We start from the raw sequence: 72,089 nt of genomic DNA on the forward strand, positions 1-72,089 counted from the left end.
CCAATCTAATGTAATTTAACATTTTGTTTCACAAGAAGCAATCTTAACATCTCTTATGGACCACTACCCCAAGTATCTGCAGTCAAAACGCCTTCTGATGATGATAGTGCTTGCTTCGTGCTATTTCACCTCGGCCTTATGTATGTATCACAGGTACGTTGCCCTGTAATAGTTTGTTACGTGTCCATATGTGTATGAGTCTATCCAGTCTTTCTTCATATGAAAGTCCTGACACCCCAGGAATCAGTCTGGTGAACCTTCTCTGTACTCCCTCTATGGCAACAATGTATTTGAGCATTGGGCATTGTGACATCACATGATGGAACGTTCACCAAGTGCTTGTGCTCCTGCAAAGGCATTTGTAAATGAATCCATTCCGATTGGACATATGTGAACATTGGGCATTGTGACATCACACGATGGAACGTTCACCAGGGGCTGGGGCTGGTGCTGCTTCTATGGGTGAGAAGCCAGTTTATTTTTGAAATATTGGGGTGGGGGGGGGGGGGGGAGGGGGAAGGATTTGATTAAAAACGTGTACATAAACACAACAAAATGTAATGAGGAGCAGATACTTAGAAAGAAAAGTGAAATCTCTACCGAAATGGAAAAGATGTCGGCGATTCTGCGTCTGGTTTCGGAGTTGCAGTGAATCAAAGGAAGAAATGCAGCCGGCAGCCGTACATGTAAATGGATCCATTCCGATTGGACATCTGCGAGCATTGGGCATTGTGATTGGACATCTGCGAGCATTGGGCATTGTGACATCACACGATGGAAACGAATCAAAAGGCAGAAAGGCAGCCGGACGGCAGCCGGTCGGATGGCACGAGAGTTTTATATATTAACTAGACCAAGTGCAGACCCGTTGGGTCTGTTTCCCCAACGGCGTTTGCGGGGGGTGAGAAGAGTGGAGGGAGGGGAGAGGAGGAGGAGGAAATGGGATAGATTTGGGAGGGAAAGGAGAGCGGGGTAGGGGGTGAGAGATGGGGAGAGAGATGTGGGGGAGGGGGGATGGGGAGGGAGGGATGGGGAGAAGGGTGGGGGGAAAGAGGAGAAAGAGTGGGGAGGGAAAGTGGAGGGGAAGGGGGAGAGAGAAGTGGAAGAGTGGGGAGGGAGGAGGAGAGGGGTAGGGGGAGTGATGGAAGAGGGACAGAGGGATAGGGGGAAGGGGTGGGGGGGAGAGAGGGAAGGGGGTGGGGTAGAGAGGGAAGGGGGGGTGGGGGAGAGAGGGATGGGAGAGGGGTGAGGAGAGGGAGAGGAGAGAGTGGGAGAGAAGTGAAAGAGTGGGGAGGGAGGGAGGGGTAGAGGGGTAGCGGGAGTGGTAGAAGAGGGATGGGGAGTGGTGGAAGAGGGACAGAGGGGTAGGGGAAAGTGGTGGGGAGAGAGGGGAAGGGGGCTAGGGGAAGAGAGAGGGGTGGGGGTGGGAGAGGCGTGGGTAAGGGGATAGAAGTGGAAGAGTGGGGAGGGAGGGGTAGGGGGAGTGGTGAAAGAGGGACAGAGGGGTAGGGGGAAGAGGGTGGTGGTAGAGAGGGAAGGGGGTGGGGGAGAGAGAGAGAGAGGGGGTGAGAGAGGGAGAGGGTTGAGGAGAGGGAAACATAGAAACATAGAAATTAAGTGCAGCAGTAGGCCATTCGGCCCTTTGAGCCTGCACCGCCATTCAATATGATCATGGCTGATCATCCAACTCAGTATCCTGTACCTGCCTTCTCTCCATACCCCCTGATCCCTTTAGCCACAAGGGCCACATCTAACTCCCTCTTAAATATAGCCAATGAACTGGCCTCAACTACCTTCTGTGGCAGAGAGTTCCAGAGACTCACCACTATCTGTGTGAAAAATGTTTTCTTCATCTCAGTACTAAAGGATTTTCCCTTTATCCTTAAACTGTGTCCCGCTTGGCCTGGACTTCCCCAACATTGGGAACAATCTTCCTGCATCAGACAAATGCAATTCAGGACTTTTCTCTTCACAAGCAAAGTCAGAATGACGGTTAATGAAGAATTCGAATAATCGCTGAGCATTCAGATGCTGCGCGCGCCTCCTGCACCAGAGGGGGGGTGGGGGGAGCGTATGTCGTCACACACAAAGATCTTGTAGTGGAGAGCTCCGCTATAAGATCTTTGGTCACATACTAAGCACGCGCCTCCTCAAACAGATGAGTGTCTTCTTGAATGGAGAGCGCGTGGCCGCCTCCACAAACAGTCACACACACTGTGGACCCGCCCCCACAAAAAATATTGTGTGAGGAAGGGGAGGATGAGGGTGGAGAGGGAGAGGGGGAGGGCACGAGAGTTTTATATATAGATAGGATAGATAGGGATAGATAGGATAGATAGGATAGATTTTAAGAGTTGCCTAAAATTCGCAATAAGAATTGGGTAAATATCCTGCAACGGATATATAATACTTACATACTAACTTCTAACAACTATTAATAATCAAGAATACTAACTAACACTAACTATTGATAATAAGATTATTCAGATTATTTAAGAATGAACTAAAAGTATGAAATATAAGTAAAGTGTGATTCAGGTATTTTATAATGAAAAATGTATGGTGGCTTTCTCTCTGATGTTTTTGTTTTTGATTATTCTTTGATAAATGTTTATATTATACAAAACTATACATTTCAATTTGAGACTACTAATTATATCATTAATGGAATATAATCATTATTTCTTTCCCCTCCCCCACAAATTGTTTGCATCGAATTGGAAACTTTCCTTTCAAGGAAAGTACGGAGCTAGTATTTTTATTAACCAAAAGCTACGGAAGTCCATAGATGCTTAGCCACATTAGGGTGGCTATCACTAACTGCGCTAGTTGTAGTTGTAGTTGCTTTTCTTTTTTACTTTCCACACTTTACTAACCCAATTTGCTATTACTTTTTTTTAATCTTATATCATATTATATTTTGTATTTGGAATGGAATTGCATATTTTATTTAAGGAGATATGTTCAGATGGAAAACAGACGTGACCTAAAATTCATCTACCTGATGTTCGAGTATAAGGTAGGGTTGAGTGTGCTGAATAATCTGCTCTACCACTTAATCACAAGATGCAAGACATGAATATAAAAATTGGGAGTGAGGGAATTAAATTTTGTAGTTGGAATGTTAAGGGAATTAATGAACCTATCAAGAGAGGCAAAGTGTTAGCTCATTTAAAATCATTGAAAACAGATATAATATTTCTCCAGGAGACACATCTTAAAAAGGAAGCACAACACAGATTGAAAGCAAAATGGATTGCTATAGCGTATCACTCTTCATTCTCACATAAATCTAGAGGTGTTGCAATATTAATTCGTAAAGGTATACCCTTTAAACATATATCAACGATAGAAGACATTGAAGGCAGATATATTGTAATAATAGGGGAGTTATACTCAAAAAAGGTGACTTTCCTCAATGTGTATGGACCAAATTTTGATAGCCCTCTGTTTTTTAAGAGAATTCTTAACAATATACCGGAATGTACACAACAAAACTTAATAATCGGTGGAGATTTAAATTGTACATTGGTTGCTTGTTTGGATAGATCATCAACTCAAAGAAAACTAAAATCTCGATCAAGTGAATTTTTAAATTCATACATTAATACTACTATTATTAAGGACGTTTGGAGAATTGAAAATCTATCGGGCCGAGAGTATTCATTTTACTTACCAGTACACAAAACTTACTCAAGGATAGACTATTTTTTAGTAGATTCAAAACTTATCCCATTTACCTATAACTCGCAATATCATAACATCATAATCTCAGACCACGCTCCATTAACATTTATGATCAAACTAAATGGAATGGTAGAGACAGTCACAATGGAGATTTAATCCCCAAATCTTAAAAGATAAGTTATGTAATGAATACCTAGTAAAACAGATTAAAATGTTTTTTGAGGCTAACGATAGCCCTGAAATCTCTGCTTCCCTTCTTTGGGAAACATTTAAAGCATTTGTACGAGGAGCATTAATTTCTTCCCAATCATTTTTTAATAAAGAGAATAGGGCCAAACAACAGAAACTGGAAATGGAAATAAAGCAGTTAGACACAGAAAATGCAGCAGCACCATCCACGATAAAACACAATAAAATTGCAGTACTTAAATATAAATTAAACAAGATATATTCAGACCAAGATATAAAACTTTATCAACATACAAAATAATTAAATTTTGAATTTGGTGATAAACCACAAAAACTATTAGCGCGTCAACTTCGCAAATTGGATGGGGAAAAAACAGTATACAAAATTAGAACAGACAAGGGAGAAACATTAACACTGCCTAAAGATATTAATGATAGATTTCTACAATACTACCAAAAATTGTATTCATCTAAAATAACAGAACAATCAATGGGAATGGAAACATTTCTACAGAATTGTAAGCTTAAGATCAGAAAGAGAGAGAATTGCTAGGGGCTGAAATTATGATAAAAGACATCGAAGAATCAATCAAATCTTTAAAAAACGGAAAGTCTGCAGGCCCCGATGGTCTAAATTCTGAATTTTATAAAATATTTTATGATTTGCTTTCCCCACGCCTACAGACAATGTACAAATACGCTTATACTCAACAGAAACTCCCAGAAACTCTAAATGAATCTACAATCATACTCATACCAAAAACGGACAAGGATCTTGAAGACCCAGGTTCATACAGAGCTATAGCCCTTTTAAATACTGATCAGAAAATATTAACTAAAATTTTATCTAATAGATTGAGCTTAGTGATCAGCAAATTAATACATCCCGACCAAACAGGGTTTATCCACAAACGGTATTCATTTTATAATCTGAGAAGATTATTTAATATTATATACTCCAATCGAATCCCTAATGCAGATCTAGCAATTATCTCGTTGGATGCTGAAAAAGCATTTGACCAGGTAGAATGGCCATATTTATTTTCGGTGATGGAAAAATTTCAACTAGGAGAGAAGTACTGTACATGGGTTAAATTGTTATATTCTAATCCAACAGCTAGAATATTAACAAACAAAATGTTATCAACTAAATTTAATCTCTCTAGAGGCTGTAGACAAGGATGTTCACTATCCCCACTATTATTTGCTCTTGCAATCGAACCCCTAGCAGAAAGCGTTAGAAACCATCCAGGAATATTTGGATACAATACTAGAGACACAAGGAATAAAATCTCCTTATATGCAGATGATGTACTAATATATATTACAAAGTTAGAAACTAGTATTCCAAACCTATTAAATCTAATAACTCAATTTGGTCAGTTTTCGGGATATAGAATTAATTGGAATAAAAGCAAAATCATGCCAATAACAAAATTCAATTTACATACAATACAACAATCCCCTTTTAAAATAGTTAAAGATAAATTTAAATACTTAGGAATCTATGTAACTAAGACATATATCTCTTTATTTAAACTAAATTTCCCACCCTTACTGAATAAACTACATAAGAATATTCAATACTGGAAAACACTCCCCATTTCTATGCTTGGGAGAATTAATGCTATAAAAATGATTTTTTTACCGCAACTGCTGTACCTACTTCAATTAATTCCGATATATATCCCAAAAACTTTTTTCAAAAAAGTTGACTCCATTGTTACAAGTTTTGTCTGGGATTATAAGAATCATAGAATAAGTAAAAAACATTTATGTAAGTCAAAGATAAATGGAGGTTTGGCTTTGCAATGGAGGTTTGGGAAAATGAAATAGGTCACCCTATAACAAAAGATATGTGGGACGAAAGTTTACAACAAATACATCAATGTTCATTAAATGCCAGACATACTTTAATACAATTCAAGGTCTTACATAGACTACACTACTCTAAAATAAAACTAAATAGAATCTTCCCACAAATCTCTCCTATTTGTGATAAATGTCTACATCTAGAGGCTAATTTAACACATACGTTTGCTAACTGTATAAAACTTAAACATTTCTGGACTGATATTTTTTAAATAACTTCAGAAGTTATTAATACAAAACTGGACCCAGACACAAAATTAATAATACTTGGAATATCAGAACAAAGTTTAACACTCACAACAAACCAAAGAAATTTCCTTGACTACAGTATAATAATCGGGAAAAAAATAATATTAAAATTTTGGAAAGGCCCTACAACCCCCACAATTAAAATGTGGATTGCGGATATGTCGGAGACCCTATACTTAGAAAGAATTAGTCTTAATGGACAAAGAAGATCTTTTCGAAAAAATCTGGGCTCCATTCATTAACTATCTGAAGGGATAGATTGGCACAGCACGAGGACCCAACTGAAACTTGAACTCAGGATCAGATGAAAAGCTATACTTTCTACGAATCTATCTCCACTGACGTATTACAGGTAACCCATTCCACCTCTTCCGTTTTTCTGTTTTTTTTTATTTGTAACTTTCTACCCTCTCTTTCTCTCTCTTTCTATAAAAAATAAAAACACTAGAGAAAAAAAAAAAAAAAAAAAAAATACATCTAAGATAAACATCTCAGATCCAGTATGTTGATGGCAGGCACATGCCGTCAGGGTATGCAAGGTAAGCAGTGCCTACCCTGACTAAAATGATAAAATGGTAATTGTTAAATATAAATAGTAAAGGCACGGGAGAATTATGCCTACTTAAGAGATCAATCTCTTAGGTAGGCATAATTCATCGTGCCTTTCATCCGCAGTACATGTAACACGCAAAATTATGTGCAACTCACCTGCCGTCGATGCTGCTTCAAGCTTTCAATGACAACGGTCTATAAAGGCAGCTGAAATTCTGCCTTTGCACCATGGACTGCGTGTATGTGCTGGGCAGCATACTGCGCATGCGCATCAGCATACAGCGCAAGTTTCTTGCCGGGTTTTTAAAATATGGAATGTCATTATCTTAAGGATATCTTAAGAAACAAAAAGAGAAGGTTTTTGTTTTTGTTTTTTTAATAAAGGATTGAAAGACGTGAGATATATAGTGTGTGAAGAAGAAGAATAAAGAAGAATGAATGAAGAAAGTTGAAGAAAAGACAATGGGAAAAAGAGAATAAGACATAAAGAAAAGAAGTAAGGAGATCATTGTTTATAATCTTGACCAACCATCGTCCAGTCCTGAAACAGTTAGCTTTTACAATTGTGTTGCACCATATGATTCCAAAAAGACGACAAATGGAGAACAACTCGTTATGAATTGGTCTGATTTATCTATTAGGAGGAATCGCATTTCCTCAAGATGTGCGGTGTCCAACATGCTTGCGATCCACATTTTAAGCGTTGGTATTGATGTATTTTTCCAAAATTTAAGTATTCATTTTTTTGCTATTATTAAACCATAATTAAAAAATAAATTTTGAGATGAGTTTGATTTATTCCCATCTTCCATTACTCCAAATATAATCATTTCAGTATTAGGTTTCATTCTTATCTTAAATAATTTTGTGAATATTTCAAAAATATCACTCCAAAATCTATAAAGTTTTATGCAGGAAACAAAAGAGTGTGTTATAGTTGCGTTTTGGGATAAACATTTATCACAAATGGGGGATATATTTGGATAGAATTTGTTCAATCTTGTTTTTGAATAATATAATCTATGTAAAATTTTTAATTGAATTAGATTATGTCTTACATTAATCGAACATTTGTGAATATATATCAAGTACTTTTCCCATGTAACCTTCGTAATTTTTATCATTAATTCCCGTTCCCACTCTTCTCTAAGTACCTCTGTCGATGGTAGGTCTATATTTAAAATACTATTATATAAATATGATATTAATTTTTGTGTCAGCTTTAATATTCATTGCTTCTTCCAATAAGTCAGGAGTTATTTTTTGATATCCTTGTATGTATTTTTTCATGAAATCGCAAATCTGAAGATATTTAAAATATTGGTTGTTTTTCAATTTAAATTTTAATTGTAATTGTTGGAATGATAGTAGGTTTCCCATTTCATACATATCCCCGATCCTTTTAATTCCGAAACTTTCCCATTGGTTATATGTTTTATCAATAAGAGATGGTTTAAATAAAGGGTTATTCGCTATTGGCATTAACAATGATAAATTTCTTAATTTTAAAGATAATTTTATTTGTTTCCAAATTCTTATTGTATCATGTATAATTGGGTTCTTCTTATATATTGTGTTGTTCAGTTTTTTCGGGGAGAAGAGGATCGTTCCTATATTACAAGGAGAACAATCCTTTCTCCATTTTTATCCATTCTGTCTGTTGGGTCGAACTGTCCAGCCAATAAATTATATTCTTAATATGCACTGCCCAATAATAATACATAAAATTCGGGAGTGAAAGTCCCCCACCATCTTTTGGTTTACATAAGTGTTTTTTTTTAAATTCTATGTGATCTATAATCCCAAATAAAGTTAGTAATATTAGAGTCTAATTGTTTTTAAAAAGTATTTTAGTATATATACAGGTATAGACTGAAATAGGTATAATAATTGTGGTAGGAAGATCATTTTTATAGCATTTATTCTACCTAATAATGATAAAGGAAGTGTTTTCCAAAATAGAAGAGTTTGTGTACTAATAATGTGGTAAGTAAATTTCTTTGAGCTACCGTATTTCCTGGCAATGAAGACGCACCTGCATTAAAGACGCACCCCATTTTGAGTTGCTAAATTTTGAAAAAAGGCTGGTGGGCCATAGAATTTCTCACGCTCAAAAAAAAAGTAAAAATAAAGTAACAATTCAATTCGCCCAAAGCTTCCAGATCTCCTCCATTCTGAATGACTGGATGGATGGGAAGTGGAGGGTGACGGCAGGTGGAGAGATGGTGGGAAAAACATGAGCACACTGGGACAAGTTGAATCAGTTGTGATCTTATTGAATGACAATACTAGGTCAAGGTAGACAAAAATGCTGGAGACACTCAGCAGGTGAGGCAGCATCTAAGGAGCGAAGGAATTGGTTACGTTTCGGGTCTACAGTCTGTTTCAGCTATCCAGTCCGCCCGGAGCGCCGTGGCAGTGGTGAGCGAGTTGCTGGCATAATCCCCAACCCCTCTTGGTTCTTGGTTTCTTGGTCCTCCAAAATATTCCAAATGGAATTTAAACTGGAGGTGGTGAAGGGAGGGCTTAAGCCAGAAAGGGTTATTGGGAAGAAAGAGCTACTTTAAAATTTAGTTGCATCTGGTTGGGTAACTATAGTAGGTAAATATCTATGAGTACCTCCTTCTCAATGTTTCTGCCCATGCAGACTCCCCACACGCTGTGGAAGATACTCTCCCCCCAGTGGCGCTGTCCTTTTACAGGAGCTTCCCACTTTACAGCCGTTTCTCAGCAGCTGCCAGCAATGAGGGATAGACTTGGCTATCCCTCAGTATAGCAACATCGTTCTTGATGTTGCTGTACTGAGGGATAGCCAAGTCTATCTATCTTGGCTAACAACCTAACCTTTGGCCTCCAAGACGCAGGTAAATTTACGTGCTTTATTTTTGGCTAAAAAATAGCATCTTCATTGCCAGGAAATACGGTATATGTTTTTATATACTTTATTAAGAGATAAGGCTTTTGAAGACAAAATACTTTTGTCGACTGTCGCCCGACTGCCTACAGGAGAGGAGAACAATCCGTGCATGTGTGGTTTCATTTTTTTTTAAAGCAGACTGACAGCTTACGGAGAGGAGAACAATCTGCGCAAGCGCGATTTTCAAGATTTTTAAAAAGCCGACTGACTGCCTACCCCGAGTAATTACTCACGTCACGTGCCTGGTTGCTGGTGTCTTCTGTTGTGAAGAATGGTGCAAAAAACACTTTCACTTCCTCTGTCATTTCTTTATTCCCCATTGTCACTTCTCCAGTGGAATTTTCCAGCGGTCGAGGAATCAAAGGATAATGGAAATTGTGTACTGATTTTAGATGATCAGCCAGGATCATATTGAATTGCGGTGCTGGTTCGAAGGGCCGAAAGGAATATTCCTGCACCTATTTCTCTATGTTTCTATCTTCTGAATTATTCAGTTTCAATTCAGTTAATTGTCACATGTACCGAGGTACAGGATTTCTGGGAACCGAATCCCAGAAACTATTGCCATTACTACTCCACCGTCATTCCTCCTATGGTCCCTTTCCAATCAACTTTAGTCAGCACCTCCCTCGTACCCTTGTAGTCACATTTACTCAACATAAAAAGATGAAGTACGAAGGTAAGCTAGCCAAGAATATAAAGGAGGGTAGTAAAACCTTCTTTAGGTATGTGAAGAGGGTAAAAATAATTGACAAATGTGGGTTCCTTGAAGACAGAAACAGGTGAATTTATTATGGGGAACTAGGAAATGGAAAACAAGTTGAACAGGTACTTTGGTTCTGTCTTCACTAAGGAAGACACAAACAATCTCCCAGATGTATTGGGGGACAGAGGACCTAGGGGGATGGAGGAACTGAAGGAAATCCACATTAGTCAGGAAATGGTGTTGAGTAGACAGATGGGACTGGATGCTGATAAATCCCCAGGGGCTGATGGTTTGCGTCCCAGGGTACCTAAGAAGGTGGCTCTAGACTCTCTCAGTGTCTCATCCTCACCACCGCCCTCCACAAACCCCCCCCACCCCCCGCGGCTTGGAGCATCAAGCCGCAGGCGCAGCACGGACTTTAACATCGCAGAGCTGCGATCCTTTGCTGAGGATTGCCAGACAAAGTGCTCTGACCGTTTGGCCTGTAGACTTTTAATTCCATGAAGCCGACGTCTCCGTAAGAAGCGGCCGACTCGAGAACTCCATGCTGCGGAGTGTTCTGATCTGTCCCGACATCAGAGTTTCGATCATCCCAACGAGAGGGCTTGAACATCGGACCGTTTGTAGCGGCGAACTGCAGAGGGTTCAAATGCCCCGACCACGGGTGAACAAAGGAGGATGTCTGAACTTTAATGTCTTCCAAAACAGTGACGAATGTTAACTCCACTGTGGTGGATGGTTATGTTAAAGGTTATTTTATGTGTGTATTGTGTTCTATTCAATCAACTCCAAAAACTGCACCATTGAAAAAATGCACCATGCACTCAGCAGTGTTGATGCTAGCTGGATACTGCAATTATCACAAAGCATACAAACTGTAATGCATCAAGTCTCAAACTTCATGTGAACTGCCTTGCAGAGCCGATGCATTGATTAGTTAGTCCAGAAATGTCAAAGATGGATAAGGGTAAGATGGATAATTGATGGGTAAGAAACCAAATAAAAGGAAATGAACCAGAAAAACCCCCCAATTATACATTGATGGGAATTTTCGTCCAAAAGAAAGTCAAGTCTTTACAACAAGCACAAATCAATGAGGACCTAATGAAAACAACCAAACAAACTATAACACAATCAGAAATGGCACGAGTTCAGTAGTTAGTCCCTGGTGAGATAGGCGTTTACAGTCCGAATGGCCTCTGATCATCCACAATCAGTACCCCGTTCCTGCCGTCTACCCATATACCCTGACTCCGCTATCTTTAAGAGCTCTATCTAGCTCTCTCTTGAAAGTATCCAGAGAACCGGCCTCCGCCGACCTCCGAGGCAGAGAATTCCACAGACTCACAACTCTGTGTGGAAAAAGTGTTTCCTCATCTCCTTCCTAAATGGCTTATCCCTTATTCTTAAACTGTGGCCCCTGGTTCTGGACTCCCCCAACATCGGGTTTCCTGCCTCTAGCGTGTCCAAACCCTTAATAATCATATACGTTTCAATGAGATACCCTCTCATCCTTCTAAATTCCAGAGTGTACAATAGAGTATGAGAGTCCTAGCTAATGTGAAGAGAAAAAACAACAATTTGTGAAACGACAATTAACAAAATATATTGTTTGTTGAGTCTGTATCAGAGTGGATTTATTATCTATTTCTGGGAACTGACATCAAAGTCAGAATTTTCAGGCTCTGAACTGTTTCCTTTGAAATGTCATATCTCAGCAATGGAAACAAGCCGGACACAAGTAGGGGCTTCAGTAGGATCACGCTTGTTTCTGTATCTTTCTCCTCTATGTTGTTCCAAATACGGACCCCAATCAGGAGCTGATGCGCAAGCAGCAGAAAGTTTCTGTGAAAAGAAATGACATTTTAGAAACATGGAAACATAGAAAATAGGTTCAGGAGGAGGCCATTCAGCACAACTTGACAGTCGCCGGCAGTCCGCTGAAAAATCTCCTAAGTGGGACAGGCCCATAAGTCTCTTTTAAATTCATCCAGTGAATTGGCCTCTACTGCCTTTTGTGGCAGATAATTCCACAAATTCACAACTCTGGATGAAAAGTTTCTTCTCTTCTCAGTTTTAAATGGCCTCCCCTTAATTCTTAGACTGTGGCCCCTGGTTCTGGTCTCCCCCAACATTGGCAACATTTTTCCTACATCTAACTTGGCCAGTCCTTTTATAATTTTATATGTTTCTATATGAGCCTCTCCCATCCTTCTAAATTCCAGTGAATACAAGCCCAGTCTTTCCAATCTTTCCTCATATGTCAGTCCCGCCATCCCAGGGATTAACCTCGTGAACCTACGCTGCACTCCCTTAATAGCAAGGATGTCCTTCCTCAAATTAGGAGGCCAAAACTGCACACAATACTCCAGATGTGGTCTCACCAGGGCCCTGTACAAGTATAGAAAGACCTCTTTGCTCCGATACACAAATCCTCTCGTTATGAAGGCCAAAGTGCCATTAGCTTTCTTCACTACCTGCATGTTTACTTTCAGTGACTGGTGTACAAGGACACCCAGGTCTCATTGCACTCCCTTTTTCCTAATCCGACACCATTGAGATAACAGTCTGCTTATTTATTCTTGCTGCCAAAGTGGATAACCTTACATTTATCCACATTATACTGCATCTGCCATGCATCTGCCCAGTCACTCAACCTCAAAGCATCCTCTTCGCAGTTCACACTGCCACCAAGCTTTGTGTCATCTGCAAATTTGCAAGTGTTACTTTTAATTCCATCATCTAAATCATTAATATATATTGTAAATAGTTGTGGCCCTAGCACCGAGCCTCACGGCACTCCACTCACCACTATCTGCCATTCTGACAGGGACCCGTTTATTCCTCTTTGTTTCCTGTCTACCAATCAATTCTCTATCCATGTCAATACCATGTGCTCTAATTTTCCCCACTAATCTCCTGTATGGGACCTTATCAAAGGATTTCTGAAAATCCAGATACACTACATCCACTGGCTCTCCGTCATCCATTTTACTTGTCACCTCAAAAAATTCCAGAAGATTAGTCAAGCAGGATTTCCCCTTCATAAATCCATGCTGACTTGGACTAATCCTTTTACTGCTATCCAAATGTGCCGCTATTACTTATTTAATAATTGACTCCAGCATCTTCCCCACAATGGATGACAGGCTAACTGGTCTGTAATTCCCCGTTTTCTCTCTCGCTCATTTCCTGAAAAGTGGGATAACATTAGCTACTCTCCAATCCATAAGAACTGCTCCTGAATCTATAGAACATTGGAAAATGATCACCAATGCGTCCACTATTTCTAGAGTTATCTCATTGAGTACCATGGGATGCAGAGCATCTGCCCCTGGGGATTTATCATCCTTCAGTCCCATTAGCCTACCCAATACTATTTCTCGCCTAATGCAAATTTCTTTCAGTTCCTCCATCTCCCTAGATCCTCTGTCATCTAGTACATCTGGGAGATTGTTTGTGTCTTCCTTAGTGAAGACAGAACCAAAGTACCTGCTCAACTCTTCTGCCATTTCCTTGTTCCCCATAATAATTTCACCTGTTTCTGCCTTCAAGGGACCCACATTTGTCTTTACTAATCTTTTTCTCTTATCATACCTAAAGAAGTTTTTACAGTCCTTCTTTATATTCTTGGCCAGTTTACCCTCGTACTTCATCTTTTCACCCCGTATTGCCCTTTTTGTTACCTTCTGTTGTCCTTTGAAAGTCTGCCAATCCTCTAGCTTCCTGCTACTCTTTGCTGTGTTATACACCTTTTCTTTTACTTTTATTCCATCCCTAACTTCCTTTGTCAGCCACGGTTGCCTCTTACTCCCCTTAAAATCTTTCTTCCTCTTTGGAATGAAATGATCCTGCATCTTCTGGATTATGCCCAGAAATTTCTGCCATTGTTGTTCCACCGTCATTCCTGCTAGGATCCTTTTCCAGTCGACCTTGGCCAGCTCCTCTCTCATGCCTTCATAGTCCCCTTTGTTCAACTGCAATACTGACATTTCTGATTTAACCTTCTCCCTCTCAAATTGCAGATTAAAATTTATCATATTATGGTCATTACCTCCTAGTGGTTCCTTTATCTGGAGTTCCCTTATTAAATTGGGTTCATTAGACAACACTAAATCCAGAATTGCCTTAACTCTGGTAGGCTCCAGTACAAGCTGCTCTAAGAATCCATCTCAGAGGCACCCTACAAACTCCCTTTCTGGGGGTCCAGAACCAACCTGACTTTCCCAGTCCACCTGCATATTGAAATATCACAAAACCACAGTGGCATTACCTTGGTTACATGCCAATTTTAACTCCTGCTGCAACTTGTACCCTATATCCAGGCTACAGTTTGGGGGCCTATAGACAACTCCCATTAGTGTCGTCTTACCTTTACAATTCCTCAATTCTATCCACAGCGACTCTACATCGTCAGTCCCTGTGTCACCCCTCGCAAGAGACTGAATTTCAACCCTCATCAATAGAACTACCCCACCTCCTCCGCCCACCTGCCTGTCCTTTCTATAGGACGTATAACCCTGAATATTCAGTTCCCAGCCCCGATCTTCCTGCAGCCATGTCTCTGTGATACCCACAATGTTATATCTACCAATCTCTAATCATCCTCTTTACTTCTCATACCGCGCATTTATATACAATACTTTTAATCCATTACTCGTCACCTTTCACATCATTTCCTATTTCACTTGGCCATATTCTCCTATCCCTTCATGAGCTTTGTCCCATTAATTCTGGTGTATTTTTTAACCCACCTGTGTAGCAGTGGCAAACCTGCCTGCCAGAATGCTGGTCCCGTCTGTTAAGATGCAACCTGTCCCTTTTGTAAAATTCACCCTTACCCCAAAACAGATCCCAGTGGTCTAAGAATCTAAATCTCTGCCCCCTGCACTAGCTGCTCAGCCACACATTCAGATTCCCTATCTCCCTGCTCCTGCCCTCGGATATAACCACCCTGGCAGTCCAGCTTTTCAGCCTTCTTCCGAGGTCGCTAAATTCACGCTGCGAAATCTCTTTCCTCTTTTTCCCCCGACGTCACTGGTGCCGACATGCACTACCACTTCCGGCTGCCTCCCTTCCCCCTTGAGGATACCCTGCAATCGGTCCGTGACATCCTGGACCCTGGCACCAGGGAGGCAACACACCATCCTTGAATCCCACCTGTTGCCATAGAAACCCCCGTCTGTACCTCTCACTATGGAGTCCCCGACTGCCACGGCCCTGCCCGACATCTGTCTCTTCGGCTTTTCCTCAGCGCCACGTTTTGACTCGCAGAACTGTCCACCGCTCAGACTGGCAGTGTCTTCTGTCCCGACAGCTTCCAAGAGAGTGTACCTGTTTTCAAGAGGTACGTCCCCCGGGGTCTCTTGTTCTCCAAGCTTCCTTCCTTTCCTCATCGTCACCCACCTTCTCTCTTCCAGTGACTTTGGTGTAATTGAGAAACATGTCTTTGCAAATAATCCCTATTTTAAACATTCTACCCTAGATGCGGTTTTTGTTCAATGGAAGAATCAGGGAATCAATACTGTGGGACACCTTTATCAGAAGGGGACTCTTTCCTCCTTTCAAGAATTGCAGGAGAAATACGAATTGAACACCAATAACTATTTTAGATACCTCCAAGTAAGGGATTATGTGAGAACATATATACAAGACTGCTCCTCTGTAGCTCCAGACATACTCAACAAATGTTCAAATAAACATGCAGATATAGAGAAACCTGTTGCCTATGCCTTGCACACCATGACCGACACAGAACAACGATATGCCCAAATTGAGAAAGAGCTGTTGGCGGATGTTTTCGCCTGCAAGAAATTCAACGATTTCATCTTTGGTCTCACGGTCACGATTGAAACTGACCACCAACCTCTGATCAGCATTTTCAACAAACTGATCCACGCCTCTCGAGCGAGCCTACAGCGGATGTTGCTGCAACTTCAAAAATATGACATTGTTCTGATCCACAAACGCGGTAAGGATATGTACCTGGCTGACACTCTCTCGCGTGCACCCGGAAGACCTGCGCGAATCCGCCCTCGCTGAATGATGACTTTATTGTAATGGTCCTGTCTTTTATCCCCTCGTCCTGTATGGAAGATTTAGTTGCCTGCACAGCTGCTGATGGGTTACCTCCGTCAGACAAACACTACAACGTTCTGCTGCGAGTCCGGCCTTTCTTTGTCGTCCATGATGAGCTAGTGCTGCAGGATGGCATTATTTGAAAAGGACACAAGGTTGTGATTCCTGCTTTGCTGCACAACCGGTATTTTAATGCTGTCCATGCAGGGCACCCAGGCGCTGATGCTACTGTCCCACGGGCAAAAAGCATGTTTTACTGGCCTGGCATGGCCGACTACATCACCAAGAATGTGGCATCCTGTGCAGTGTGCAACAGCTTGGCACCTCACCAACAAAAGCAACCACTTCTTTTACCTGCACTCCTGTGGTCAACAGTGGCAGCTGACATATTTGATTGGCATGGCAAGCAGTACCTGGTACTCATCGATTTGTATTCAGAATGGTTTGACATTGACTTTTTTAGCAGCCCCACTTCCAACAGAGTGATTTCGAAGTTATCTCGCCATTTTTCAGTCCACGGATCTCCGGGCAGACTGCTAACTGACAATTCATCAGCCAACACTTCAGGGAGTTTGCTAGACGCTGGAATCTTTGCCACATTACCAGCAGCCCTGAATATCCACAGTCTAATGGGCTGGCTGAACGAGCTGTCAAAAGTGCCAAATAGCTCATGGACCGTTCACACAGAGCTAAATCCGATGTATTTCTGGATCTGCTCAACTTACGCAACATCTCACGTTACCCCATTTTGGGTTCACCCCCTCAACGTTTATTATCGAGGCAGACCCGTGCTACGGTGCCTGTAGCAAATCAGGCATTGATCCCACAGGTGATTCCACCTGAGGAGGTTCAATCCAGGTTACAACAGAAGCGTGACATTCAAAAACAATGGTTTGAACAAAATAAGTAGGCCACTGCCACCACATATCCTGTCTGTGAATGAGCCAGTTCCTCCTACGTATTATCAAGACCGTACTAGTACACTTCCATCTGTGCCTAGCGGCACTCTTCCGCCTCTACCAGCACCACAAACTGCGTCCGCAACGGCTCCTCTGCCAGTGAAGACTTTGCCTGTGCCACAGTCTCCTGCTTCGTCTCCAGGAATGCTGCTTCAATCTCCTTCACCTGCTCTGTCCCTGGGGAGAAAGAACGGAGATGGTCTCTATCGTACACGTGCTTGTCATGTTTGTAAGCCGATTGTGCAGAACCCCGACTATGTTTGACTTTCCTCCAGTTTATTATCAATTGCTATGCATGCCTTACTTAGTTAATGGGTTTGTGCTGTGGTTGATTCTTTAAGAGGGAGGATGTAGATCAGTGTCACTCATGTTATGAGTTATGCTTTTGTAGTTACACCCACTAGCTTTATAGTAACCCTCCCTGCCTGGTTCCCGCATTTTTAGAAAAATGTGTTAGCATTAGGTTACCTATGCTATGTCGTTAATAAAATCTTTGGACCTTGATCATGGTGTAAAGCTTCAGTTATTTGGACAGCCGCACACAACAGAAGTTAATGCAAAGGAAGAGCTGAGATTATGTAGAGTTTGGAAACATGCACAGAAAAGGCCAGTGATTAACATGGGTGGGTGAGGAATGTCTGTGAAGATTATTGGAGAGAAGCCTGAATAACTGATCATGGAGGCCAAGTGTATTTTGGAGGAGATGATCAAGGTTTCAGGAAATTACCTCAGGATGCCTGTGGGCTTGATTAGGATGGGGCAACATAAATGGAAATCATCAAATATAGGGCAAGGATGATCAGGGAGAGGAAGGGTATGGGAAGATTTTGGACCCCACGTTGAGAAACAACATCATCCTCATTCATCAAATAGGATCAAGCCCTTTAACTTACCTTTACTCAGCCCTCTACTCACCATTCAAGGCCTGATTTAGTGCCCAAGATTAATCTTTTACAGATCTTATATGAATAGTCAGATTTTAGCAAGTGACTACAGTGAATTGATATTTCTATTGACAGGATGGTGTAAGCTCATTGGTTTCAATGTAGGCACAGAAATCTGATTTTTAAATTTCCTAAAATTCCTCTGCAATAAGCATAAAAACACTTTAGATGAAAACATGTCTGGAATTACATTTCACATTTGGTTTTATTTAAATTAAGGTTCCAAACAATTAAACCATCAAAACATTTTGTAAAACCCCTCAAAATACAGGGCAAAATGAGATGTTGTCATTTTGTTCATGACCTTCTAACGGATAACCTTCAGAAATTCCATCCTTTTCAATGTGTTTTCTTGTGCAAATCTTACCTGCCATAAGGTGGAGCCTTCAGCTTGGGCAACTCTCACAATGGCAATGATGGGGATCCACATAATGCAGAAGGTGATCATACACCAGCCAAGTGTTGTCGCCTGTTCAGAGTACTGAACAGATCCATATGTTGGTCGAGAAAAAGTTGCTGAAGACCAGGATAAAATTGCCTGTACAAAATGCAAAGTCCATCAAAATAACGACATATTCCAACAGTCTTGTTGCTCAAAAATGTATATTAGAGTAACAACACACCGCTGATTTTGTGCTCACTGCGCTACTTAGGTTTAGGCTTATTATTGTCACATATACCAAAGTACAGTGAAAAGCTTTTGTTGTACTATCAGATTGGAAAATACTATATATAAATACAATCAAGTTAAACTCAAGTGCAATAGGTAGACCAAAGAAGATTCAGAATGCTAGAATTACAGGTAGAAAAGAGATTTAAACTGTAGAGCAATTGTATCGGATCATAGAAGAACCTCCTGAGAAGAACACGCAAAGAGTCACCACCTTCTCCTGTTTGTTTAGTAATTGCAACTTAATGAGCACGAATGAAATATTTATTTACCAAAAGCAAGCACGGAGATATAACGAGCCAACACACTCTCCACCACAGCCAGAAGAGCCAGTTCTTTTCCCCAATCATCATCTCAATGTCCTTGATGAATCTGTTTATTCCTGTGGACAACATTAGGAAAGTGGAAATACACAATCACTCAGGTTATCCCTCTTTCAGGAATTTTGTTTTCATATAGCTGTCACCAGTACACAATAGATGCCAATACACACGATTAATAAACATACGTGTCATGGCCGCAAAACAGAATAATAACCTTTACATTTTTAAAGAGTGCCAGTATGAAGTACAAACACTTATCGTCTCAAAATAAATGTATCAACTTTAAAATAGGGTTCCTCCAATGATCAGATTGAATTCAAGAAAGAGTTAGCTCTTAGGGCTAACGTAATCAAGGGATATGGGGAAAAGCAGGAACGGGGTACTGATTGTGGATCAGTATTATCAGCCACGATAATATTGAATGGTGCTGGCTCGAAGGGCAGAATGGCCTACTCCTGCACAAATTTTCTATGTTTCTATGTAAATCCACCAATTTAAGGACAAACTTCCCTATGTATTTGTCTTCTCATACTGAAGCAAACCAAACAAGTATAATAAATAGATTTTCTAAAGTTCACTTGATGTGATATTTCTGCTGAAGCCAACATTTATTGACCAACGCCTATGTCTCGTGAGTAGGCAATGGTTCAGCCACCACCCTCAATCAATGCTATGTCCATGGAAAAGGTAGTCTCACCCTCTTATAAGATAAGGAAGGCCAAGATTTAGTGGGAATAATAATGAAGGATTGGCAAAAAGATTTTCCAAGTCAGGGTGGTGTGTGCTTTTGAGCTAAACTATCAGCTGGTGCTATTCCCTTTCATATGTTACTCTTGTTTTTTATGCCTGCAAACTACTACGGACCATTTTTTTAAATTTCTGTTCTTTCTCTTCTGAACTTACCATAAATCCAGCTGAGACCGACGAGTTCCAGCAGAGCTAAAATAATGAGGCCCCATCCCGTACAAAAGTGATCAATTAAGTTTATCCAGTAAATCCCTGCCTGAAAGTCAAATGGATATGTAGAACATCAACTGTTGGAGAAAATTTTAAAGCACTGCATAGAGAGATTGTTGCGATGTGAATATAGTTGTATTTTTAAGTTTACCATGTTGTCAATGAAATAGATTTAGAATTAATAGTATCAACCACTCACACGCTATCATTGAACAATGTAAAATAATTAGAAAAGCAACATAAACACATAACTTTCTTTATTACTTAATCATATTAAATTTCTGATTTTATAGAATTATAATGTAAAAAAACTAATAGAGGACACCATACCTGTGTTACACATACAAGGCCAAGAAAATAAAATAACAAGCAAATGGCAGTTGTCAGTCTCAGGCGCTTTGATATCAGAAACAGAGGGAACTGGTCCTGCAGAATGGTTATAACTTTTTCTGATGAAATGAAACATCAAAATATTAATTAATAATTAAAATTTGCAGAGAAAACCTCTATTTGAAAGACCAGAGTCTTTTAGGCCTGAAAAGTAGATGCAGACAGCCTCCTCTATCCATGGGCACGCTCTTGGCAAAGATTCAATGGATGAAATCGTACTTCTAACCTTGTATAGCATTCCAAATGTAATTTAAACTTGTGTTGAAAAAGTGGTTGTACCAGGAATGGAGGAATCTGGCAATTTGAAATCTGCAATTTGAGAAATTTACTGGGCACATGGATATTTGTGAATCAATTAGCCAACACGAATATGTAATGCACAGGTCATGAATAACTACTGTGCTGGAACTGATTGTGGTCACTAACATGGCTGATGAGCGAGTATGTATGGATATAATACATTGATTGCAAGAAACCATTTAATAAGGCTGCTCACGGAAAATAGAAGCATACAGTGCCCTCCATAATGTTTGGGACAAAGACCCTTAATTTATTTATTTGCCTCTGGCCTCCACAACTTGCGTTTTGTAATAGAAAAAAAAATCACATGTGGTTAAAATGCACATTGTCAGATTTTAATAAAGGCAATTTTTATAAATGTTGGTTTCACCATGTGGAAATTACAGCAGAGTTTATACAAAGTCCCCCCATTTCAGGGCACCATAATGTTTGGGACACAGTAATGTCACGTAAATGAAAGTAGTCATGTTTAGTATTTCGTTGCATATCCTTTGTACGCAATGATTGCTTGAAGTCTGCGATTCATGGACATCACCAGTTGCTGGGTGTGTTATCTGGTGATGCTCTGTCAGGCCTGTATTGCAGCCATCTTTAGCTTATGCTTGTTTTTGGGGCTAGTCCTCTTCAGTTTTCTCTTCAGCATATAAAATTCATCCTCAATTGGGTTCAGATCGGGAGATTGACGGCCATTTTGAAAAACTCCTTTGTTGCTTCAGCAGTATGTTTGGGATCATTGTCTTGCTGTAGAATGAACCGCCTGCCAATGAGTTTTGAGACATTTGTTTGAACTTGAGCAGATAGGATGTGTCTATACACTTCAGAATTCATTATGCTACTACCATCAGCAGGTGTATCATCAATGAAGATAAGTGAGCCAGTACCTTCAGCAGCCATACATGCCCAGGCCATAACACCCCACCACTGTGTTTCACGGATGAGGTGTTATGCTTTGGATCTTGGGCAGTTCCTTCTCTCTTCCATACTTTGCTCTTGCCATCACTCAAATATAAGTTAATCTTCATCTCATCTGTCCACAAGACATTTTTCCAGAGCTGTGGTTGCTCGCCTCTTTTAAGTACTTCTTGGCAAACTGTAACCTGGCCATTCTATTTTTGCGGCTAACCAGTGGTTTGCATCTTGCAGTGTAGCCTCTGTATTTCTGTCCATGAAGTCTTCTGCGGACAGTGGTCATTGACAAATCCACACCTGACTCCTGAAGAGTGTTTCTGATCTGTCGGAAAGGTGTTTGGGGATTTTTCTTTATTATAGAGAGAATTCTTCTGTCATCAGCTGTGGAGGTCTTCCTTGGCCTGCCAGTCCCTTTGCGATCAGTAAGCTCACCAGTACTCTCTTTCTTCTTAATGATGTTCCAAACAGTTGATTTTGGTAAGCCTAAGGTTTGGCTGATGTCTCTAACAATTTTATTCTTGTTTCTCTGTCTCATTATGGCTTCTTTGACTTTCATTGGCACCACTTTGGTCCTCATGTTGATAAACAGCAATAAAAGTTTCCAAATGTGATGGGAAGACTGGAGGAAAGACTAGGTACTGAGAGTTTAAGAGGGAACTGCAGATGCTGGAGAATCGAAGGTTACACAAAAAAGCTGGAGAAACTCAGCGGGTGCAGCAGCATCTATGGAGCGAAGGAAATAGGCAACGTTTCGGGCCGAAACCCTTCTTCAGACTGATCGGGGGCGGGGGTGGGTGGGGACAAGAAAGGGAAAAGGAGGAGTAGCCAGAAGGCTGGGGGATGGGAGGAGACAGCAGGGGGGCTGAGGAAGGGGAGGAGGCAGCAAGGACTAACAAAATTGGGAGAATTCGATGTTCATGCCCCCGGGGTGCAGACTCCCCAAACGGAATATGAGGTGCTGTTCCTCCAATTTCCGGTGCTGCTCGCTGTGGCCATGGAGGAGACCCAGGACAGAGAGGTCGGAGGCGGAGTGGGAGGGGGAGTTGAAGTGCTGAGCCACCGGGAGGTCAGCTTGGTTATTGCGGACCGAGCGGAGGTGTTCGGCGAAACGATCGCCCAACCTCTGCTGCTCACCCGACCCTCAATAACTTCACGTTCGACTCCTCCCACTTCCTCCAAATACAAGGCGTAGCTATGGGCACACGCATGGGCCCCAGCTATGCCTGCCTATTTGTAGGTTACGTCGAGCAATCCTTGTTCAACACATACCAGGGCCCCATCCCCGACCTCTACCTCCGCTACATCGACGACTGCTTTGGTGCCACCTCCTGCACCCGCACACAACTGACTGACTTCATCCACTTCACCACTAACTTCCATCCGGCACTCAAATACACCTGGACCATTTCCGACACTTCCCTACCATTCCTTGACCTCACTATCTCCATTGCAGGTGATAGACTTCTAACCGACATACACTATAAACCCACTGACTCCCATGGCTATCTGGACTACACTTCTTCCCACCCTGCTTCCTGTAAGGACTCCATCCCCTACTCCCAATTCCTCCGTCTACGCCGCATCTGCTCCACGGATGAGGCGTTCCACACCAGGACATCTGAAATGTCCTCACTATTTAGGGAACGGGGGTTCCCCTCCTCCACCATAAATGAGGCCCGCACCAGGGTCTCTTCCATACCCCGCAACACTGCTCTCTCTCCCCATCCCCGCACTCGCAACAAGGGCCGAGTCCCCCTAGTCCTCACCTTTCACCCCACCAGCCGTCACATACAAAAAGTAATCCTCCATCAGTTTCGCCACCTCCAACGTGGCCCCACTACTCGCCACATCTTCCCATCTCCCCCCATATCTGCCTTCCGCAAAGACCGCTCCCTCCATAACTCCCTTGTCAATTCTTCCCTTCCCTCTCGGTCCACCCCCTCCCCGGGCACTTTCCCTTGCAACCGCAGGAGATGCAACACTTGTCCCTTTACCTCCCCCCTCGACTCCGTTCAAGGACCCAAGCAATCGTTCCAGGTGCGACAGAGGTTTACCTGCATCTCTTCCAACCTCATCTATTGCGTCCGCTGCTCTAGATGTCAGCAGATCTATATCGGTGAGACCAAGCGGAGGTTGGGCGATCGTTTCGCCGAACACCTCCGCTCGGTCCGCAATAACCAAGCTGACCTCCCGGTGGCTCAGCACTTCAACTCCCCCTCCCACTCCGCCTCCGACCTCTCTGTCCTGGGTCTCCTCCATGGCCACAGCGAGCAGCATCGGAAATTGGAGGAACAGCACCTCATATTCCGTTTGGGGAGTCTGCACCCCGGGGGCATGAACATCGAATTCTCCCAATTTTGTTAGTCCTTGCTGCCTCCTCCCCTTCCTCAGCCCCCCTGCTGTCTCCTCCCATCCCCCAGCCTTCTGGCTACTCCTCCTTTTCCCTTTCTTGTCCCCACCCACCCCCGCCCCCGATCAGTCTGAAGAAGGGTTTCGGCCCGAAACGTTGCCTATCTCCTTCGCTCCATAGATGCTGCTGCACCCGCTGAGTTTCTCCAGCTTTTTTTGTGTAACCTAGGTACTGAGAGCTCTCTTATACCTGCATTAAGGAGGGAATTAAACATACCTGAGCAATTACAAACACCTGTGAAGCCATGTGTTCCAAACATTACGATGCCCTGAAATGGGGGGGGGGGGGGGGGGGGGGGGGCTATGTATAAATGCAACTGTAATTTCTAAATGGTGAAACCGAAATGTATAAAAATACGCCCTCAATAAAACTTGATAATGTGCACTTTACCCACTTGTGATTTTTTCTATTACAAATCTCAAATTGTGGAGTACAGAGGCAAATAGATAAATTATGGGCCTTCGTCCCAAACATTATTGACGCATTTGATAAGGTCCCACATAGGACATTAGTGGGCAAAATTAGGGTACATGGTATTGGGGGTAGAGTGCTGACAGAGAAATGGATAGAGAAGCGGTTGGCAGACAGGAAACAAAGAGTAGGGATTAACGGGTCCTTCAGAATGGCAGGCAGTGACTAGTGGGGTACCGCAAGACTTGGTGCTGGGACCGTAGCTATTTACAATATGCACCAATGATTTGGCTGAAGGGATTCAAAGTAACACTAGCAAATTTGCAGATGACACAAAGCTGGGTGGCAGTGTGAACTGTGAGGAGGATGCTATGAGAATACAGGGTGACTTGGACAGGTTGGGGAAGTGGGCAGATGCATGGCAGATGAAGTTTAATGCAGATAAATGTGAGGTTATCCACTTTGGTAGCAAAAACAGGAGGGCAGATTACTATCTAAATTACGCCAAGTTGGGAAAGGGGGAAGTACAATGGGATCTGGGGGTCCTTGTTCATCAGTCTATGAAAGTAAGCATGCAGGTACAGCAGGCAGTGAAAAAAGTGAATGGCATGTTGGCCTTTATAACATGAGGAATCAAACATAGGAGCAAAGAGGTCCTTCCGCAGTTGTACAAAGCCCTAGTGAGACCACACCTGGAGTATTGTGTGCAGTTTTGGTCCCCTAATTTGAGGAAGGACATTCTTGCTATTGAGGGAGTGCAGCGTAGGTTTCAAGGTTAATTCCTGGAATGGCAGGACTGTCATATGCTGAGAGAATGGAGCAGCAGGGCTTGTACACTCTGGAGTTTAGAAGGATGAGAGGATATCTCATTGAAACATAAAATTGTTACGGGTTTGGACATGCTAGAGGCAGGAAACATGTTCCCGATGTTGGGGGAGTCCAGAACCAGGGACCACAGTTTAAGAATAAGGAGCAAGCCATTTAGAACGGAGACGAGGAAACACTTTTTCCTCACAGAGAGTGGTGAGTCTGTGAAATTCACTGCCTCAGAGGGCGATGGAGGCAGGTTCTCTGGATGCTTTCAAGAGAGAGCTAGATAGGGCTCTTAAAAATTGCGGAGTAAGGGGATATGAGGAGAAGGCAGGAACGGGGTACTGATTGGGGATGATCAGCCATGATCACATTGAATGGCGGTGCTGGCTCGAAGGGCTGAATGGCCTACTCCTGCACCTATTGTCTATTATGGAATGCTATAGAGATAGATAGATAGATAGATAGATAGATAGATAGATAGATAGATAGATAGATCTATATCTATCTATCTATCTATCAAGGGCAACTTGTTGAAATAAAGGTAAGAGATAGAGAGTACGGACCAATTGTTAAATACTCTATTTGCAGATATGACTAGTTACTTCCTTTAGGGATCTATGCTGAAGCCTTAGCTTTTTACTACATCAGTAAGTCATTTAAATTAAACAATATTATGCCACATACAAAAATTAATTTAGGTTGCAAAGTAAACAATGTAATTGATGTAAAAAAGTTGTAATGAGACAACAGACCAGACTTCACTGATGGCTACTGAAGACCTCCATAGACATGTGGCTAAATGTGTAGCAAAACCAAAGCTAACTGAACTTATGTTAAGGACTCAGTCACCTATAAAGTAAAAGCAGTTTTAAGGTCATTAAAATAACAAATGGCTGATTATAGCATAATTTAATTATCTAATTAAAACATAATCTCAGCATGCTGTGAAGAACCAACGGATCTGGTAGAGAAAAGCTGAAAAATACTGTTGAAGGATCTGAAGTTTCCTTCTCTAGAACCCTGTGCTGTGGATGCCCATAAAAGTTTGAAGTCTTCACATATATAACGATAGCTGCCTTAGCCTAAATGTCCATATTCAGACCTTTTCCAATTAAAGCATAAGCAGAATTAAAACATTTAAAAATAATGACACTTTCTTCATGACTTTCTTCATGCATTCTTAACTCAATCACTTGATGAACTTAAAACAACAGGATAAAGATGTTTAAGAAGGAACTGCATATGCTGGAAAATCGAAGGTAGACAAAAATGCTGGAGAAATTCAGCGTGTGAGGCAGCATCTATGGAGCGGAGGAAATGGGCAACGTTTCGGGTCGAAACCCTTCTTCAGGATAAAGATGGTCATGTGCAGAATGTCATGTAGTCCCCAAAGTAGTTATGATGTAAAACATAATTTAATTATAGATCCATGATCTGTGGATATTGCTCTATAACTGACACGTGGTAAAGCAAAGAGAAAACAAGTACCAGGCACCAGTTAGCCAGCAGTAGTTACTCAAGATTCTAGCATTTGCATTTCTTTGTGTCTCCATCATAGAAACACAAAAAAAAGGAGCATGCCATTCGGCCCTTCGAGCCATTCAATAAGATCATGGCTGATCATCCAAAATCAGTACACCATTCCTGCTTTTCCCCCCATATCATAGAAACATAGACATAGAAACATAGCAAATAGATGCAGGAGTAGGCCATTCAGCCCTTCGAGCCTGCACCGCCATTCAATATGATCATGGCTGATCATCCAACTCAGTATCCTGTACCTGCCTTCTCTCCATACCCCCCGATCCCTTTAGCCACAAGGGCCACATCTAACTCCCTCTTAAATATAGCCAATGAACTGGCCTCGACTACCTTCTGTGGCAGAGAATTCCAGAGATTCACCACTCTCTGTGTGAAAAATGTTTTCCTCATCTCGGTCGTAAAAGAATTCCCCCTTATCCTTAAACTGTGACTTGTTCTGGACTTCCCCAACATCGGGAACAATCTTCCTGCATCTAGTCTGTCCAACCCCTTAAGAATTTTGTGAGTTTCTATCAGATCCCCCCTCAATCATCTAAATTCTAGCGAGTACAAGCCGAGTCTATCCAGTCTTTCTTCATATGAAAGTCCTGACATCCCAGGAATCAGTGTGGTGAACCTTCTCTGTACTCCCTCTATGGCAAGAATGTCTTTCCTCAGATTAGGAGACCAAAACTGTACGCAATACTCCAGGTGTGGTCTCACCAAGACCCTGTACAACTGCAGTAGAACCTCCCTGCTCCTGTACTCAAATCCTTTTGCTATGATATCCCTTGATTCAGTTAGTCCCAAGACTATATCTAACGTTCTCTTGAAAACATCCAGTGAATTGGCCTCTACACCTTTCTGTGGCTAAGAATTCCATGGAGTCACAACTCTGGGTGAAAAAGTTTTTCCTCATCTCAATCCTAAATCGCCTACCACTTATTCTTAAACTGTGACCCCTGGTTCTGTACTCCAACTTTCCTGCATCTAGCTTGTCCAATCCCTTAATAATTATATACGTTTCTTTAAGACTCCCTCTCATCCTTCTAAATTCCAGAGAATAAAAACCGTCAATCCATTCTTACAAGATATGTCAATCCCGCCATCCCGGGAATTAACCTGGCTAACTTACGCAACACTCCTCAATAACAAGAATGTCCTTTCTCAAATTAGGAGACCAAAACTGCACCCAATACTCCAGGTGTGCTCTCACCAAGGCCCTGTCCAACTGCAGTAGGAACTCCTTGCTCTTATTCTCAAATCCTCTCGCGATGAAGGGTAACATGCCATTAGCTTTCTTCACCGCCTGCTGTACCTGCATCCTTACCTTCAGTGACTGATGTACAAGGACACCCAGGTCTCGTTGCACCTCCTCTTTTCCTAATCTGACACCGTTCAGATAATAATCTGCCTTCTTGTTCTTGCCACCAAAGTGGATAACCTCACATTAATCCACATTATACTGCATCTGCCATGCACATGCCCACTCACCCAACCTATTCAAGTCACCCTGCAGCCTCATAGCATCCTCCTCGCAACTCACACTGCCATCCAGCTGTGTGTCATCCGCAAACCTGGATATGTTACATTTAAATTAGTAGGTTTGTCAGTAGGGAGAATGCAGCATTATGCTATTATGTAAGTGTTAAATGCCATGTCCAGACCATGATAATTTGAGAAGATGCTAAAAACTTGAAATTTGGTGCAAGATATAGAAAGGAGATTCCATATCTGATAGCACATGCCCTCCTAGCTTTTGGATATGGTAGGAGGAAGTAATGGTGGAGTTATACGTCATGGGTGTTGTTTTAAGATTGCAGCCGAGAGAATAGGTGTCTGCCTCTATTGAGGACCAGTTTCTGTCCTTCTTAGCTCTGCTTTCGTTAAATGGCAAGATAATAATAGGGATGGGTAGAGTCAATGTGTACTTATTGAATAGAAATTATGTTTAATAAATCTTTTGGTGCCCACATTTTAACTAGCAGTATGGATCATAATATTGTGCACACAGGACAAGCAAAACGCAGAGTAGGGGATCAACAAATCAGATAGGAGTGTATATGAAGTTCGCGTTTGATGGTGCATCATCCATCACATGCAGATGCTTAACCCTTTAGAAGAAGAAAGATTCATGTTTCACCAACCGCAATCAAGGGATTGATACAGAAATATATGGAGCATTCATCAACGTATATCACCAAATGTAATTTCTTATCTTATCAAACTACCAAACTTTATCTAAACTTTATACAACTATATTTTAAGCCTTGGAACGAATAAGCTAAATCAAACAACATCATTCTTACCTACAGCTGCAAACAGAGAGTCAAGTCCAAGAGTAAGCAGCATGAAGAAAAACAAAATGGACCATAGAGGAGCCCAAGGCAGCTGTGCAAGAGCCTCCGGGTAGGCGATGAAAGCCAAACCGAAACCTGAACAGTGGATACAATTAACGGAATGCAATTAATGGCGTTGAACAGAGATCCCATTGCACCACCCTAATATTGTTCCTCAACCTCAATTGCAGATGATGACATACTACACAAGGGTGTGTTTAATACCACACCAAAGGAAGAATTTAATCAAGCTATGGAGGGTGCAGAAATGATTTATGAGGATGTTGTAGCGGCAGATTTTTCAGATCTTTCAGGAAATTAACTCCCTAGCCACTAATTGGACGAGAGGGGATAAGGGGAATATCTTCGGTACGCATGCAAGCTGCCTCAGAGACTTTCAGAGCTTCTACTTTCATAAAGCTTCAGCACACAGTCTTTTAATGAATATTTTCTTTATTGTAGATATAAAACAGTAAGATACATCCAAGGTTTTCCGACTTGTTCCAGCAATCTTCTTCGAACTCCAGCGCATTGCTTCAGATACTAGAAAACTCCTCGTGTCTTCTTCTTCACATGAGGCTTGACATGCTTGACCTGTGGTCGAAGGATAAACCTTCTCCCTCTCCTGTCCAAAACGAATCCCCAACTAAACTAACACCCAAGCAGTTAAGCTGCATAAACACGCCCCAAGACACGTCATAAAATCCCACCCACATTATAACGGGCTGGCTAAAATTTAAAGGAACATGCCATCCACAATGACATGCAAAATAGGCCAAATGGCCACTACAGATGTTGCCTGGATTGGAGGGTTTGAAGGTTCAAACCCTCAAATCCTGGAGTGAAGAAGGTTGGAGGGTGACATGATAGAGGTATGTAACATTTTCTCAGGCATAATTAGAGTAGATATACAGTGTCTATTTCCCACAGCAGGTGTCTAAATCTAAGGTGCATAGGTTTAGGAGAGATGGTTTAAAGGAGATTGAAGAGGTATTTTTTTCAGAGTAGATGATATCTAGATTAAGCTGCCAGGAGAGGTGCTGGAGACTGGAATAGTAACAATGTATAAGAGGTATCTGGTTAGGCACTTGAATGAGCAAGGCAATGCATACAAATGACATTAGTATAGATAGGTGTGATATTTGGCAACGGTGCAATGTGCACAAGGGCCAATTTCTATGCTGTTCGACTCCATGACCCACAAGCCACCTAGAGGTCTTTCTGAGAAGTGTCAAAGGTACATGATTAATCTGCATCTTTTCATTGGCAATATATTAACCGGTAGGCGGCGCGGCTCTGGCCAGCAGCGGCCTCTGCAGCCTGTCCGCGTTTTTGTTATTTTTTGTCTGTGTTTCTGTGTAGTTTTTGTTATTTTATGTTGGGGTATGTGTGTGTGGAGGGGGGGGGGGGAAACTTTTGAATCTCTCCCTGCACTGGAGACCCGACCTTTTCTCGTCGGGTCTCAGGTGTCGTTGAGGCCGCAACGAGGAGCGGCCTCCAACGGGAAGAAGCCGGGGACTCTGGTGCCGACTCACCGTTGCCGTCGCGGAGCTGGCCGAGACCGGAGCGGGTGGAGCGGTGGAGGAGCGCTGCTGCTGCTGCTGCTGCTGCTGCCGCTGCCGCTGCTGCTGCTGCCGCTGCTGCTGCTGAGTCGGAGGCTGCTACTGCGGGTCTGCGGACGGCTCGGACGACCCCGCGCGGCTCCCTGGAGGGAGACCGCTTTTCGGGCTGCTGCAACGGCGAATTCTCCCGCCCGTGTTGCGGGGTCGAAGAGCTCCTGGAGCGGGGCCTAACACCATTGCCCCGCGCGGCTGGAACGGCCGCGGGACTTTGCGAGCACACACCGGGGGCTCCAACATCAAGACCCGGTGTGCGACCTCGCACCACCCGGCGTGGCTTCAATGGCCGCGGGACAATCGCCATCGCCAGCCGGGGGCTTTGACTTTGACTCTGACATCGGGGGGGGGAGAGTGCAGTGGAGAGATAAGTTTTTTTGGCCTTCCATCACAGTTATGTGATGGATGTTTATGTTAAATGTAATTATGTTGTGTCTGGGGTCTATTTGTGTGTAATGTATGGCTGCAGAAACGGCATTTCGTTTGGACCCCCAGGGGTCCAAATGACAATTAAATTGACTCTTGACTCTCTCTCTTGATTAAATGAGTGCTGTGAATTTTCATGGCTTTCCTCTATGATGCTAAATCTTTCCATGCCATTCATTAGCTGTATACATCAGCACAAGTCCAGACTCATGATTGATTAGTGCTTTTCAAGGAACTTGCACCTCGAAGATGGGAAAGAAAACAAATGTTGATTGGTTTTTGAAAAGGCCGTCCAGACCATGATAATTTGAGAAGAGACTAAAATCTAAAAAATTGTCGCAAGATATAGAAAGGAGATACAATATCTGAGAGGACCTGCCCTCCTAGCTTTGGGCGAATGGTAGGAGGAAGTAATGGTGGAGGTGCATGTCAGGAGTGTTGTTTTAAGATTGCAGCTGAGGGAATAGGATCGAGGACCAGTCTCAATCCTTTATTGCTCTGTTAACTAAATCAGTGGCAGGCTGACTTTCAGATACAGAAGATCACTCCTCTATTTGGTGCTGCTATCAGGGAACAGAAAAAAGACAGTGTTCGGAAGGCTACGATTATAATTTTGCAACTGGGCGCAGTTACTGAGTTACTCCAATGTACTGAGTGGGAACTGACACTACCAACTTTTTGGTAGTGAGTATCAGGATCTATCACACCACCACCAAGATGATGTGATAGAGGCAGCTATCTCCTGTCCTTCTATCATATCCAAAAGGAGATGAAGAGCAAGATAACAGAATTCTGGAGCGTACAGTTGCACGAGGAGAATCTGTGCCTCACCTAAGCATTTGGTAAGTTTCAATGAGGTTCCCCTCATCCTTCTAAACTCTAGCGAATGCAGGCCCAGTGTCGTCAAATGCTTATCATGTGTTAACCCACTCATTCCTGGGATCATTCCTGTAAGCCTCCACTGGACCCTCTTCAGAGCCAGATTAGTGCTCAGTTAAATTGTTTAATTGATTATTCTCCTGTATGAAGGTGTGAACGGTTGTATACCTGACTGTACCACATCTGAAATGGGCTTGTCTTGTACATGAGCCATGTGTCCAAGGATTGAGAAGGTGACAAATCCAGCCAACACGCTCGTGGCACAGTTCACCACACAGACAATGATGGTGTCGATGTAACAGTTGTTGTGGAATTTGTTGTAGGATGACAGGGTTATTAGAGTGCCAGAACCCACTGACGAGGAGAAGAAAATCTGTATTGCAGCATCTTTCCAGACCTAGGGAATGGGAGGTAGAATTAGTCAACACAAAGATTTTAATTGAACAGGTAAAATTGTTTTGAACAGAAGGTATAAGAGCTACAGGCAAATGGTAACATGATCAAATGAAGCTCCTTCAAATCTGAAATGGCTTCCCTAAGCATAATACAGTCCCCTACTTAATGATCAGCAACTTTATGTTTTTAGGTGTTTTCCTGTCAATCACATGATCAAATGAATGACACTATTTTTATGTTATAACCCAGAATTATTCTTTTACTGAAAGAATCCCAAAAGAACCTCTCACCACAGGATAGAATTGTAACTCAAGTGGGTAATAAAACTATAAAGTACATTTAAATTTTAATTAACATTTTTGTTATAAGATGCTGAAACTAAGAAATATATATCAGTCTGAAGAAGGGTCTCGACCCGAAACATCACCCATTCCTTCTCTCTAGAAATGCTGCCTGTCCCGCTGAGTTACTCCAGCTTTTTGTGACTAGCTTTAAAGAAATAGCACAGATTTTCCACAACATTTCATCTGGATATTGCCCGCCCAGCATCAAAGGGACTTATAGGAGGTGCTGCCTCAAAAAGACAGCCAGCATCATCAAGGAGCCTCACCACCTCTTATTTCACTCCTGCCATTGGGAAGAAGGTATACGAGTCTGAAAAGCGTGGCATTTTACCAGCATCTGCAGTTCTTTCTTAAACAAAATGTCATATCAAGTCAAGTTTATTTGTCACATACACATACGAGATGTGCAGTGAAATAAAAGTGGCAATGCTTGCGGACTTTTGTGCAAAAGACAAACAACCAAACAAACTATAAACACAATCAGAACACACATATTCTTTTACATAATAAATAATGGAAGGAAAAATGTTCAGTAGAGTTAGACCCTGGTGAGATAGGCATTTACAGTCTGAATGGCCTCTGGGAAGAAACTCCTTCTCAACCTCTCCGTTCTCACCGCATGGCAACGGAGGCGTTTGCCTGACCGTAGCAGCTGGAACAGTCCGTTGCAGGGGTGGAAGGGGTCTCTCATGATATTGTTGGCTCTGGAGTTGCACCTCCTGATGTATAGTTCCTGCAGGGGGGCAAGTGAAGTTCCCATAGTGTGTTCGGCCGAACACACTACTCTCTACAGAGCCTTCTTGTCCTTGGCAGAGCAATTCCCAATCCAGATGGTAATGTTCCTGGACAAGATGCTTTCCACCGCCGCTGTGTAGAGGCACTATTCATGTGGGTCAGGTGCAGGATGATGGTTTTCAGCATGTCAGCAAATGTTGTTGAGTCTGTGTGCATGTAACAATAGTGAGGATAAGGAATATTAGGAGAGATGCTGAATTTAGAGTTCCTGGGTACAAATGAGTTGTGTGATGGTTTGTATCAAATATGGGCTCATTATTTCACTGTTGAATATGAAGGGACACAAGTTGAAATCTGAAACTTCTGAAGTAATCCCAAAAAGATAACATTCTACCTAGTGTTAATTCCAAATAAAAACAGAGAACGAGAAAAATATTCTGCAAACTGTGGATTAAGAAAAATAGCATTAACCTTTCATTTGGACTAGAAGATAGAAATGTTAACTTTTATATTTTAAATTGTGAAGAAGAGAGGGTTGGTAAGAACAATAGGAATGTCTACCTAGATGGATAGTCTAATGTAAGTGGTGATGTTGCTAGCTGAGGGAGTCGTGTTATACGCAGATCTAATGGAGGAAATGTAATCAGGGGAAGAATCAGGCCAGAGGAATAAAACCTACAAAAAATGCACAAATATCCCCTTTGTACTCTCCAATTTAAAATATCTTTGATACCTAATTCGTTAAATTGCATGTATTGTCATGTGCACAAGTATGATGAGGTACAGATACAATGAAAGGATTGATTGCAGCAGCATCACAGGTACATAGACTCCAATAATTCACAAAAAAACATACATTATACATCAATTACACATACATTTTATAAAGGAATAAAATAATATTATATAAAAAAAAGACATGTCTTCAAAAACACACACTTGTTAAACAAATTCATGGTGGTGTAAGGTGTTCAGTAGTGTTCCATTGCCAAAGTAGGATTAGGAATGTGTTGGAATTATTTCGAGTGCCAATGAAAGATTAATTCTGCTTCTCTCTCAGAATATGTTGCCAGACCTGTTGAGTAGTTTCAGTAATTCCTGTTGTTTTAGTTTTAGCTTTCTAGGATTTGCAGTTTTTGTTTTGCTTTTTCAAACAATGAGTTGTGCTAGGATAGGTTTTAATCTCTGACTTGATGCACACGGATATTAAAATCTTTATTGGCACAACATTGCGGAGGTGGAATACATTTGTTATAGTTTTGCGCAGCTCAGCATGAGTTGCCAATATGTCGAGCAGTTGCAAATCTGGTGATGTTCAAGCTAAGTAAGGTTGACAGGCAGGTGGAATTCGACTAGAATCCCGTATACTGTCCACTTGGATGATTTATGTTCTTTCAGCTTCAACAATAGCTCTTGCACTGTCTATGTACAATTGAACAAGAGCTCAAAAACAATAGACAAGAATTAGAGGGACACTCTTTAAAGTGCAGGGAAATAGGATGAAGCATGAAATGGGTTGACCGAAAACTGCAAATGTAATTCTATGAATTTTGTGAATAACCTGAAAATACCTGCTATATTTACCTCAGCAACAGCCAGCTTAGAGAAATCGGATTTAGATCCAATGTAGAATTCAATCCCTTTATAGGCTCCTTCAAGGGTAACTCCTCGAATAAGAAGTATGATCAGAAACACATATGGAAATGTTGCAGTGAAATAAACCACCTAACAACAAAGAGAAGCCTGTTAGATTTGCTGTTCTATTGGTGCAATACTTACTGTACTGAATTCATTTAAATTAAAAATAATTAGATTGCAGTTAAAACAAAGAATTAAGCCCAATCTCATCCCCATTGCACATCTCCAATTCTGGACTTTCCACTTGTCACTTTAATTTCTTGTTTCATGTATATTGTTGTGTTTTATGACTGTTGGCAGATCAACATCTGTATCTGATTACTGTGGGGAGGTAACATGGAAACAGTACTTTTTCCCTAATCTATTTTTCCAAGACAGATATGTTTTTCTGCCTGTAAATTTCCAAATTAACTTTGAAGTGGTTCTCTAGCTTCAGATTGAAACCATGTTGTAACCAATTCAGCCTGCAGAATACAAACAGTGTTCCCTGATTCATCAGTCCTGTTGTATTTACTTTGTGTTGTGTAAAGTCACAATACAGAAAGCTACCTACATACATTTCAGAGGCTGAAAACTTGCCAATTAATAATCCACTTCAGGTTTAGGGGATTTTGCTGCTGTGTTTTATTCAAAATAAAGATTTTTAGATCTCAGTCAGACTGGTCATAGATAAAAATTGCGAGAGTCACCCTTCACAAAAGGCTGCTGTTAAGATTATTGAGGCACTGAAAATGGTCGTATGTATTCTAGTTTAATTGTGGCAAGAGACTGTTTTGCCAGAAAAGATTTAAATCTATTCATCACCAATTGTTTAACCTTTCCTGAAGATTTGATTCCTTTGGACAAGGCAGCTCCAACGATCAACCAGGCTAGAAGTAGACACAGGGCTAAATGCCACACGATCTCCCCTGTCTCCTCCATGGAACTTGATCGTCGTAAAACCGCTTTACTAAATAAAATTACAACAGAAAACATATTTTTAATGGGATACTAGACCAACTGGCAACCCACTCCCCAACGCAATTATTGCACCACTAACCCGGAGCTCCCACGGGAGGCGGTTCCCCAACTGAACTCATTGCCAAACACACTCCCCTGCTTCCCCCAGCACTGGACTTTAAAAAAAATCCCAATTGCACTTCCCCAATTGCAATACAAATTCACCCTCCCCCTCCTGGCCTGCCAGGAGCTGGAGTAAGTGTTGTATGATGGCAACATTGTTGCAAATGTCGGGTGGAGGACTGTGCTACCCCATTCAGGTGAAAACTTGGTGGAAGTACAGAGTGTTCCTGTATTGCAACTTTGTATCAAAGTCTGTTAGAAGCTGGCAGGAAGGATTTTAACAGTAAAAATCTTGTTAAAGTTGGCTTTTTTATACCTTGAAATATCAATAACATGAAATATAACACCAAATCTGAAGGGAACTAGATACGAATGGGGAAAAGGCAAGTAAGATTCTGCAAAAAGTGTTCGCACCGTTTTGTAAGGTTTTGGCGTAGCTCCTGAGATCACAGACAGACAGACAAATCAATACTTTTAATAGTATATAGATTTCTCACTATTAAATAAAACACGAGTTCAATTAAAATGCATGGATTATAACAATATCCTAGTTAAAAGAATGTGCAACATATTAGTTGGCTGGTTTAGTACAGAATATGCAATTCACATGAACAACCACCCACACAAATGATCTCTACCACCCCACGTCCCACTTCCTCACCCACAACCTATATCATGGGCTTCATCCACTCCATGTAGTGGTGAGTTCCAAAGCTCTCAGGAAAGTTACTTATTTGATATGTAAAAGATGATCTTATTTTTGGCCCCTTGTTCTGGACTAAATATAAATATTCTGGACATAAATAAATGGAAGAAAAAAGTTCACATTCACCCTTGCAAACAGCTTCATAATTTAAAGCAGTAGATCACATCCCCGTAAATCTTCCCTGCACTCGTTCCTGTTTAATGACATCCTTCCTCTAGCAGGGTGACAAAAACTTAATACAGTACTCCAAATGCGGCCTCAACTTTGGCTTGTCCAACTGTAACTTAATGCCCCAACTTTTATACTCAAAACCCTGACTGATGAAGGCCAATGTACCAAAAGCTTAATAAACAGAGAAACTTTCCAAATATTCACCTTTAACTAATTGAAAAATAACTTTAAAAAATAATCTAAATTAAATTAAAAAATAAGCAAAATAAAAAATCATTCCAAATACTAGTATGTAATAAAATAAACATTGACTGCTTCAATGCGAATGGCTGAAATGCATTGAACAAAAATGGAACCCAACAGAATCTCCAGCTGTTAATCACAAAGTTATTTGGTTTCTTCGTATTATTTAACAGGGCGACAGTTCCCAGAAAGTTACTCTCAACCAGGAATCCAATTAAAATTGAAATCAAGTGAAGATATCAGTTGCAAATTATTTGCACTGTTAATAATTGGTCTTAGGTGAGCAATCGCTTCATTCAAGAGAAAATAGAAGAATAGAAAACACCCAGGCCAGGGAATATCCATGGAAAGAAAAACAGAGATGATATTTTAAATAGTTTTCATTAGAACTAGGAAGAGCATATTCCACAGCTGCAGTCAAACTTGCTGAATGTTTTCACCATGTCCAGTTTTAATTTCCCTCCATAGATATCGTTGAAATAAACCTGCAGTGTCAGAAAGCATGGTGCTACTGATGAAAAGGCACCTGGTAGTGATGTTATTTTACAACATATACGATTAGTAGGTCAAACACAATAATACGACATTCATCCAGTAAAGAGAATGTGCAGGAAGGAACTGCAGATGCTGGTTTAAACCGAAGATAGACACAAAAAGCTGGAGTAACTCAGCGGGACGGGCAGCATCTCTGGAGAGAAGGAATGGGTGATGTGTCGGGTCGAGACCATTCTTCACACTGGTTAGGGATAAGGGAAATGAGAGATATAGACGATGATGTGGAGAGGTAAAGAACAATGAATGAAAGATATGCAAAAAAATAACGATGATATAGAAAACTGGCTATTGTAAGCTGTTTGTAGAGTAAAAATGAGAAGCTAGTGTGACTTGGGCAGGGGAGAGATAGAGAGAGTGGGAATGCCGGGGCTACCTGAAGTGAGAGAAATCAATATTCATACCATTGGGCTGTAAGCTGCCCTAGCAAAATATAAGATTCTCTCCCTCCCTCTCCCCACAACTTAATGGTACAGCTCTCTTAAGAAATTACTTACTCCCAGTATTGCTCACTTGGTCCATGGTGAGGAATGTAGACTTCTGATCCATCTGAGCAAGTTTTGTTGTTTGTGTTCAACCATGTTGTATTAACAATCCCAAAGTATTCACCATCCAGGGTGAAATTGCAGAGCAGATCTAGAAAATGTGGAATTTAGTTTAGATGAGCATCTTGATGGGAAATTTAAAGGTTTCTTTGTAGATGTACCACGTGAGGAGATCATACTTAGATTTGGCAATGAAGAAACCTTTTGGCTGGCCCTTATCAGTCAGGGATCGAAGTATAGAAGTTGGATGTTATACTACAGTTGTACATGACATTAGTGGGTCATACTTGGAGTATTGTGTTCAGTTTAGTCACCTTGAAAGATGCCATGAAACTGGAAAGGATTTGAGAAGATTTACAAGGATGTTGCCAGAACTTGAGGACCTGACTATAGGGAGTGATTTGGCAGGGTAGGACTTTATAGGGAGTGATTTGGCAGGGTAGGACTTTATTCCTTAGGGGTCAGAAAGCTGGGGAGTGCTAATATAGAAGTGTATTAAATCATGGGGGGGGGGGGGGGGGGGGGGGGGGGGGGGGGGGGGGGGGGGGGGGGGGGGGGGGGGGGGGGGGGGGGGGGGGGGGGGGGTGAATAGATAGGGTGAATGCGCTGTCTTTTTCCAGTGAGAAAGATTTAAAAGGAACCTGTGAGATAACATTTTCACACAGAGGGTGGTGGATATATGGAACGGGTTCCCAGAGGAGGCAGTTACGGCATGTACAGTAATAGCGTTTAAAAGGCATTTGGACAGGTACATGGATAGGAAAGGTTTAGAGGGATATGGGGTAAACGCAGGACAATAGGATTAGCTGAGGTGCGGTATCTTGTTTAGTATGGATGAGTTGTTATACATTGTCTGCATGACTCTATAAAACTATCATCTGCAAACACTACACAGACAACTCCCATCAGCGCCTCTACTTCCTGAGAAGATTACGGAGAATCAGTATGTCAAGGAGGACTCTCTCGGACCTCTACAGGTGCACAGTAGAGAGCATGCTGACTGGTTGCATCGTGGCTTGGTTCGGCAACTTGAGCGCCCAGGAGCGGAAAAAGATTGCAGAAAGTTGTGACCACTACCCAGTCCATCACCGGCTCTGACCTCCCCACCATTGAAGGGATCTATCGCAATCACTGCCTCAAAAAGGCTGCCAACATCATCAAGGACCCACACCATCCTGGCCACACATTCATCTCTCTGTTGCCATCGGGTAGAAGGTACAGGAGCTTGAAATCTGGAACATTCAGGTTCAGGAACCTGATGGGTCCCAGCATCACACAGGAGGGCTGGTCATCCAACGCAATACTCCACCTCTCCACCAATTCTAATATTGGTGGCCAGTTGGGGGGGGGGAGGCTTTCTGGAGCACTAGTATGGGTGTTGTGGGCTGAAGGGACTGGTTTCCAGAGGGCTAGTATGCAAATTGTGCGCCAAATGGATTCTTGGGCTGGCGTCTTAGTCATTCAAGCCTGTTGTGCTGGCAACTCACTCACACTCACTCATGGCTTGTGGGCTGCTAGTTGACTCACAGCTAATCCTTGAAATTCTATTTCAAGCAGGGTATAAGGCCACCAAATTCAAGTGCAGTTTCATACCATTTGAAGTGGGGTGCAAAGCCACTAAAGGCAGCGAGTCGTGACCTCTCCCTCCTCCATCTAGCAGAGACTGAGCCACACCCACATTTCCGGTTTTTATAACCCTTCCCCCCCCCCCCCACCCCACCGTGGCTTTCATGGAGTGATTGACAGGAGAGAGATTCTCAACATTTCTTTTTAAACTAATAACACTTTTATTTTTCATTGATGGGAAGAATTCTCTGCATCTGCTCAGCGGAGGGGGACTGAGTAAGATGGCCAAAAATCACAGCCGTAAGTGGTAGCGTTTTATCTAAAATAAATACACAGTGCAAACAGGAAGTGCATTTACAGTAGTGCCTTTTAACTTCAAGCCACAATTTGCAGTAAGTAGTGTCTTTCAACTTCAAGTCAAAGCTCCCAAGCCACCATTTGCAGTAAGTAGTGCCTTTCAACTTCAAGCCACACCCAAGCCATCATTTGCAGTAAGTAGTGCCTTTCAACTTCATGCCACCATTTGTAGTAAGTGGTGTCTTTCAACTTCAAGCCACACCCAAGCCACCATTTGCAGTAATAGTGCCTTTCAACTTCAAGCCAAAGCAACCAAGCCACCATTTGCGGTAAGTAGTGCATTTCAACTTCATGCCACCATTTGCAGTAAGTAGTGCCTTTCAATTTCAAGACACACCCAAGCCAAGCCAACCAGGCGAGTAGGGGAGGAGGCGCTTTCTGGAGCGCTAGTATGAACCATTTTAGAACCAATAGACACACTTTTTGCAAACTTTAGAACCAATAGACACTTTTTGCAAGCTTTAGAACCAAGACATTTTTTTGCAAGCTTTAGAACCAATAGACATTTTTTTGCAAGCTTTAGAACCAATAGACACTTTTTGCAAGCTTTAGAACCAATAGAGACACTTTTTGCAAGCTTTAGAACCAATAGAGACACTTTTTGCAAGCTTTAGAACCAATAGACATTTTTTTTGCAAGATTTAGAACCAATAGACTTTTTTTGCAAGCTTTAGAACCAATAGACATTTTTTGCAAGCTTTAGAACCAATAGACATTTTTTGCAAGCTTTAGAACCAATAGACATTGTTTTGCAAGCTTTAGAACCAATAGACACTGTTTTGCAAGCTTTAGAACCAATAGACACTTTTTTTGCAAGCTTTAGAACCAATAGAGACACTTTTTGCAAGCTTTAGAACCAATAGACATTTTTTGCAAGATTTAGAACCAATAGACACTTTTTTGCAAGGTTTAGAACCAATAGACACTTACATTTGAGTAGACATGTGTTCAGTGTTATTCACAGCTCAGAGAAATGTGACCCTCTGCCTTCCTCCATCTTGAAGAGACTGTGTGGCACACCACTTCCTGGTTTTATAGTCCCTCCCCCCTGCCACCAGCAGGGGCAGCAGAGAGAATGGGGAATTTTGTAAAAAAATTAATATATCTGTCAGTTTTAATCGACAGGAAAAATCCTCGGCACACATACGGCGGAGGGGGGCTCGGAGCAAGGTGGCCAAAAATGACGGCCGTAGGTGACGGCGTTCTCTCAGAAATCGCAGCACAGATGGCCAAAACCGGTCAAGAACAGACTTTTAGTAATATAGATGTATAGTCTGTGTTATATAGACAAACTGAACTTTTATCTCCTGTTCTGTATTATGTTTACATATTCTGCTGTGCTTCAGTAAACAAGAATTGCATTGTCCCATCTGGGACACATGACAATAAAACTCCCTCTCTCTCTTTCTAAATACGGTCGCACAACTGCAACATGACCTCCTGACATCTATACCCAATACTCCGACTGCTGAAGGCCAATGTGACAAAAGCTTTTTTGACGACCCTATCTACCTGCAACTCCACATTCAAGGAACTATATACATGCCCTCCTAGATCTCTCCGCTATAAAACGCTCCCCAGAGCTCCACCATTCACTGTGTAGGTTCTACCTATGTTAACTTCCCAAAATGCAATATCTATTGTTCTGTATTAAAAAATTCCATCAACCATTCCTCAGCCCACCTGGCCAATCGATCAAGATCCTGCTGCAATCATTGACAACCATCTTCACTATCTGCAAAACCACCCACAGTAATGGGCCAGGTGCACCACTAGTCACAGGCCTCCAGTCCAATACGCAACCTTCCACCATCACCTGCTATTGCTCCTTACATCCCATGCAATCTAACGATCCAGAGCAGCCTACCATGTGGAACCTTGTCAAATACTTTGCTGAAATCCATGTATACAACATCTACAACCTTTTTGGTCACATCTTGAAAAACTCAAACTCGCGAGACACAACCTCTCATGTACAATGCTGACTGTCCCTAATCATCCCTTGTCCATCTAAATGCATGCATATCGTATCCCTCAGAATACTCTCTAGTAACTTTCCAACTACAGATGTTAAGCTCACAGGACTATAATTCCCAGCATTTTTCCTGCAGGCTTCTGGAATAGAGGCACAACATTTGCCACCCAGCACCTCTCCTGTATTTAATGACTCGTAAATTTCAACCAGGGCCCCGCAATTTCCTCTCTAGTTTCCCACAATGTCCTCGGATACATCTGATCAGGCCCTGGAGATTTGTCTACGATAATACACAATATGATCTTCAGCACCTCTTCGACCGTAATACTGACATATGATCACAGGAAGAATGTGTAAATTCTACAAAGACTCTGAGGTCAGATTAAAACTTGGTCCACAACAGTATGTGGACAGTTGTTGCTATTAAACCTTATTTAATGCTAATTTGAATACGTCAATGAAGTTGGCTGCAAAGATCTGACCAATGCAATGTTGTTTGCTTGAAGATAGACACAAAAAGCTAGAGTAACTCAGTGGGACAGAAAGCATCTCTGGAGAGAAGGAACGGGTGATGATTCAGGTCGAGCCCCTTCTTCAGGGATAAGGAAAACGAGAGATATAGATATAGCATCTGGGTGGCAGTCTATCTAACTTTTCATCTTTTTGGTATTTTTAGTGTGTTTTTAAAAAGTATGTGTTAATGTTCTGGGGGGGGGGGGGGGGGGGGGGGGGGGGGGGGGGGGGGGGGGGGTGGGGGGTCGGTGGAAACTTTTTTTCAATCTCTTTTCTTGCCGGAGATGTGATTTTTTTTCCCGGTTCATATTTCTGATCGTTCTGCAGCTTAACATTATGGAGCTGGCGGCCTTGCTCGAGACGGACCGAGCCCCACCGTGGGGCCGTGGACCTACCATCGGAGCCTGCGGTCCTTTGCCTGGGATCGGCGCTCCAACCACAGCCTGCGGATTTCAACGTAGGGGAGCTTGAGACTGATGTCAGGAAGCTCCAGGCCGCAGGAGGTTCGACCAGCCCCGACTCGGGAGTCCGATCGCCCGGTGCTGGGATCTGAACTCCCCCCCGATGCTGGAGCTTGATCGCCCAGAAGCAGAGGGCTTGACCGCCGGTTGTGGGAGCCAAGATCGCCCTGACAACGGAAGGTTCGAGTGCCCCGACCACAGGAGAATAAAGAAGGGAAGAAGATTGAACTTTTTTTTGCCTTCCATCACAGTGAGGAATGTGGGGGGAGTCGCTGTGGTGGATGTTCATGTTAAAACTTTATTTGGGTGTCTTGTTCCTCTTTGTTGGTATGACTATGACAATCTGAATTTCATTATACCTGAATTGGTACATGTGACAATAAACTCACCTTGAAACCCTTGATGTAGAGAGATAAAGCACAATGAATGAAAGATATGCAAAAAAGTTGCGATGATAAAGGAAACAGGCCATTGTTAGCCGTTTGTAAGGTAACAATGAGAAGCTGGTGCGACTTGGGTGGTGGAGGGAAAGAGAGAGAGGGAATGTCGGTGTTACCTGAAGTGAGAGAAATCAATATTCGTAAGCTGCCCAAGTAAAATATGAGATGCTGTTCCTCCAATTTGCATTTCACCTCACTCTGACAATGGAGGATACCTAGGTTTGAGGAGGATTGATAAGGAGAATTAAAGTGTCCAGCAACCAGGAGGTCAGGTAGGTTCAGGCGGGCTGAGCGATGATGTTTTGTTGAATATGGCTGCAGTACCTTCAGTGCCACTGGGTAAAGCAAAGTACTTCGTGGATTTCACATTATGGAAAATACTATATTATTTTACTGAGTTTCCAAAATAATCTATTTTGTCTTTCACATGGAAATTGTGAAATGCACGGAATGTCAGGGAATGTGAAATCACCTTAGCTTTGAATAATTTGGCCAAGAAAGATGTAACCACCAGAATTTCAAATATATACTCTTGAACCCTAACACCACCAGTCAGATGGCAAAGGTATGATTTAACAACTCCAAGGCCATCTATTTCCAACTTCAACCTATTCTCCTAATAACAAACCCACCAGTCACTAAAGATTCATCTAAAAAAGGTCAGGTTTTAAGGATTAATTCTGCTGCTAACATTTTGATTTTCTACACGTAATAACAGTTTGTTGGTTGGATCACAGGGGACAACTTGGTTGACTTGGTCTCAAGTCGGCGCTGAAAGAGGTTTAATAGCAACAACTATCAATCTACCTACTTTCAGCTTGTGTATGCTGCACACTAGTAGATTACTTAACCTGTAGAGTAGCATTAACAATGTTAAAAAACCAATTAATATGAGATACATATTACCAAAAAGGAACTTTGTAGATAGGTTGCAATGTTTTGAAGTTTAAGCATTTAGAAAATATGTAGCAACCATGGAACGCACTGGAAAAAGAAAGTGATGAAAATATTTTTGTGCAAAGATATGTGAATAAAAGAAGAATGAGACATAAATACAAATAAATGATCGACAGATACAGCTTAAGGACAGCAAATCTACCAAAGGAACAGAAGGGAAGGATTTGGAGAATTGATGATAAAAAGACAGAGGTTCAAAGAGAATGGGTCACCATGTTTTGTTCTCCCTCTTGACATTCTCCCTCAATGGTGTCACTGTTTTGCTTTTTGATTCCCCATTAAAAGTATCATGAAGAGTAATTTATTTTATTTAAACATTTCAGAAAGTTTTTTTTAAAAAAGATACTTAAGAAGACGCACCATCTTAGTGAGATTAGTACTGCAGATAATGTCCATCCAAGTAAACCTGGTGTACAACTGAAGGAAAATGACCACTGAAACTACTGTCAGCTTTTACAGGATATTCAAAATGATATGTGAATGGTCGCTGTCTATTTGTAATTCAACATAAATTGGCACAGTACCTCGGGGTGTCTTGCTGCAGGTTTCATCCGCACCCCACCAGCTGAAGCAGTCTGACCACGGCAGGGGGGATTGGAAGGAAGCAAACAGGTAGAACAGGCTGTAGGCGATGATGCAGCAATAAGAAATATTGCCAAATACTTCAAAGAGAAGCATAGCAACACCCACACCTTAAAATATAACAGAGAAAAAGATGATGATATAAAAACTAAATGTAATTTCTTTCAAGTTCTTTCAATGGTTTTGCATCCATCACTTGACTAGTTGGAGGAGTATACCATTAAGTTATTAATCAAGAAGCCAGACATCTACATAATTAACCTGAAGACGCGAGGTCAAATCTAAACACAGCAGCAATAGTAATCTGGAGAGAATAAAAAGTCTCATTAAAGAGCCTGTCCCACTTAGGCGATTTTTTTTGGCGACTAGGCTGTTTGCACATGGTGGCGAGGTGACGCCTGTATGGTCATGAGTCGTCTCCTCAAGTCACCTGAAGAGCCGTAACATTTTTTCCGGACGCCGCTGGATTTTGAAGTGTTCAAAACTTTTTGCCGACTGTGGTCTTGACGTAGCTTGTCTTCTCCTGTCGTAGGTGCCGATGTAGGTTGTCGCCAGGTGACGTTGGTTGTCACCGGTTGCCAACTTCGGAGATTCCATTGGCGCCTACCTACGTCATTCGGCGATGGGTACCGGTGGCTGAATTGTCTTCAGTTGTCGCCGACAGGGTCATTGATTGTCGTAGCTTGTGGCTGGTGCACCTAGGTTGTTGTAGGTTGTCGCCTGTGTGGTCGTACGTTTAGTCGTAGGTGGACGTCCTAAGTCACGACGATTGGGTCGCCGGTTGTCGGTGGCTTGCCGTAGCTTGACGTTGACTCGGTGGTAGGTTGTTGTAGACACTGTCGGAGGGGGGGGGGGGGGGGTCCAGTCGCCGCTTTTCCGGCAACCTGCCATGACTGTGACAGTCGCCGAAAAAAATCTCCTAAGTGGGACAGGAGACTACTAGAACATTGTAATAATCAAAAGATTCAGCTGAGTGCATGGCAAACATCTTAAATCCTACTCAACAAATGACTTTTTGATTTCTGTGTGAGATGTGTACTCATAAGCAAATATGAACAGAGTCAACGTAGGGATGAGGGAAGAAGACACCTTGTTTAGATGTACTATCCCAGAGAGAGGATGACTGTCCAAGATTTCAGACATTCAATGAGATAGTCTAAAAAAAGTCTAACCTTTAATGGCATTAGCATTGTGATTGTAATAATGTACCAATACCATCACATGAAGCACCCTCTGTCGATCACATATCACATTGTCAAGACTGTTGTGTAGTGAGTAAACATTAACCTTGTAGTATTGGCACAGCTTTCCACACTGCAACAGGCCCAAGGCTGGCAAACTGCCCAAAAGATGATTCCAAGAAAAACATTGGCATCCCAGCGAGTGCCAGCATGACTGTGTAAGGAATCAGAAATGCACCTAGAAAATATAATAAAAGAAAGCTGGTTGATTGCAGGGTTGTAAAAATAACAAGGTTTATTCAGGGAATGTAGGTATTAATACGAGATGAATTAACAATCTTTTTATATTAACACAGGGCTTACATATTGCCAATGGCAGTATATTACAACTGCAGTTTGCTAAGTTAGTCAGTCTGTGAAAACAAAATTAAAGTGTCACATCGACATCCATGCACATTTCTTGTTGCTTTACTCCTAGCAGTACATAAATCTAACAATGACTTATCAACATGATTGCGGCATTCACATTTCACGGTTAGCACATACTGCCCACGATAAATCACAAATGAAGGGAGAGACAGTAGCAGTAACTATAACTCGGTCAAAAGCAGTATAGACAGTAGACAATAGGTGCAGGAGTAGGCCATTCGGCCCTTTGAGCCAGCACAGCCATTCAATGTGGTCATGGCTGATCATCCACAATCAGTACCCCATTCCTGCCTACTCCCCATATCCTCTGACTCTGCTATCTTTAAGAGCCCTATCTAGCTCTGTCTTTAAAGTATCCAGAGAACCGCCCTCCACCGCCCTCAGGCCGGTCTTCATAACAAGAGGAGTTGAGTATAGGAGCAAAAAGGTCCTTCTGCAGTTGTACAGGGCCCTAGTGAGACCACACCTGGAGTATTGTGTGCAGTTTTGGTCTCCTAATTTGACGAAGGACATTCTTGCTATTGAGGGAGTGCAGAATTGGTTTGCAAGGTTAATTCCCGGGATGGCGGGACTGTCAGATGCTGAGAGAATGGAGCGTCTGGGCTTGTATACTCTGGAGTTTAGAAGGATGAGAGGATATCTTATTGAAACGTGTAAGATTATTAAAGGTTTGGACATGCTAGAGGCAGGAAACATGTTCCCGATGTTGGGGGAGTCCAGAACCAGGGGCCACAGTTTAAGAATAAGCTGTAAGCCATTTAGAATGGAGACAAGGAAACATTTTTTCTCACAGAGAGTTGGGAGTCTGTGGAATTCTCTGCCTCAGAGGGCGGTGGAGGCCGGTTCTCTGGATACTTTCAAGAGAGAGTTAGATAGGTCTCTTAAAGATAGCGGAGTCAGGGGATATGGGGAGAAGGCAGGAACGGGGTACTGATCAGGGATGATCAGCCATGATCACATTGAATGGCAGTGCTGGCTCGAAGGGCAGAGGCAGAGAATTCCACACTCATAACTCTGTGTGAAAATGTGTTTCCTCATCTCCGTTCTAAATGGCTTACCCCTTATTCTTAAACTGTGGCCCCTGGTTCTGAACTCCCCCAACATCGGGAACATGTTTCCTGCCCCTAGCGTGCCCAAACCCTTAATAATCTTATATGTTTCAATAAATCCCCTCTCATCCTAAATTCCAGAGTATACAGGCCTAGCCGCTCCATTTTCTCAGCATACGACAGTCCCGCCATCCAGGAAATTAACCTTGTGATCCTATGCTGCATTCCCTCAATAACAAGAATGTCCTTCCTCCATTTGCTTTCTTCACTGCCTGCTGTACCTGCATGCTTACTTTCATTGAGTGATGAACAACGACCTCCAGATCTCATTGTACTTCTCCTTTTCCCAGCTTGACACCATTTAGATAATAATCTGCCTTCCTGTTTTTTCTACCAAAGTGGATAACCTCACATTTATCCACATTAAACTGCATCTGCCATACATCTGCCCACTCACCCAACCTGTCCAAGTCACCCTGCATTCTCATAACATCCTCCTCACAGTTCACACTGCCACTCAGCTTTGGGTCACCTGTAAATTTATTAATGTTCCTTGTAATCCCTTCATCTAAATCGTTAATATTGTAAATAGCTGTGGTACCAGCACCGAGCCTTGCGGTACCCCACTAGTCACTGCCTGCCATTCTGAAAGGAACCCGTTAATCCCCACTCTTTGTTTCCTGTCTGCCAACCAATTTTCTATCCATGTCAGCACTCTACCCCCATACCATGTGCACTAATATTGCCCACTAATCTCCTATTATGCCTATAATCTCCTGGTATGCCACAACATTGAGAGGACCGAGCTCCCAATCTACTAAAGCTATACTGTGGGAAGAGTTGGAAAGAAAGAAAGATGTAATCTATCTATTCGTTGCTGCAAATATTCCTGGGACATTTAGTGAAGGCAAGGGGAGGAACATTTCAGTTGTAGTTGTTGCAAGGTGCTAAGTGTCAATGACCAAAGTCATCTTCAAATGCTTCCTCCTCTCCGAGACTCACATACTATTCAATGCGCCATAACATTAATCAATGATCTCTATCAATCAGGCATAAGGCAGGTGGTAGGGAATGAATGAGTGATTTATGATTAATTAATAGATTAGTTGATGTAGTTCACGGTGTGATCTGGAAAATATGGATCTCTTCCCATCTATCAAGTGTCATCCCTCGGCAAAGACAGGTATTGATAATGGAATTAATCATCTTCATTTAATCAGCACAACCTCTGGCTTGTTGGAAAAAATATTTGAGAATTTGAAGATCAAGGCCTCAAATCAAGCACAAAACTCATCCATCTTGCTGTATGTTTCTGAGACCTGGACTGCTTACCACACACACCTCAAGGCATTGAAGTGATGCTGTCACCTCCAAATTCATTGAGTGAGAAGTGAACCCACAAAAGCATCCTCTTCCAGGCCAGAATCCCCCCCATTGAAGTCCTGTGTTACACTCAATCAGCTACTCTGAGCAGGCAACATCATTACAAGCCCAGCTTTAGATCTCAAAACAGGCACTCTATTCTCCACAATAAATTACTAGGTTAATAAAGAAAATTATACAGATCAGAGCCTCTCGGAAACAGTGAACCGTCCACACTCTCCTGGGAATGCAAGGTTCATGGAGACTGGCAAATGTTGTGCCACATTCAAGAAGGGCCGCAGGGAAAATGCTGGGAACTACAGGCCAGTGAGCTTAACATCTGCAGTTGGAAAGTTCATAGGGAGTATTCTGAGGGATACGGGCATTTAGACGGCAAGGGCTGATTAGGGATCTTCAGCATGGTTTTGTACATGGGAGATTGTGTCTCACAAATCTGATCGTGACCAAAAAAGTTAATGAGTGTAGAGCTGCAGATGTTATGTACATGGACTTCAGTAAAGCATTCAACAAGGTTCTGCATGGTAGGCTGCTCTGGAAGGTTAGATCGCATGGATCTTCATGGAAGGAAGCAGAGGGCGATGGTGGAAGGTTGCTTCTCAGACTGCAGGCTTGTGACTAGTGGTGTGCCTCAGGATTGGGTGCTAGGGCCCTTACTGTTTGTCATCTACATGAATGATTTGGATGTGAGCAAATATGGCAAGATTAGCAAGTTTGCTGATGATACAAAAGTGGGTGGTTTTGCAGATAGTGACAATGGTTGTGAACGATTGCAGCAGGATCTTGATCAATTGGCCAGGTGGGTTGAGGAATGGTTGATGGGATTTAATACAGAGAAATGTGAGGTGTTGCATTTTGGGAAGTCCAACATGGGCAGGACCCACAATGAATGGAAGGGCTCTGGTGAGTGTTATAGAGTAGAAGGATCTAGGAGTGCAGATACACAGTTCCTTGAAGGTGGAGTTGCAGGTAGATAGGGTGGTCAAAAAGGCATTTGGCACATTGGTCTTCAGTCAGTCAGTGTATTGAGTATAGGCGTCAGGAGGTCACGTTGCAGTTTTATAAGACGTTGGTGAGACAGCATTTGGAATATTTTGTTCAATTATGGGCACCATGTTATAGGAATTATGTTGTCAAGCTGGAAAGGGCACGGAGAAGATTTACAAGTATGTTGCCAGGGTTAGAGGGTCTGAGCTACAGGGAGAGGTTGAGTAGACTGGGACTCTATTCCTTGGAGTGCAGGAGGATGAGGGATGATCTTATTGGGGTGTATAAAATCATGAGAGGAATAGATCGGGTAGATGCCCCATCTCTTGCCCAGAGTAGGTGAATCGAGGACCAGAGGACATAGGTTTAAGGTGAAGGGAAAAAGATTTAATAGGAATGTGAGGGGTAACTTTTTCACACAAAGGGTGGTGGATGTATGGAACAAGCTGCCAGAGGAAGTAGTTGAGGCAGGGACGATCCCAATAATTAAGAAACGTTTAGACAGGCACATGGCTAGGACAGGTTTTGGGGGATATGGGCCAAACCTGGGTAGGTGGAACTAGTGTAGCTGAGACATGTTGGCCGGTGTGGGCGAGTTCGGCGAAGGGCCTGTTTCCACACAGTATCACTCAATGACTCTCTTTGATTACAGCTCAAAGTGCAAAATGAGAAATGAGGGTGGCACTGAGAACATCGAGTCCATGTACCAGAAGTACATGTAAACCCAATTGAATTGTATAATTAGCACACCACCACACAAACAAACCACCCTTTTGTCCTATTAGCCATCTACTGTCTTATCTGTGGAATGTATCTGTGTTATCAACCATCTCAGATTTCATAGAACTGGAACCGAAGTTGTCAAACGTGGAATAATGCCTAAGAAGCAAAGACATGTTAATGGCCTGGGAAAAATGACAATCATTGTAACTCACAATATAAATATACAAAGATTACATATCAAATGCAATACAGATTGACATCAATTGCACCCAAACAAAACGCACTCTATAGTCAGATTTTGAAACCTTTACTGTATGTCCGGTTTAGACTTCACTTGTTTAAGAAGGAACTGCAGATGCTGGAAAATCGAAGGTACACAAAAATGCTGGAGAAACTCAGCGGGTGCAGCAGCATCTATGGGGCGAAGGAAATAGGCAACATTTCGGGCCGAAACCCTTCTTCAGACTGATGGGGGGGGTGAGGGGAGGCAGGGAGAAGAAAGGAAAAAGGAGGAGGAGGAGCTCGAGGGCTGAGGGAGAGGTAGGAAGGGGAGGAGACAGCAAGAGTTAACAGATTTGTGAGAATTCAATGTTCATGCCACCAGGATGCAGACTCCCCAAGTGGAATATGAGGTGCTGTTCCTCCAATTTCCGGTGTTGCTCACTCTGGTCGTGGAGAAGGCCCAGGACAGAGAGTGTCGCGCTACCCCCCCCCCCCCCCCCCTCGACTCCATTCAAGGACCCAAGCAGCCGTTCCAGGTGCGACAGAGGTTCACCTGCACCACCTCCAACCTCATCTATTGCATCCGCTGCTCTAGATGTCAGCTGATCTATATCGGTGAGACCAAGCGTAGGCTTGGCGATTGTTTTGCCGAACACCTCCGCTCGGTCCTCATTAATCAACCTGACCTCCAGGTGGCTCAGCACTTCAACTCCCCCTCCCATTCCGTATCCGACCTCTCTGCCCTTCATTGCTTCTTGGCGGCAGAGGATCAATATTCAGAACATGGATTATTTTTCTTTCCTGAACACAAGACATTCAGCTTGAGATTCAGCAAGTTGCGGTGGAAGATGTCTTTCAATGGCGCTATTGTTTGTGAAAAACAATCACTGAATTTTTAAGGTCACTGGTCTCCTAGAAAATACTAGTTAATCCTGAAGTAAGATTCCGACACAAAACGCCACATAATCCTTTTCTCCAGAGATGCTGCCTGACCCACTCAGTTACTCCAGCATTGTGTCTATCTTTAATAAAGTTAATGTTTCAGGTTATAAACCCTTTGTCACTTCCCGCAGACAGAATGAACCTACTGAATATTTCCAGCATTTTCTGTTTTTCTTTTAGATTTCCAGCATCTGTACTGTTTTGATTTTCATCAAGCTAACTACTACACAAAACAACATATATAAATGCTCGCCTGAGGCAAGTATGAACTTGTCAGAAGATGAACTTTGCAATAACTGAATTTCCTTTCTTTATAAATCATTAAAATTGTTCCATTTATTTCTCCCTTTCCCGCTCACAGGTTGTGAAACCTCAACAGTACCTCCTCCATTCCTGTAAGCCAGGTAAGGGAATCTCCAGACGTTGCCCAGACCCACAGCAGAGCCGATCACTGAGAGCAGGTAGTCGGTCTTCGAGGACCAGTTGCCTCGCTCCACGTTCTCGTCACTTTCACCCACGTGTCCATCGGTGGCAGACTGGGGGAAGAGAGGGGAAATTGCTGATCCAAAAGTTTGACATCATCCAACAAGGAGTCATTAAAATGTAGTTTCACCGATTAAGAGAATATTTTTGTCCCAGATTTAATCCCAGTGGTGATCATTTTCCTTGTGCAAATAACACATAAAAAATGATTGAACCAAGAATTCAATAATTGGCACGAAATCAGTAGAATTAAAGGCCTGTCCCACTTACGAGACTTTTTCGGAATAGGTCGTTACAAGACACCGAAAATGTTCAACATGTTGAAAATTCAGCGGCGACCAGAAAAAGGTACGACTCTTTCGGCGACCCCTCACGGCCATACAGGCTTCACCCCGTGACATGTTGCCAGTGTGTTGCCTGTATGGGCGTGAATAGTCTCCTAGTCACCCAAAGGGTCGTAGCATCTTTATGGTCGCTGCTGAATTTTCAACATGTTGAAAATTTTCGGCAACCTATGACGGGTATCGGCAGTCGCCGAAAAAGTCATGCAAGTGGGACAGGCCCTAAACTGACCAAGGCAGTTCTGTGTTCACAAGTTAGAATTAAACCATTCAGTCCATCGAGTCTACTCCGCCATTCAATCATTTTCCTCATAACCTAATCCCATTTTCCTGCCTTCTCCCCATAACCCTTGACACCCGTTCTAATTAAGATCGTGTCTATCTCTGCCCTAAAAATATCCACTGACTTGTCCTCCACAGCCCTCTGTGGTAATGAGTTCCACATATTAACTACCGTCTGATTAAAGAAGTTCCTCCTCACCTCCTTTTTAAAAGAGTGCCCTTGAATTCTGAGGCTATGATCTCTGGTCCTCGACTCACCCACCAGTAGAAACATAATTTCCACATCCACTCTGTGGAAACATAAGTTTCAATGAGGTCCCCCCTGAACTCCAGCAAGTAGAGGCCCAGTGCTGTTTAACACCCATTGTAAGCTAACCCACTCATGCCTAGAATCATTTTTCTAAACCTCCTCTGGACCCTGTCCAGAGCCAGCACATCCTTTCTCAGATATGGGGCCCAAATTTGCTCAAAGTACTCCAAATGCGTCCTGCATTCGCCTAAAAAGTCGCCTAAAAACAGGCCCATTACTACCGATTCGACTTGCAAATTAACTTTTATGGGAGTCCTGCGCTGACACTCCCAAGTCCCATTGCACCTCCGATTTTCAGATTCTCTCTCCATTTAGAAAATAATCTACGCCTTTATTCGTATTACCAAAATGTACGACTCCGCACTTTGCTATACTTCATGCCTTAATAAAATACTTACTGTGTCCCCTGGAGAACCTGTTTGATGATAAGTCTTCGAGAACCTAGCTAAAGCCAGTACTTTTTTACCCATTCTTAGACAACAATAAATGATTTCTCTGTTACTGAGAGGATGAACGTCTGGTTCAATGCACACACTGCAAAAGGATTCTGGTTAGTTCTGAACAGAGTCCAAGACCAGTGCATAGTTCAAGACTCTTAAACATGCGATTTTAAATAAGTGCAGCTCTAGTGATATAGTTCACTGACATCAGAAAACCACAGTGTTAATTTGAAGTCCCAAGTTGCACATTCAGGGAGGCAAAACCAGGCACCTGGAGTTGTGTGAATACACCAGCACCGTCAAAAATAACTTTAGAATTCATAGATTGCACTTTGTACATATTCGTTAGTGTTCACCCTAATGCTTAAATTATTGGACACAATCTAGAAACTGGGCTAACAATCTGAAGGTACTAATTTAGATCTCAACAAGGAGCAGGAATATTAAATTCACTTACTTGTAGGTAAATAACCTGGAATTTTAAAACACTAGTGCCAGTAATGACTACAGCGTACAGTGGATACTTCTGAATTAGTTCCAATGTACCTATCATTGTATATTTATATTTCTATATCTGCTATCACCATTTATTTACTCATATAAATATTGAATTTAAAGTAAATTTAGCCTCTAGTTATGCTTGTCAATTTCCAACTGATTTGCAAGCCTGGTATTGGTGATTTATTGTCATATCTTCAGCTTACGAACACCTGACTTGTGCCGGTATATGCAGTGCATTCAGAGAGTATTCAGACCCCTTCATTTTTTCCACATTTTTTTACGTTACAGCCTTCTAAAATGGATTTTTTTTTTAAATTTAATTATCAATCTACACACAATACCCCAGAATGAAAAAGAAAAAACAGGTGTTTAGAAATTTTTGCAACCTAATTAAAAATAAGTAACTGAAATATTACATTTACATAAGTATTCAGACCCTTTGCTACGACACTCAAAATTGAGCTTGGGTTCATCCTGTTTCCATTGATTATCCTTGAGATGTTTCTACAACTTGATTGGAGTCCACCAGGGGTAAATTAAATTGATTGGACATGACTTGGACAGGCACACACCTGTCTATATAAGGTTCCACAGTTGACAGTGCATGTCAGAGCAAAAACCAAGTTACGAAGAAATTGTCTGTAAACCTCTGAGACAGGAGTGTGTCAAGCCACAGATCTGGGGAAGGGTATAAAACAATTTCTGCAGCATTGCAGGTCCCGAAGAGCACGGTGGCCTCCGTCATTCTTAAATGGAAGAACTTTGGAACCACCAGGACTTTTCATACAGCTGGCTGCCCGGCCAAACTGAGCAATCGGGTGAGAAGGGCCTTGGTCAGGGTGGTGACCAAGAACCCGGGATCAAGATCAGGATCAGGGGAATGATGAATGGAGCAAACTACAGAGAGATCCTTGATGAAAATCTACTCCAGAGCGTTCAGGACCTCAGACTGGGGCGGAGGTTCACCTTCCAACAGGACAACTACCCTAAGCACACAGCCAAGATAAGGCAGGAGTGGCTTTGTGACAAGTCTGTGAATGTCCTTGAGTGGCCCAGCCAGAGCCCGGACTTGAACCCAATTGAACATCTTTGGATAGACCTGAAAATAGCTGTGCATTGACGCTCCTCATCCAACCTGACAGAGCTTGAGAGGATCTGTCGAGAAGAAAGGGTGACATTGCCCAAATAGAGGTGTGCCAAGCTTGTAGCGTCATACCCAAGAAGACCTGAGGCTGTAATCGCTGCCAAATTGCCTCATCAAAGTACTGAGTAAAGGGTCTGAACACTTATGTAAGTTTGATATTTCAGTTATTTATTTTTAATTACTTTGCAAACATTTCTCAACACCAGCTTTTGCTTTTTTTTTTAATTATGGGGTATTGTGTGTAGATTGATGATTAAAAAAAAAAGAATTGAATCTATTTTAGAATAAGGCTGTAACATAACAAAATGTTGTAAAAGTGAAGGGGTCTGAATACTTTCTGAATGCACTGCAAAATAATCAATTTCAGAAGTGATAATAGGATGATGAGAATTTTATCTGTAGATGAGCTGAAGGGTGGATATTATTTATCACCTTGGTCGTGGCCATGAACCCTCAAAAAATGCTGAGTTCCTCCAGCATTTTTGTCTACCTTCGATTCTTCCAGCATCTGCAGTTTTTTCATAAACTTGGTATAAATGTATTTTTTCTCCAGGAGATGTGCCTTGTGCAACCATAAACAGGCAGAATGGATTAGAACAGGAAAATAGTAATCTCAGAATAATCTTTTAAATGTTAAACATATTTTCAAGTTCATTTACATCTTACATTTTACTTTCCAGATTGCTGACTCGCTGAGAGCCATGTTAAGAACTCAACATTTATAACTACTTGGACTTGAATCATGAAAAATGTCACCAAAACATGGTGACTCTTGTGTACTCTTGTCTATCTGAGGAAGGACATTATTATCTGGGGAAGGACATTATTGCCATAGAGGGAGTGCAGAGACGGTTCACCAGACTGATTCCTGGGATGTCAGGACTGTCTTATGAAGAAAGACTGGATAGACTTGGTTTATACTCTCTAGAATTTAGGAGATTGAGAGGGGATCTTATAGAAACTTACAAAATTCTTAAGGGGTTGGACAGGCTAGATGCAGGAAGATTGTTCCCGATGTTAGGGAAGTCCAGGACAAGGGGTCACAGCTTAATGATAAGGGGGAAATCCTTTAAAACCGAGATGAGAAGAACTTTTTTCACACAGAGAGTGGTGAATCTCTGGAACTCTCTGCCACAGAGGGTAGTTGAGGCCAGTTCATTGGCTATAATTAAGAGGGAGTTAGATGTGGCCCTTGTGGCTAAGGGGATCAGGGGGTATGGAGAGAAGGCAGGTACGGGATACTGAGTTGGATGATCAGCCATGATCATATTGAATGGCGGTGCAGGCTCGAAGGGCCGAATGGCCTACTCCTGCACCTAATTTCTATGTTTCTATGTACTGTCTCGGGGTAATATACCTATACATTTGTACTTAAGTAACATTGTGCTTGCATATAGTAATACTTTTACTAAAGTGCATGCAAAAAAAGGAATTTCACCGTGCCTCAGTACATGTTACAATAAAGTAGCATTGAACAATTTTACACAGCCTGGTCCATGCTGCCACCTTGTGGCCATAGCCTCCAGCAGTCAGTGCAAGATTCAGTAATTTACCATGTTACTGTTGTAATCCACTCTGCCCGTTAATGATTGCCAAGCAGAGTCAGAGGATATGGGGAGAAGGCAGAAATGGGGTACTGATTGGGGATGATCAGCCACGATCACATTGAATGGCGGTGCTGGCTCGAAGGGCCGAATGGCCTACTCCTGCACCTATTGCCAATCTTCTAGCAAGAAACTATCAAAGATCTTAGAAACATAGAAAATAGGTGCAGGAGTAGGCCATTCGGCCCTTCGAGCCTGCACCGCCATTCAATATGATCATGGCTGATCATCCAACTCAGTATCCTGTACCTGCCTTCTCTCCATACCCCCTGATCCCTTTAGCCACAAGGGCCACATCTAACTCCCTCTTAAATATAGCCAATGAACTGGCCTCAACTACCTTCTGTGGCAGAGAATTCCAGAGATTCACCACTCTCTGTGTGAAAAATGTTTTCCTCATCTCGGTCTTAAAAGATTTCCCCCTTATCCTTAAACTGTGACTTGCTCTGGACTTCCCCAACATCGGGAACAATCTTCCTGCATCTAGTCTGTCCAACCCCTTAAGAATTTTGTGAGTTTCTATCAGATCCCCCCTCAATCTTCTAAATTCTAGAGAGTACAAGCCGTCTTTCTTCATATGAAAGTCCTGACATCCCAGGAATCAGTGTGGTGAACCTTCTCTGTACTCCCTCTATGGCAAGAATGTCTTTCCTCAGATTAGGAGACCAAAGCTGTACGCAATACTCCAGGTGTGGTCTCACCAAGACCCTGTACAACTGCAGTAGAACCTCCCTGCTCCTATACTCAAATCTTTTTGCTATGAATGCTAACATACCATTCGCCTTCTTCACTGCCTGCTGCACTTGCATGCCTACTTTTAATGACTGGTGTACCATGACACCCAGGTCTCATTGCATCTCCCCCTTTCCTAATCGGCCACCATTCAGATAATAGTCTACTTCCTGTTTTTGCCACCAAAGTGGATAACCTCACATTTATCCACATTATACTGCATCTGCCATGCATTTGCCCACTCACCTAGCCTATCCAAGTCACCTTGCAGCCTCCTAGCATCCTCCACACAGCTAACATTATCCCCCAGCTTCGTGTCATCCATAAACTTGGAGATGTTGCATTTAATTCCCTCGTCCAAATCATTAATATATATCGTAAATAGCACGGGTCCCAGCACTGAGCCTTGCGGTACCCCACTAGTCACTGCCTGCAATTGTGAAAAGGACCCCTTTACTCCTACTCTTTGCTTCCTGTCTGCCAGCCAGTTCTCTATTCACATCAATACTAAACCCCCAATACCATGTGCTTTAAGTTTGTATACTAATCTCTTATGTGGGACCTTGTCAAAAGCCTTCTGAAAGTCCAGATATAACACATCCACTGGTTCTCCCTTATCCACTCTACTAGTTACATCCTCGAAAAATTCTATAAGATTCGTCAGACATGATTTACCTTTCATAAATCCATGCTGACTTTGTCCAATGATTTCACCACTTTCCAAATGTGCTGCTATCCCATCTTTAATAACTGATTCTAGCAGTTTCCCCACTACCGACATTACACTAACTGGTCTATAATTCCCCGTTTTCTCTCTCCCTCCCTTTTTAAAAAGTGGGGTTACATTAGCTACCCTCCAATCCTCAGGAACTACTCCAGAATCTAAAGAGTTTTGAAAAATTATCAATAATACATCCACTATTTCTGGGGCTACTTCCTTAAGTACCTTGGGATGCAGCTTATCTGGCCCTGATGATTTATCGGGCTTTAATCCATTCAATTTACCTAACACCACTTCCCGGCTAACCTGGATTTCACTCAGTTCCACCATCTCATTTGACCTCCGGTCCCCTGCTATTTCCGGCAGATTATTTATGTCTTCCTTAGTGAATACAGAACCAAAGTAGTTATTCACCTACCTGAACTCCCGGTGGCTCAGCACTTCAACTCCCCATCCCATTCCCAAGCTGACCTCTTTGTCCTGGGTCTCCTCCATTGCCAGAGTGAGCAACACCGGAAATTGGAGGAGCAGCACCTCATATTCCGCCTGGGTAGCTTGCGTCCTGATGGCATGAACGTTGAATTCTCCCAATTTTGCTAGCCCTTGCAGTCTCCTCCCCTTCCTTAACCCTTGAGCTGTCTCCTCCCATCCCCCCCCCCCCGCCCTCAGGCTCCTCCTCCCCCTTTTTCCCTTCCTTCTCCCCCTCACCCCCCATCAGTCTGAAGAAAGGTTTCGGCCCGAAACGTCGCCCATTTCCTTCGCTCCATAGATGCTGCTGCACCCGCTGAGTTTCTCCAGCAATTGTGTGTACCTTCGATCTTCCAGCATCTGCAGTTCCTTCTTGAACACAAAGTAGTTATTCAATTGGTCTGCCATGTCCTTGTTCCCTATGATCAAGTCATCTGTTTCTGACTGCAAGGGACCTACATTTGTTTTAACTAATCTTTTTCTCTTCACATATCTATAAAAGCTTTTGCAGTCAGTTTTTATGTTCCCTGCCAGATTTCTTTCATAATCTATTTTCCCTTTCCTAATTAAGCCCTTTGTCCTCCTCTGCTGGACTCTGAATTTCTCCCAGTCCTCGGGTAGGCTGCTTTTTCTGGCTAATTTATACGCTTCATCTTTTGTTTTGATACTATCCCTGATTTCCCTTGTTATCCACGGATGCACTACCTTCCCCAATTGATTTTTTTGCCAAACTGGGATGAACAATTATTGTAGTTCATCCATGCAGTCTTTAAATGTCTTCCATTGCATATCCACCGTCAACCCATTAAGAATCAATTGCCAGTTTATCTTGGCCAATTCACGTCTCATACCCTCAAAGTTACCTTTTTTTAAGTTCAGGAACATTGTTTCTGAATTAACAATGTCACTCTCCATCCTAATGAAGAATTCAACCATATTATGGTCACTCTTGCCCAAGGGGCCACGCACAACAAGACTGCTAACTAACCCTTCCTCATTACTCAATACCCGGTCTAGAATAGCCTGCTCTCTCGTTGGTTCCTCAACATGGTGGTTTAGAAAACTATCCCGCATACATTCCAAGAAATCCTCTTCCTCAGCACCCTTGCCAATTTGATTCACCCAATCTATATGTAGATTGAAGTCACCCATTGTAACTGTTTTACACCTTTGTTGCACGCATTTCTAATTTCCTGTTTGATGCCATCCCCAACTCCACTACTGCTGTTAGGTGGCCTGTACACAACTCCCACTAGCGTTTTCTGCCCCTTAGTGTTTCGCAGTTCTACCCATATCGATTCCACATCCTCCAAGCTAATGTCCTTCCTTTCTATTGCGTTAATCTCCTCTCTAACCAGCAACGCTACCCCACCTCCTTTTCCTTTCTGTCTATCCCTCCTGAATATTGAATATCCCTGGATGTTCAGCTCCCAGCCTTGGTCACCCTGGAGCCATGTCTCTGTGATCCCAACTATATCATAGTCATTAATAGCTATCTGCACATTCAACTCATCCACCTTATTACGAATGCTCCTTGCATTGAGACACAAAGCCTTCAGGCTTGTTTTTACAACACTCTTACCTCATACAATTATGGTGAAAAGTGGCCCTTTTTGATTTTTGCCCTGGATTTGTCTGCCTGCCACTTTTACTTTTCACCTTGCTACCTATTGCTTCTACCCTCATTTTACACCCCCTCTGTCTCTACGCTCACACATTTAAGAAACTCTTTCCCTTTAACTCCATCCTCAACGATCCCATTCGACACCCCACCCCCTTATTCAGTTTAAAACCACGCGTGTAGCAGTGGCAAACCTGCCTGCCAGAATGCTGGTCCCCCCACCTGTTAAGATGCAATCCATCCCTTTTGTACAGTTCCCCCCTTACACCAAAACAGATCCCAGTGATCTAAGAATCTAAATCCCTGTCCCATGCACCAGTTCCTCAGCCATACATTCAGGTCTCGTATTTCCCTGTTCCTGCTCTCGCCAGCATGAGGAACTTAAAGCAAGCCGGAGATAACAACCCTGGAGGTCCTGCTGTTCGGCATTTTTCAGAGTTCTCTAAAGTCACGCTGCAGAATATTCATCCCCTTCTTTCCGACATCTTTTGTGCTGACATGCACTACCACTTGTGGCTGTTCATTTTCGCCCTTGAGGATTTTCTGCACTCTGTCCGTGACATCCTGGATCCTGGCACCAGGAAGGCAGCACACCATCCTCGAATCCCTTCTGTTGCTGCAGAAACCCCTGTCCGTACCTCTCACAATGGAGTCTCCCACTACAATGGCGTTGCCTGACTTTGGCCTCTTTGGTTTTGGTTCAACAGCCCTATTCGCATCGCAAGCCAGTCCGCCACTCAGTGTAAACACGTCTTCTGTCCCGACAGCTTCTAAGTGGGTGAACCTGTTCACAAGAGGTACAACACCCGGGGACATTTGCATTCCATGCTTCCCTCCCTTTCTCACTGTCTCCCACCTTCTCTCTTCCAGTACCTTAGGTGTAACAATCTTACTGTAGGACTTGTCGAGGAACGACTCAGTTTCTCGGACGAACCTGAGGTAATCCACTTGCTTCTCCAGTTCCCCAACACGGTCCTTGAGGAGCTCTACCTGGATGTACTTGTCACATTTGTAGAAACCAGAGGCACCAGCGGTGTCCTTGACCTCCCACATACTGCAAGCATCACACTGAATCAGCTTGCCTGACATCTCCTTCTTTTGTCTCTCCCTCTCCAGCGTTTTGCATAGCCTCCTCTCCTCAGCCTCCGAGCCAAAGACTCGCACTTTACTCACAGGGCACTTCCCTCACTGCTGCTCCCTAAGAGCAGTCTTGCTTATATTGACTGATAAATTGCCTAATTTACCAATTTACAAACCAAATTCCTCAGTTTTCAACTGTTTTCCCCCCTCTCTTCTCTCCTCCAACTTGGGCTAGAGCCAATCAGTGTTTTCTCTTGCTTATCTTCTCCTGCTATTGCTTCCAAATCTACAGCAGCTCTGATCTTATAGCGGATCTTTGCTTGTGTCATGTTTTTCCTTTTATTCCCTGATTCTTCACCTATCATTGGCTCTAATTACCCATTTAACTACAGATTCTGTATTATGTGGGCATTCCAAAGTGCTCTACAGCTAATGGACTACTTATAAAAGTGCTGTTAATTGTAGAACTGAACATCCTGTTCAAGAAAACCAATTTATGTAAACACCAATTGTAAAGGGGTTAAGTCTGACACACTGTAATCTTTACTGAGTCTTTAACACGTCCCAATACTGACAGCATCTAGTCTTCAGGCGTACTGGAACCAAGGGAGGAGCAAGGGGAAGATATCACAGTTATACTGAGATGACTTGGCGTGGTTAGTGGTATGGAGGTAGCTACATTATAGGTTGCATGCATAAACCATCTACATCCTTTCCCTTAGAAATTTAAATTTGAAGTCATAACAGTGGCAGTGTGATTATACAACACATGCAAAGTTAAACGAAATCACCATAACGGACAGGAGATTTGACAACCTGACCCGAGCGTGTGCGTATAACACCATCTCCCTCCCCACCAGATAAAGGAGGAGGCGGAGCAGTAGCAGCCGGGAAGGAGAAAGGCGGCGGGAATGGAGGAGGTGACCCAAGCGGCACAGGCGAGCTGGGAGGAGGAGACGGGGGAGAAGGAGGATAGGGAGAGCATGCAGGGGAGGAGATCATTCGGGTGGGACCAGGAAACGCAGGGGGAGGAGAACGCGGCAAGCGAACTGACCGGGGCATGCAGGGGTCTGCGGGGTAGTTAGCAATGACAGGTTTGAAACGCAACGGAGGAGCGTAGGGATCCGCAGAAGGAGGCTGAGGCTCGTTAACGGCCAACAGGTGCTGGCGGCTCTGGCGGTAGACAGTCCCATCAAAGTCCACCAGGTAAGATCTCGGGGAATCGTCCACACCAACAACGGTCGCGAGACGGGAGAAACCGGTGGCTGACTGCATGCGGACGATCTGGCCAGGCAGTAGTGGTGAGAGCGGGCGGCAGGACTTGTCGTGGGAGCGGCGCTGTATCTCATGCTTGTGAGCAATCCGTTGCTGGAAGCGTGGGTTCGAATCCCACTTCTGACACCATGTAAAGGGGTTAAGTCTGACACACAGTAATCTTTACTGAGTCTTTAATACAGGCCATGTTAAACACATCCAGGGCACCAGGGATTGGTGAGCAATCGGCATCGGCAGGCGAAGCACGCGAGACATCAGACGCTTGGCAGGGAATCGCATGGTAGAGTCCCGTGAGATGTTGCGAAGGTTTAGTAGACCCTGGTAGAAATCACCATTGGAGAGACGAGACTGCTCGAGCAAATTCTTGGCACTGCGGACAGTTCGCTCGGCCAGGCCGTTGCTCTGTGGGTATTCGGGGCTGCTGGTATAGTGAGTGAAGTTCCACTTCACAGCGAAAGCCTGGAATTCTGCACTGGTGAACTGACGGCCGTTGTCGGTCTGCAAAAGGACCGGGGACCCAAAGGTAGCAAAATGTCTGCGCAGCTTACTGATAACCATTTCAGAGGTGATAGCAGGGAGAAGGTCCACTTCAAACCAGTTGGAGTATGAATCAACCAGCACCAGGTAGTGTTTGCCTCGCCATTCGATTATGTCAGCAGCCAGCGAGGTCCAGGGCATGTCGGGCGCAGGCTGCTGCAGAAGTGGCTGGCGCTGCTGATGTGGGGCCAGGGTGTTGCAATCAGGACAGGAGGCTACCCGGGCTCTAATGTACTTGGCCATGTTGGGCCAATAGTATTGTTCCTGGGCATGTGAGACGGTCGCATCTGCTCCGGGATGCCCCATGTGGGCAGCTTTGTAGTACGAGTCATATAGGGAGGCAGGGACGACCACCTTGTTGGCCCTTGATGATGATGCCGTCCCTGAGCACAAGCTCGTCGCGGACCAGGAAGAAAGGGCGGGCACCCGCAGGCAGTGAGGTGCGTCTGCTGGGCCATCCCCGCTGGATGACAGCTGCGAGCTGTTGCAGGTCGGGGTCATTGGCGGTGTGCTCAACCAGGCACTGCAGCTATTTAGAGGGAACAAAGTTGACATTGAGTACCTGCAGATCCTCCTGCTCGTAGGGGTGCCTGTCACAGGAGGACCGGGGAGCTCGGGGCAGCGCGTTGGCCACATGCATCTCGGTGCCCCTCTTGTACACGATCAGAAAGTCGAACCGCTGGAGCTGTAACATCATGCGCTGGAGTCTAGCTGGAGCGATATGGATAGGCTTATTGAGGATGGTCACCAAGGGTTGATGATCCGTCTCGATGGTGAACCTGGTACCGAAAAGGAAGTCCTTGAACTTGGAGCATGCGAATACAACGGCAAGAAGCTCCTTCTCGATTTGTGCATAGCGCTGCTCAGTGTCTGTCATGGTACGTGAGGCATAGGAAATGGGCTGCAGCGAGCCGTCATCTTGGTGTTGCAGGCAGGCAGCGCCGAGTCCGAAGCGAGAAGCATCACACGTTACTACAATAGGACGTTGCAGATCAAAAAACTTGAGAGTCGGTGTGCTAATCAGCTTTGTTTTGAGAAGGTCGAAAGCCTGCTGGTGTTGGGGAAAGCAGGACCAGGCAATGTCTTTACCCGTCAGTTGCCTCAGGGGTGCGCTCAGTTCGCTTACGTCGGGGATGAACTTCCCCAAGTAGTTGACCATGCCCAGGAAGCACTGCAGGCTGGTCACGTCGGTCGGGGCAGGCAGCTCGGTGATAGCGTTGGTCTTCTGCGGATCAGGTTTCAGCCCGTGGGCTGTGAAGATGTGGCCAACATAGGGTACTTCAGCTACACGGAACTTGCACTTAGAAGGGTTGAGTTTTAAGTTGATCTGGCGAGTGCGGTCTAGAATCCGTCGGAGGTTGCGATCGCGCTCAGCAGTATCTTTCCCATAGACCAGGATATCATCCACGATAATGGCACATGGCAGGCCAGCGAACAGTCACTCCATGGAGCGTTGAAACACTTCACTGGCAGAGTTGATGCCGAACGGCATCCGCAAAAATTTGAATCTTCCGAAGGGGGTGCCAAAAGTGGTCAAGTCTGAGGAGCGTTTGTCTAGAGGTATTTGATAGAACGAACTCCTGGCATCAAGGACAGAGAACACCGTGGCCTGGCCGACCTGGGCAGCAACATCTTCTACAGTCCTCATAGGGTAATGAGGACGTCTTATTGCCAGATTTAAGTCTTTGGGGTTGATGCACACCCGTATCTCGCTCTTACCCTTCTTCATGGTAGCGGCCATGGTGGAGACCCACTCGGTGGGTTCGCTGACAGCGGCAAGCACTCCCATGTCCACCATGTTCTTCAGCATGGCTTCGACTTTGCCCTTCATGGCAAACGACACCCTGTGAGGAGCACGGATCACTGGTACAACCGACGGGTCAGTTGCAATCTTGTATACAAGGGGCAGCTTACCCAGTTCATCGTCGAATAGGTCAGGGTACTCGGAGAGTGGATCCAGCATCAACCGCATCTCATGGACAGTACGATCAAAGGACACCAGCCCGAGATCCTGACACGCCTGATTGCTCAACAGAGTCACACAGTCACAGTCAAGGATGAAAAAAGACAGGTCACGCGAAGATTTCTTCAGCACGCAGTGGAAAGTGGCCCTCCCCACAGGTTTTAGCTCCTCTCCCCCATAAGCGCGCAAAATGGAGCGATCAGCAGTTAACAGCTCATTATTCTTTATCTTCTTGAATAGGAATGTTGACATAACATTCACCTTTGCCCCAGTATCGAACTTAGCAGTGAAGGACTTGTTGTTAACGGTGACAAGCACAGAAGGATCGGGGAGACGAGATGGATTGTGAAGGAGAGTGTAAACACTGGCATCTCCCATGGAAACGCTGGATTCAGAATCAAGGACAGTGTTGACAGAAGACTGTGAAGCGAATTCGTTATCAACTTGTTGAAGGTTGTTTAAAACCTGTCTGGGAGCTGGAGGAACATTCCCACGGGAGCAACAGGCAGCTGAAAAATGGTTCATCTTCTTACAGAAATTACAAGCTTTCCCAAATGCTGGGCACTGTGACTGCATAGAGTGGAGATAGTTGCAGTTGGGGCCCTTCTTGACAAACGGGGCCCGAGCGGCATAAGTCAGCCGCGGTGCAAGGCGAACATTGTCTTGCTTGCGACGGGGCATAGCAACACCAGTTAGATTAACAGTCCGATTATCAGATCCCCTCTGCCCATGTGGCAGTTCAACCACCTCAGCTATACGGCATGCATGCATAGCCTCGGTCAGTGTGAGATCCGGTTTGCGCAGCAGCTCTGTTCGTAGCTTCTGGTCTAGCATGCTGGTGACCAAAATATCTCTGGTGAGCTGATCACGCATGTTCTCGAAAAGGCACCGCTGAGCAAGGTAGCGCAGGTCAGCGATAAAGCATTCAACAGGTTCATCAGGCTGCTGTTTCCTTGTAAAGAATCTAGCCCGCTCCAATATACGTTGGAGTAAAGTCACAGATCTCCGTAAATTTGCGTAAGAGACATACCGGGTCGGTGGCAGATTCCGCCGGTTCGATGACCTGGCCGTTGTCATCCAGGACCGCTGGATTGTAGGTGAAAGTCTGAGCACGTCTCATAGCATCCGGACCTGCAAGGTTCAGCAGGAGGGAGGCTTTGACCGCATCAGGGTAATTTCGGTGAATGATGTTGATGAAATGATTATAGTCCATAACGAAACTGGCCCATCGCTCCGCAATGTCAGCGTCAAAGACAAGGGGAGAGGGCTTGCGGCACGAGGATGCCATGGTGAACGGGGAATTAATCACTAGTAAAACTAGGGGCAAATAAAACCCGATAAACAGGAGGCGCGCGTTTAACTTGCTGACACCATGTAAAGGGGTTAAGTCTGACACACTGTAATCTTTACTGAGTCTTTAATACAGGCCATGTTAAACACGTCCCAGTACTGACAGCATCTAGTCTTCAGGCGTACTGGAACCAAGGGAGGAGCAAGGGGAAGATATCACAGTTATACTGAGATGACTGGGCGTGGTTAGTGGTATTGAGCTAGCTACATTATAGGTTGCATGCATAAACCATCTACACCAATGAAAACAAATAACCATTGCCTGCAACAGTATTCCTGTTGAAGGTAGTAAGGGAATGGAGAAGGGAGATTAAGAATCTCCCAGTTCCTGCCGCCGAAAAAACATCCCCATAGCATGATGCTGCCACCACCATGCATAAGTATGGTATTGGCCAGGTGATGAGCTATGTCTGGTTTCATCCAGACCTGATGCTTGGCAATCAGGCCAAAGAGTTCAATCTTGGTTTCATCAGACCAGAGAATCTTGTTTCTCATGGTCTGATAGTCCTTTAGGTGTCTTTTGGCAAACTCCAAGCGGGCTGTCATGTGCCTTTTACTGAGGAATGGTTTCCATCTGGCCACTCTACCATAAAGGCCTGATTGGTGGAGTGCCACCGATATAGCTGTCCTTCTGGAAGATTCTCCTATCTCCACAGAGGAACTCTGGAGCTCTGTCAGAGTGACCATCGGGTTCTTGGTCACCTCCCTGACCAAGGCCCTTCTCCCCCGATTGCTCAGTTTAGTCAGGCTGCCAGCTCTATGAAAAGTCCTGGTGGTTCCAAAGTTCTTCCATTTAAAAATGACAGAGGCCACCGTGCTCTTCGGGACCTGCAATGCTGCAGAAATTGTTTTATACCCTTCCCCAGATCTGTGTCTTGACACAATCCTGTCTTGGAGGTCTACAGACAATTCCTTCATCTTCATGGCTTGGTTTTTGCTCTGACATGCACTGCCAACTGAGGGACATTATATAGACAGGTGTGTGCCTTTCCAAATCATGTCCAATCAATTTAATTTACCACTGGTGGACTCCAATCAAGTTGTAGAAACATCTCAAGGATAATCAATGGAAACAGGATGAACCTAAGCTCAATTTTGAGTGTCATAGCAAAGGGTCTGAATACTTATGTGAATGTAATATTTCAGTTATTTATTTTTAATTACTTTGCAACAAAATTCTACTGGTCGGACTTATTTCAAAGGGAGACGAGGCAGCCTACAGAGAGGAAGTCCTGAAGTTGACAACCTGGTGCTCAGAAAACAATCTGGCTCTGAACACCAGGAAAACAAAAGAGCTCATTGTCGACTTCAGGAGGCACAGCACCGACTTAGTCCCCCTACACATTAACGGCGAGTGTGTGGAGAGGGTCAACACCTTCCGGTTTCTCGGCGTCCATATCGCGGCTGACATCTCCTGGACGGACAAACGACAGCGGTCATCAAGAAGGCTCAGCAGCGGCTGCACTTCCTGAGGGTCCTCAGGAAGCACAACCTGGACTCTAACCTGCTGCTGACCTTCTACCCGCTCGTCCATCGAGAGCCTGCTGACATACTGCATTACAGCATGGTATGGCAGCTGCACCATGGCAGACAGGGAGAGGCTTCAGAGGGTAACCAGGACAGCGCAGAGGATCATTGGTTGCCCTCTCCCCTCCCTGATGGACATCTACACCTCCCGCTGCCTTAGCAGGGCAAAGAAGATCACCAAAGACAGCTCCCATCCTGCGTTTGGACTGTTCGACCTGCTGCCCTCTGGAAGGCGCTATAGGTGCATCAAATCCAGGACAAACAGACTCAGGAATAGCTGCTTCCCGAGAATTATATCTACCATAAATTCAAATCCACACATGCACTGACTACACCGCCCAACACGGACTTCCATCTGTATATATGTATATATGTATGTAGCGCCGTAGAATTTGTGCACCTATTCCCCCCCCCCATCTCCCTTCTGTTTTGTTTTTCTGTTTCTTGTTTTTTGTGTAAAATTGTATGTATGCACTGAGTACGAGCAGCTTTCAGTTTCACTGTACATGTATAGTGACAATAAATGGCATATCTATATCTATCTAAACACCTGTTTTTGCTTCTTCATTCTGGGGTATTGTGTGTAGATTGATGATTTAAAAAATGAATTCAATCCATTTAAAAATTAGGCTGTAACTTAACAAAATGTGGAAAAAATGATGTGGCCTGAATACTTTCTGAATGCACTGCAATTCACTCTTTGTCGGCTTAACTTTCACTTTCCATAGACCCGAGGAAACACATTTGACCCAAATCCAGTTCATAAGAAACTCCAGTTGGCTGCAGTGTACGTTTCAGGGGCATCTGATTCCCCACACTGTGCTACATGCAGTGAGTAAAGTACTGAGCTGTAGAGTTCGACATACTTTGTATGGAAAGGTGAATAAACCTAACTGTTTTACATTTTGTACTTTTGTTTAAATTAAAATAAATATTTTAATACATTTTCTTTTAAATATATTTTTATCTTCTTATATAATGAATTTAATCAATACGTGAAGTGGAAAAATTCCCTGGTTAGGAAAACAGCAGGTGAGTATATTCTTGCTGTGTCTACTTTATCAAACTTCTCCGTGGTGAAGAAGCTTGTGTGGTCCTGAGATCCTGAGAGCGATGCTGTCTGGAGCTATGCTCCTGGTAGGGCCACCCATGGCGGCAAGGTCGAGAGGGAGGTCTCTGACAAAGAGCAATCCAACCAAGACGTCAATGGTGGAACAGGCAGAGGCCGATGGCTGACCTCAGTGGAGCGTCACAACGGCTGAGAAGGCGGATGAAGGCTGCAGCAGAAAAGGGTCTCCGGTCGTCTTGGACTCCACGCCACTGGATCCTGACCCAGATCTGTCAAGGACCGTGGGGTCTGTGCACCAGTCTCCCTACGTTAAACAAAGTCACGCACAGGCGTCCTCCATATAGAAAATAACACCCTGGATTATGTCCTATAGCCATCAGCAAGGGGAGACAAAGGCAGAATTGTGAGATCTGGAAGCCTCTAGTCATGAGCTGGCACATCAGGTGGTGGGTGCTAGATTCAGTTGTTAGACTCCTGGAACGAGGCAGAAGAGCCCTTCGGCAGCTGCACCCATGACTGAGCAGTCCTCTTTAGGATCCACTCTGTCACCCCACTTGGGGAAAGGGCTGGAAAAGGTGCCCTTAAAATAGCCTGCCTCAAACTTACCGACTGGATTACCACATCCACATCTTTGGAACTTTGGAGCATGGAATGATAGTGCAACGAGTAACAGAGGAGAACCACGATCATCGCAAGAGAACTGAGAAGATGCCGGATTGACAAGCTGATCTTTCTGAAACCCGGTGGGCAGATGAAGGACAACTGAAGGAGGAGAACGGTGGCTACACTTTCTTCTGGAAAGGAAAAACTGCTGATGAGCCCAGGATCCATGGTGTTGGATTTGCCAGCTGGAACCAGCTCATCAGCCACCTCTCTGAACTTCCTGTGGGAATCAGTGAGCATCTATGGCCATCCGTCTGGTGCTTGCCAACAACCTGATGGCAACAGTTATGAGTGCCTATGCCCCTACCTTCGACTCAGAAGAGGAAGCAAACAAGACCTACACCTGCTTGGATGAGACACTGTCTAAAATCCCCAGAGATGATAAGATTATTCTTCTAGGAGACTTCAACGCCAGGGTCGGCCGGGGCCAACACCTCTGGAAGGGTACCATAGGACAGGAAGGCATCGGGAACATCAACTCCAATGGAGCTCAGCTTCTCAGCAAATGTGCTCAGCATGACCTCATCATCACTAACGCCATCTTTCACCACTTAAGGCATCTTGGCGCTTGACACCCACGCTCCAAACAGTGGCATCTCATTGACCACGTCATTGTACAAGCCAGGGACTGCCGTGATGTGAACATCATAAGGGCCATGATCGATGCAGATGACTGCTGGACACATCACCACCTTATCCGCTCCATGATGTCCATCAAAATCAAGAGGAAGAGGAGAATTCAAGCGAAGCAGATCCGGCCAAGGCTGAACCTTGAAAGCCTAGAGGAAACTGCCACCCAGCAGCGACTTCAAGACCACCAGTCCAGTTGGGATCCCATCTGGGATCTTAAAGGAAGATGGATCGGAGCTCCTGTACCACATCCACACCCTACTCCTCAAGGTCTGGGAAAAAGAACTTCCCTCAAAATTCAGGGATGCTCTAATAGTGACCATTTTTAAGAAAGGAGCCAAGGCTGAATGTGGAAACTACAGGGGCATCTCGCACCTGTCAACAACAGGCAAAGTCCTTGCTCGTGTCCCCGCAAACCGACTTCTACCACCGTCTGGGGAGGTACTCCCAGAATCACAGAGTGGCTTCTGCCCATCCAGATGTACAACAGACATGATATTCACGGCACACCAACTCCAGGAAAAATGCCATGAACAACAGGGACGTGCGGTCAGGGGAGGCAGGGCCTCACCTGTCATACTCCCAATGAAAATATCTGTTAAGAAAAGTAAAGAAAAATAATAATAAAATAAAATAAATATAAAGATTTTACCACTGATCTGTGTTATAAATGTCATTTCGATATAAATCTAAACCTCTTTTATAGCCTAATTTGCGCAGTTTCGCTGCAAATACAAGGAGAGGTGAGACAGCGATGAGCTGAGCCTCCCCTCTGGTTGCACAACCCCTCAGAAACTGCATGGTATATAGTGACAATACAATACAATATTTATTGTCATTTGAGCCTCAGTGAGGCTCAAACGAAATTCCGTTTCCACAGCCATACAAACAAAGACAATTTCCTACAGACATACACACAATTTAATTCACACAAACATCCATCACAGTGAACCCACTGTGATGGAAGGCAAAGTCTTTTCTCTCCCCTGTTGTCCATGTCTCTCCCGATGTCGAAGCCCCAGGTGGGCGATGATAAGTCCTACGGCCATTTTAGGCTGTGCCGGGCGATTTACGG

At 43.4% G+C, this 72,089-nt stretch overlaps 1 protein-coding gene across 2 annotated transcripts; it reads right to left on the bottom strand.

Annotated features, from left to right (window-relative positions):
• Positions 1-11,599: 11,599 nt before the first annotated feature.
• LOC129701995 (sodium- and chloride-dependent neutral and basic amino acid transporter B(0+)-like) lies at positions 11,600-54,947 on the bottom strand. Of its 2 annotated transcripts, XM_055643459.1 has the most exons (14): positions 54,088-54,947; positions 52,656-52,809; positions 46,648-46,779; positions 45,303-45,470; positions 38,462-38,600; positions 36,047-36,179; positions 35,177-35,317; positions 32,286-32,514; positions 29,167-29,292; positions 20,434-20,552; positions 20,050-20,149; positions 19,096-19,205; positions 18,521-18,691; positions 11,600-12,017 (listed from the first exon to the last, which is right to left on the bottom strand). In XM_055643459.1, exons 1-14 carry the CDS (start codon positions 54,157-54,159, stop codon positions 11,880-11,882), a joined length of 1,932 nt encoding a protein of 643 aa, XP_055499434.1. In that variant the 5' UTR covers positions 54,160-54,947; the 3' UTR covers positions 11,600-11,879. The 2 variants fall into 2 exon arrangements, with proteins under 2 accessions (XP_055499434.1, XP_055499433.1); XM_055643458.1 differs by lacking the exons at positions 11,600-12,017; positions 52,656-52,809; positions 54,088-54,947 and adding an exon at positions 15,643-17,386 and having other exon boundaries at positions 46,648-47,268.
• Between the last annotated feature and the right edge of the window lie 17,142 nt (positions 54,948-72,089).

Source organism: Leucoraja erinacea, chromosome 12 (genome assembly GCF_028641065.1).
Source record: "Leucoraja erinacea ecotype New England chromosome 12, Leri_hhj_1, whole genome shotgun sequence".
Classification (NCBI taxonomy): domain Eukaryota; kingdom Metazoa; phylum Chordata; class Chondrichthyes; order Rajiformes; family Rajidae; genus Leucoraja; species Leucoraja erinaceus.

Coding starts and splice junctions, on each gene's coding strand:
- LOC129701995 (XM_055643459.1), bottom strand. CDS start 54,159: ATGGGTAAAAAAGTACTGGCTTTAGCTAGGTTCTCGAAGACTTATCAT. Junction 52,810..54,087: donor CAGGTTCTCCAGGGGACACA/GTAAGTATTTTA, acceptor CTCTTCCCCCAG/TCTGCCACCGATGGACACGT. Junction 12,018..18,520: donor AAGGCTCCACCTTATGGCAG/GTAAGATTTGCA, acceptor TTCTTTTCACAG/AAACTTTCTGCTGCTTGCGC.